This window comes from Augochlora pura, chromosome 10 (genome assembly GCF_028453695.1).
Source record: "Augochlora pura isolate Apur16 chromosome 10, APUR_v2.2.1, whole genome shotgun sequence".
Lineage (NCBI taxonomy): Eukaryota > Metazoa > Arthropoda > Insecta > Hymenoptera > Halictidae > Augochlora > Augochlora pura.
This window is the reverse complement of record NC_135781.1, coordinates 7,688,443-7,760,531: the sequence shown is the minus strand read 5'-3', so window position 1 is coordinate 7,760,531 and position 72,089 is coordinate 7,688,443. Positions and strand designations below refer to the sequence as shown.

General features: G+C 38.8%; 3 protein-coding genes across 5 annotated transcripts; 1 reads left to right on the top strand and 2 right to left on the bottom strand.

Annotated features, from left to right (window-relative positions):
* Positions 1 to 52,188: 52,188 nt before the first annotated feature.
* LOC144475655 (ornithine decarboxylase 1) lies at positions 52,189 to 58,954 on the bottom strand. Of its 2 annotated transcripts, none has more exons than XM_078191755.1 (9): positions 58,595 to 58,954; positions 56,501 to 56,674; positions 56,160 to 56,397; positions 55,992 to 56,068; positions 55,729 to 55,902; positions 55,299 to 55,638; positions 55,007 to 55,221; positions 54,701 to 54,909; positions 52,189 to 54,601 (listed from the first exon to the last, which is right to left on the bottom strand). In XM_078191755.1, exons 3-9 carry the CDS (start codon positions 56,344 to 56,346, stop codon positions 54,391 to 54,393), a joined length of 1,413 nt encoding a protein of 470 aa, XP_078047881.1. In that variant the 5' UTR covers positions 56,347 to 56,397; positions 56,501 to 56,674; positions 58,595 to 58,954; the 3' UTR covers positions 52,189 to 54,390. The 2 variants fall into 2 exon arrangements, with proteins under 2 accessions (XP_078047881.1, XP_078047882.1); XM_078191756.1 differs by lacking the exon at positions 58,595 to 58,954 and adding an exon at positions 56,954 to 57,179.
* A 603-nt stretch (positions 58,955 to 59,557) lies between these two features.
* LOC144475657 (transmembrane protein 14C) lies at positions 59,558 to 60,791 on the bottom strand. Its single transcript, XM_078191759.1, has 3 exons — positions 60,583 to 60,791; positions 60,114 to 60,303; positions 59,558 to 60,040 (listed from the first exon to the last, which is right to left on the bottom strand). Exons 1-3 carry the CDS (start codon positions 60,656 to 60,658, stop codon positions 59,977 to 59,979), a joined length of 330 nt encoding a protein of 109 aa, XP_078047885.1. The 5' UTR covers positions 60,659 to 60,791; the 3' UTR covers positions 59,558 to 59,976.
* Positions 60,792 to 62,174: 1,383 nt separating this feature from the next.
* Gclm (Glutamate-cysteine ligase modifier subunit) lies at positions 62,175 to 63,589 on the top strand. 2 transcript variants are annotated; one of them, XM_078191758.1, is made up of 6 exons: positions 62,175 to 62,459; positions 62,537 to 62,636; positions 62,717 to 62,834; positions 62,916 to 63,115; positions 63,203 to 63,317; positions 63,386 to 63,589. In XM_078191758.1, the coding sequence occupies exons 1-6, from the start codon at positions 62,419 to 62,421 to the stop codon at positions 63,526 to 63,528; spliced, it is 717 nt and encodes a 238-aa protein (XP_078047884.1). In that variant the 5' UTR covers positions 62,175 to 62,418; the 3' UTR covers positions 63,529 to 63,589. The 2 variants fall into 2 exon arrangements, with proteins under 2 accessions (XP_078047884.1, XP_078047883.1); XM_078191757.1 differs by having other exon boundaries at positions 62,180 to 62,459; positions 62,574 to 62,636.
* Positions 63,590 to 72,089: the final 8,500 nt, after the last annotated feature.

The window sequence follows — 72,089 nt, the reverse complement described above, 5'->3', positions numbered from 1 at the left end:
CCAACGTTGCTGTCGATAAGCGCGCATATAAACGGTTTCAGTGGAACACGTGGTTTTTCGCGTGTATTGATCGCGATTATTCTCTGACAATGCACTCGAGTCCACTTAAAACATGATCACAAATGATGCAGCGTATTATTACTGTTTTCAATTTGTTAGACTTACAACGATCACACATTCGTTGAATTTAATAAATTAAATTCCTCCGATAAATATAGATCATCCAGAAACTGTAATGTAAATGCAGCTAGATCATACTTACAGATATATTACGAACTAACCGAAAGTTGACCTGCTTGAAGTTTATGAAATACATATGAATATCTGCGAAGCTGAAACGTATTTTCAAACTGCTAGATTTTTAATTGTAAGTGAATATGAAATTGCGAATGTGTAATGAACGTCGTTTAGTCGATGGCTTCAACATTTTTAAACTGCATATATATTCTTCCGATTTTGGAGTAAAATTATGACATTAAGATATTAACCAGTCTAATTTGAGTTGCAGTTAGATAGAGATTGCTATTAATAATTTGTTAATTATGAATGTTATTCCATTCTTCAAGTAGCGATAAAGTTTTTTTAAGGCATAGTGGAAAGATGATATGAGAAAAGTGCAAAACCGATTTCCATCAATCTACTCATGTTAACGCCCTCGCAGGAATAGGGTAAACACGTTCTCTTATTGGCAGAAATAATCCCTTCCTATTAGCCGCAATTTCCAGGAAACGAGGGACTCAAGTCTGGCCGATTACAAACATACAACGCCTCCTGACTCTCGTCATCATCTCGCTCCCCTATGGTCTCCCAGCTTCTTCCATTTTGTGTTCGTTCCAGACTTTTGATTATCATTGGCTAAGACGTGATTAAGTGGATCGGGTGATGAACTTGCTCTTCGCGTTGATTAGATCATTCGTCGTTTCATTTGCCAATAGAAATAAGTTTTGAGAGGTTATAGACAAATGGAGACTACAGAGCGAACAGGATAACCCCTTTCGCTCCAACAGGGATAATGCATAAATATTTTTATTTCTATTTTGAACAAAAATTCGTCTGGTCATTATATAATCTAAATATGAATTAATTATATAAGAAAACGATTATTTCAATTCTGCGTATAATTCAGATTAATTTACCGTACATAAATCAATTTATAGAGAGTTTAGTAATATTTAAGTTTGAAATATTTCGAGAACGAGTTTTAAAATCGAACGACGGCGAGAGAGGCGCGTTCTGCGCGGAGGCGTAAATGAAAAATCTCGATGATAATCGACAACAATCGGGGGAGAATGAAGAGTAAACCGAGTCGATCGAAGGTTTCTTGGTGAAAATTCGCCGGGGCAACCGCGCCGAGAACGTCTTTCCGCCTCTGACTTTCCAACGAACCGAACAAAAGTACGAGAGATTGGCCCATAGGAAGAGGGAAACGGCTCGTTTACGTCTAACTAACGTGAAATTTCCAGAGCAACGCCGGCTCTTTTCGCCCGGTGAATCGATGTTCGATGTTCTTTGATCGTGCAGCAGCCGTGCCATTACCGGTGCCGACCGTTCAATACTTCATGAACGGAATTGCGGTGGTAACTAATTCGCCGCACAAAGGTCGCGAATATTTTACAGAGCGCGCCAAATGTAAATGAAAGCGACCTCTCGGCTGCGCGGACCTGGAAAAACTACAATCGATAGGTATCTCGTATACTACACTTGCCAGCGCGATGGGGATCACCGTAACTTTCGCCGCGGAACTCCATAAAGTAAAATCGATACCGAATTTTCATTGCGCCATCAAAGTTACGAGGAAAATTCTCCGATCTTACTTGAGTTATCAGACGAGCCGAGACAGGTCAAAAAATACGGATCTCCCCAAAATACGATCCATTTGATTACTCTTTTAAAAAACGGTCCCCGAAAATTACGATTTCGCATAGTAACAGCGGTACGAAGGACTCGTTCACAAAACTGTGCTTTCCAAAATCATCGCAAAAATGATTTTGAAACTTCACAAACCAATTTAACTGATTAATATTTTCCATCCAATATCGAATAAATTTACCTCATAATTTTTAACTGCCACAGAAATATCGCGGAAATAATTCTATAACTTTTAATATTTATTTTTGAAAATGACGGCTCGAAATATCCTGTGACTCTTATTCCGACGTGTTCGTCAGATAGTGCATTTCGATACTATAAAAACTTTTTTTACGATAAGCCACGGTCTTCAAAGTTATTCAACAAAATATGTAGCCATAACCGCTCAACAGCTCCGTACGCAGAATTCGCGTATTACGTGTATGGATGTGAGCTCAGGTGTACAGAAAATTTCCTTCCATAATCGTACCACTTCCCTAAGCGCCGCAGCCTCCGCGTATCGTAAACTTTGATCTCGGATTTATTTACAAACGTAAAAAATGACACCCATCCCGTGTCCACTTTGTGCGGATCGGGAATGTACCTTAGAACCCGTAAAAGTAAATGTAAACGGGGGGAAATTATGACGAAGCTTGTCTTTATAATCTGCTGTTTAAGTCACGCCGCGCGACCTGCTTACTACCGGTCGTAAAGGAACTTGAACCTCCTATCCTATCAACGAGGAGAATAACGTAAGGCGTCGTAAAATCCGTTGAATTCTTAGCAGGCAAAGTAAATGCGCAGACAATCGAAAACTTGTACCGACAGCGATAAAAATGTGCCGAACATTTGTACAATAAGCTATCCGTATTGCTTGATGAATGCGGTATTATTAAACTGTTTCATTAAGTGCTAGATAATGTAAAATGAAATGTTTTAAATTTCTTGCTAGACAATTTTAACAATTCGAAGGAGATATTTGAAAAAGGGTTAAAGGATACCTGCCCAGTTTTTTTGTATATTATTTCCAGAAATATTAAAACCAGTTCTATTTGCTGGAATTTATTCGAAATGAAAATAGTAACCAAAAATGACGAAAAAGTTTCAATACCCTTGTTAAGCCGAAAAGAAAATTGTTTTAACCAATGTTTTTGCAAAGTAAAAATTATCAATTACAAAATGTTAGAGCAATCCTGTTTTAATTCAATAAAAAGAATAGATTATTTGAACCTCTTAAATATAATCGTACATGGAATTGAACACTGCGCAACCAAAGTAAAGATTCAAGCTAGACACGCAAAAATAAAAAAATTCTTATTACCTTAAGTCATAGAATTCCAGCTATATTCAAACCGACTGAAATTGGCGGCATTAATTGTCGGGCAAGCTAATACCATCGCAGCGAATGAATTTCGCTATTCGCAGGTCCGTCAGTAAGAATTGCAGACGCGCATGCACCCCAATCCCGGTTAATAGTTTCACAGAGTCTCACTGAATTCGGGTTCGGTATTTTAACTTGGTACCCTCATCTAGGACTGGGCTCAACTTGTCTTTCCGGCGTTGAACCGTAGTCCTTCCTGATCTTCGTTCCCCGTGTCCCTCGTTCTCACCCTCCCCCCGACCCCCACCCCCTCCCATTCGGCTGCTCCCGGGCTAGGCTCCTCGAGCCTAGCTTCTCGGAGAAGAGACCGAACCTCGTATCCCTGTCTTAGGAGAAGCAAAGTGGTATACGCCAGTCCCGCTGGCAATGTTCAGTATATTAACACCTTCATCCAACCTTAATGAATCCCTCAGTGCCTCGTCGGGCATGAGGGCGGAAAGATCGGGCCCCGTTCCCACCGCCCAAAACCCCTCGCAGCCGGCCTAGGCTCTTCCATATTCTGACGCCCTCACCGACGCGTCCCCTTTCCTCTTTCGAAGTCGTAAATATCTGGCCTCTCCGCCTCGGCATCCGTTTATTTCACGGTGAGTTTCGCGCGTACCTATCCTCCCTACCTTCCTCTCTTCGTCCCTTCCACCCCCCCCCCCCCCCCCCGCTCGGCAATCGCATGCTCTTTAATTACGACGTGAGGGTAAAATAGCCGACGGCACCGTCTTCCCCGGCGAATGAAGAGATTCTTCATCCGAATTCTTGGCCCATGATTCTTCGACTTTAACCGACTCTGCGGAATGTTTTGAGTATCCTGTAACTTGGTCGGACGGTTCTCTTAATTCTTCTTTTTTATGGTTTATCGAGAGCCTGGCACAGGTTACGCGATTTAAATGATCCCGGTCGCAGGTGTTATTCACCTTTTTGAGCGGCGCGTTTGTCTTTTTAGAAATTAAATTCTCGTATTCGTTCTAAAATTATTTGTAGTAGAATTCCTATTTAATTTAAGATGTAGGAGTCTTGAAATAATCGCAGATTTGTCATTTGCAATGAAATACGTATGTACTTGCTAAATTATTCCTGAGAAGATTTGTATTCATTGGAAATAGGTACTTTGATTTGTAAAAGGTTAATAACACCTGCAGAAGATTTAGTTTCCAATTTAGAAAGATGAAAATGACCTTACGAAAGAATTAATTTTGCATGGAGAATCCGAATTGGATGTCTTTAATATTTCTTGATATTTTGTCTAATTAAGTGACTTTCCTTTTGGATTTAAATGGCAAGAATTGAGTAACTAGACGTAATCTTTGAAACGCTGGGTCTATAAATAAAAGAAACTCGACCATTTTCTGCTGAATGATCATGCTAGAAGAAGCTGTTACATTATCGTATGTCCATTGCTCCAAAGAGTTTGATAAATATAGAATAAAATTGTTCGTATATTGTTCTATCGAAATTCCTGACTATTGATTTCCGATACTCAAAGGACTATTAAAAAATACTAGAAAAACTGATTTAATTTAGGACTGAACAATATTAAATAAAACGAAAGCAGGTCGATGTTTAATTTGGGATTATAAAATAATAGCAAAGTGATATCCGGTCAACACTTGATTCGGTGCTGTAAAATATTAGATGAAACAATAACTAGTTCACATTTCCTTTTTATGCTTCTATTAAGTCTTCTTCGCCGATAAATGGAACGATAGATATTTTTGTTTGACGCGTACGTTTCCCAAGTATATAGATGACAGCATTTCCCCTTCGATTATTTTTGCTTGAATTTTAGGAAAGGGAACGAAGGGAAGAAAAATGTGCTCCACAACAGAGGAGCCTTTTCATCTCAATTCCGACCGGCACTTCTTCATCTCCCTTCTTCAACTTAGGAATCGTGTGCCCTATAATTACGCCGTCGGAGTAAAATAGCCGGCGATTCAGCTTCTTAGCGTGTGAATGAAGCGGTTTTCCATTTTAAAGTTCCCGGGATTCTTTGACTTTGGCCCGGCTTCGCGAGCTAGTTTTCCCCGAGTTTCATCTACGAATTGTTTACTCGCTCGTCTTCGCTCTACAAGGGAACACACCCTAGTGACATCCCCAATCTTCATGTAACTTTGTTAGTAAGTTCTTACTAAGATTTGCCACTTTACGGCAGACGGCCTTTCTAAATGGCAAAGTTGTACATTTTTCACGAGGAATCGTACGTTGCCCTGTTAAAAATCTTATTCTAATTCGGCATTGTACAGTAAAATTACGGTTTCTGCTTTTATTTGGGCTGGCTGATTGGTAAATTAATTTAAGTTAATATATTACAAAATTGTAAAAAGTTTGTATGAAATTAGTATAAAGGTTTAATAACATATTAAGATGATATGAAATAAAAATAATATGAAAAGTTGCACTACTTTGTTCAGTTCACTGGATTTTGCACTAACAATATTTCCGTTGCTTTATTAAAAATACATATCGAATAATAATTTTCTATAAAATACAAAGAAAAGGTCTGTACAATACAAATTGAATAATAATTCAGTATAGCATTTGAAGGAATTTGTAGAAAAATGATTTTATAGAAACATTTCTCATCTCGTATTTGCAAATACAAAAAATGATCAATAGAAAAATACATATGAATGAAATATGCATGCGAAACAACATCCCTATGAAAACTGCCAAGCTTTGAAGCGAACTTTTTCTTCGCGGTGCTGCAGTTTTTATAAAGTTAGCATGATTTTATTCAATGTTTCCTTCGCTTACGCATTTCTCTCTGTTTATTTATTTTCCAGCCAGCAAATTCCGAAAATTTTTCTATTACATATTAGTCTCAGTTATCGAGTTTCCTCCGTTGTTGTTTGCTGAGCGAGGAATTGATTCAATGTTATCTATAGCCTGGCTTTCGCTGGCCTATTTCTCTCCGCGCGTCCCGTACACCGTCGTAATAAATTCTACTGTTATTGAACTGATGCCCGCGGACCGACTACCGAAAAGCAATTAGTTCGAGTCAATTTCTGGCTCGGTTTGTTGCTCGCTTTTTTAATATAGGGCGCCGACAATTTGCGAGCCTGCGCGAATAGAAAGATGGACACGCCTGAGGAAAATTGTATCATGCAGCAACAGGTACTGATTCGTTTTTTTTTTCCTCTCCGCGCTTTAACGAAGGGGCCTCTCTGTCCTTGTTCAACTGTTGAATATCGCGAATTTCGAAATTCATCCGTCCCTTCGCAATCCGAAAAAATTAAAAATCTTCCGCCCTTCCCCCGTGAAACAATTGTCCCATTGAGCGAGACGGTATTCAATTTTCGCTTTCGAGAAGATACGTAGCTGAAAATGTTTCACTTTTTTTAATACGTTGAAATTACATGTAGAAATAATTTCCTCGAAGGAGATCAAATTTTCTTGCGAAATTCCCCTCGAATTTTTAAGATAGCAACAAATATTTACATAACAACGCATTCGCGATATCTGTACTGTTCTTCCATTTTTGTTACGAGAACTAGAAACTGGGGCTTTCTCGCGTGTCGAGACCGAAGGACTTCAAAGTTCACGATAGTCGAAGGCGAAGCTAGTTGAAAGCAGTTGATTTTACACCGCCAAACCGATACGAATAATTTCGACACATTTGTTTGGCAACCCTTCCCGTTCAGGAAAACGAAACTGCCAGTTGAGCAACGTAAATGATATCCTCGGCGGAAAGTCGTGGCCTCAAAGACCTCATAAATATTTTGTTGCCACGGTAGTCCCCTTGAAATCGCCTTGTGCATCATTTTCGCACGGAGCAAAATCGCGGAAGTTGTTTCGATTGCGAGTGACACGCGAACTGAAAGGCGCGCCTTCGATATACACGTGTGTGTACGTGTGTATGTATTAAGACGAGGATCGATCGTCTCGCTCATGGGGAGCAGATTATGATCTCTCGAGGAACACGACAATGCCGCGTGTCACATGGCCACTGTGAAGCGTTTAACGGCCATAAAAGCGACGCTTGAAAGGCTCATGTAACATCCTAATCACCGCTACGTCCATATTCGATGCAGCTGCCGAACCGTTCGCCTAACAAAATGAACTTTTATTGTCCATTTCGAAGCTTGAACCAAATTAACTTAAAAGAAATATAAAAATTACTGTACTGAACTGTATAACTTAATATTACAAGGTACAACATTTGGAATAAAGAATAAATTTTATATGTAATTTTATATGTAAATTTTATATGTAGCTTGTAATAATATCTTCAGTTGCCACAAAGATTTCTTAAATAGTATACCACAAATTGATCGGTCTTCTATTTTCAAGTTGTTGGAATTATGAAGACTCGTTTTTAAAAATTGCTTATATAAATTCTTTTAATCAAGTTTACGTTATAATAAAACTGATGAAAGTCCAAATAAATTCGGTTTCGTCATTCTTATGAAACAAAAGACGCGAGTCACTTTTATAGCTCGATACGTTTAGTATCAAGTTGCAATTGATTAAGAAAAAATTGTCCAATGAAATCTAACTATAAAAATATAATATATCAGAAGATATATTAAACGTTTCATATTCTATCGTCCACTGGTTAATATCATTGTACCAATGATATTATATTTAATTTAATTATGATTGAATAATTATAATTGAAGTTAGGCTTCTAATTTCAGTAAAAAGGCTATTCTACAGATCTAAAATAATTGGTTTTATCCATCTGTAATCACAAAAGTCCCTATTCGCACGAATATAGTGGTATATGTATATAATAAATATATATTCGCTAACTGACAAATATAACTTGTTCAACCAAATGAATTTACAACTACAACATATATCTCAATTATAAACACGACATTAATTCTAATTTTGATTGGTCAATATTAGCTGCGTATATTGTAACAAGTAAATAACTATATATCACTGGGAGGTTGTCAATGAAATAATAATTTTGTATTTTAGGTAAAGATTGTAGATTGAACATTACGGTGAAAGCGTCAATAATCGTAAGACTGCTCGACGCAGCCAAATACTCTCCCGGTAAGTATTATGAATCCGTGTCAGTGCAAAGGAATGCAACCGTGTAAATTAGATTGAATTATGCAATTTGTATCCACTTCAATTACGGATCGCAACGGCGGCGTTCGAACGGTTCACGTGAGCGTGTGTGCACACTAACAATTGCGACCTTTCGCTTTGCGAAGGACGAGAGAAGAAGGGGATGCTCGCGTAGGACCAAGAGGGAAAAGGGACAACGTGACAGGGTGCCTACGAAGAGGGTGAGCAGAGAGAAGGGAGAAATCGAGATAGAGGAAGAGAGGAAGAGAGGGAGAGTGGGAGAGGGAGGAGAGAAGCATAGCAGCCCGGAGAGGGAGCCCATCTCATACGCGTGCAGGGGACAAATTATTTCCCCATTTTATGGCCCGCTAAAATATAAATCAAGTTCTAAATTAAATTCCACACCCCCATGCGCCGCGAGCACCGCGGCGAACTATAACGAGCATTTTATAACGTATGCATGTGTGCGTGCGTCAGACGGAAACCGAGTGAGAGAATGAGACTGGGACTGTGTGCACGTGCGTATGTGTCTTTGGACGTCGTGTGCGCGACAGTGGGTTCATGCGCGCGTGTTTATGTACGTATAGGTGGGTGTATGCACGTATATGTGGGCGGATGGGACCGGCTGCCAGACAGACAGAGAGGGCAGGGTAGCTGGAGACAAGGACAGATATGCAATACCGTATCGGGCTGATTGCGAGAAGGAGGTAACATAGAAACGGAACTATACGCATGCAGATCTCGTTACGCGCATGTGTATGTACGTGTACGCATACGTGCGTTTGCGGGAAACGCGTAACATGAATGAGACTTTTAAGCAATGCGCTATTGATACGAACGTAATTAATCAATCCCCGGTGACAATGAACACCAACGACAATGAGCTTCGTCTCGTATTTTATTTCGGCGGAGGTTTTATTTATGACGCCTTCGTTGGGACGATTGTTTTTCCATTCCGGTTGTGTTAGACAGCGGAGACTTCTCTACCATGCTTTTAGAATGCTCCATATTTACGATGTATCTTTTCTTATCTTCTGACAAAGCACGCTTATCGATAAATTATTTACGGAGTTTCCGGCTTTCGAAAGTGGTGCATGTACTTTCTATCTGTATTTTTGTTATGCTATTTATATATATATAAACTCATATTATTTTATTAATGTATATAAAAATTGATTTCTCTTCTCAGTAATCATATCCTTAGGTTCGTCTGTTACTATTATCTTTACTTTAAATAAATTATAGAAATACGCGACAGTCCTCGCAGCGTGAATGTATTTGCTGAAACGTTTTTAAGTAGAGTTTAATTAAATGTAAAAACTGGAAGAATGTTTGTTTACAGCAGCCTTTTTAACGGAAGCGGTACGTGTTTAAATATCCAGAACGATAAAAAGTGTTTGCAGCAAACGGGAAATGTCAGGCAGCCTATAAAAAGCCTGCCTAAACTATCGTGTGCTGATAAACTTGAAACGGTGAGGCATGAAGTCTGATGTCGAATTTTGAACATAAACTTTTTTCTCCCGTCGCGTGCGCGTCTTTATGCTCGGCTTTACCATGAATATGTATCTACCCGTGCCCAAAATGTGCTGAGTCTTCGGCCAGAGAAAAAATTCAGTCTGCTACGGAAAATTACTTGGGATGAAAATGTGAAAGCCGCGCGAATTAAACTTTTTTAAAAGAAGGGCAGCCGGAGCTCTAAATCCTCAATTTATGGTGAAAAGCGAGTTCCTCTATTTCCCTTTTCCCTGGAAATTAAGATTATCCATCGAGCATTCCAAACCGATCGATTCTGTCGACAGGAAACCTGCCGCTAGTACAGACATTAATATTTAGAACTAGTATGTTAATTAATTAATGATTTTTACAACCATCGGACATGAATCGGTGAATCACTGAAACACATTTTCATTGACACATATTTTTATCATGCAATGGTATGGCCTCTAATCGAACTGTTTCATTTTAATTAATTCATTTAACAATGAATAATTGAAATTATTCCACCGCAAGATGAATACTAGTTATTAACCTTTAATTCATTTTTTAGAGATTCGTAGGCAATGAAAAGTGGCGTTGGAATATATTTTCGTAAATGAAATTAATTTTAGCTATCCGATGAAATTGCATTTTTCTACGGGGAGAAAATGAATTTTTAACGAGTCCGAAGTTCCGTAGAACAAACAAAAAAATACGCTTACAAAGACAGCGGATCGGAGTAACAAATTAAACGAACCGTTCGGTTTTTTTCCCCCCCGAACGTAGAGTCTTCTCAAATTCGACGCACTGGATACTTCGAGCTCTGCGGCGTAATTTTATTCGAATAATACGTGGAAAAAAGGGCGCGCGGGGCATTGTTAGACTCCGGGAAAAGAGGGAGCGCGGTCGAGCGAAATCCTAAACCACGATCTTGAAATTCGTAGACTGGCCAGCCGTGCCTTAACCGCTAAAGCCACGCCGCTATCCTCCAGACTTACCTAATTTCCCAACGCGTCTAAAAGGTCTGCAGACTTTGGCCTCATATTGCAGCGCCCGAGAGGCGTTGCTTTTATGTTTTAAACAATTCATTTCTCTGAAATACATTCATGTGCATCCAACCCGATTAAAATGCCACGGCGAAAAGTGTTCGAACACCATCTAGAACGCGATAACTTTTTTCAAACTGGACTAAACGACTTGGAGTTTTGTTAATAGTTTATTGTGCCATTACCACGTACTTTTTTAAATTTTACTATTACTAGCGATTTGATAAAGAAATAAAGGAATAAAAAAGTTGAAAAAGAGGAAAATTTTTTGTTCTTCTTTGTTATTCCAAGTGATAGCAAAATTAGAAAAAAGAAAGTATTTTAGTCTCGTCTAGTCGCCGGTCCTTCTGCGACCTAAAATATAAATCAATCAGTCGAGTTATGAAAAAGATATTTATACTACTTTAAAAGCGTCCAAATAATTTTTAGATAGTAAATCCAAATCCAATCTTATTTTTATAGTAAATCGACTATAAACAGTTTTATTCGGCAAGTAAGTTTTTTTAAATAGTATTTGGGTACATCTATTATGTAATTAATTATGTAATCTTCATATGTAACCAATGTTTTTATAATTTACTTGCACGATGAGAGACGAATATTTCCAGTCTATTTGCTGTTACAAAAATCGATTTTTCCCCATTGCTACAATCCGCCAACTATAAACTGTGTTATCTCAGAAAGTTGAAAATGCAACACCGACTGTCATTCGAGATACCCATTGAATTTCGGTGACCAATTTCACCTATGGCCGACAGGATCGCGTTCCCCGAAGGCCAGTGAATACAATAGACACGAGGCGGCTCGAAAACCACCGTAGCTTGTTAAGTTGGTCACGTTGTAGGACTAAATAAACGAACAGGCGGGAGCGGCGCGAAATGGCACGGTAGGAAACGGTAGGGAACGGCACGAAACGGCACGGAGCGGCGTGAGGATTTTTTCCCTGTTTCCGGAGAGGTGGACGCGTGTCTATAGGACGTCCAGCGACCTGGTGCTTACCAGACACACTAATTGCCATTGAAAAATGCTACGGGACGAGAGAAAAATCCAGTGGTATTTCGCGTATGCTGTATCGCCGGCCGGTGGATAGAGAAGCCCCGGCATGAAAAACCGGCGTAGACCACTAACGATGGACACAGTCGCGCTTAAATACATGAACGCGCGGTTCTCCCTCGATCCGGCGTGGCTATGAATTCCCGCTTTTCGAGCGTTCCCTTTGACTCTTTGCGCTCGCTGCAAGTAATGAAAGCGTGGCCGTTGCTAATCCTCGCAAATATTTTTTAATAAAAATACGTCGAGCGGACATTAACGCGCTACTTACCGCGCCGGACAACATCCGCTCCGGATTAAAACTACTATATCCTGCGCGTTTTGGCTGATGTATGCACTACGACGGTCGGTCTCCGCCGAGTCCGACGCGTCCGCCGACACACACCGCGTGCCCGCGGCAGAGGATTCACGCAAGTGATCAACTTGGGATCGTATGAATGACCGGCTTTGTAAGACTATTCACCTTTTGTTCGGGCTCCCGGCCACACCGAAAGTAATCACGGATCGCGATTAATCAACGGGTACTATAGTCATCCCGTTGCGGTACGGTCAAATCTGGCTGACTGCGCCGGGAGTGTGAATTTCGTTAATCCCTCGAAGTATGACTATCGATAGCGTTCTCGACAAATATTTCTGTAACGTAATTATTATCGAACAATATCGATAATACGTTATAATAATGGAGACAGCTACTGCGAGATGTTCAATTGCTGCGCCTTCATTTTCAGAATAATTAACTTCATATTTATAAAAAAATATATTAAATATTTTTATTAAAAAATAAACAAAATAAAATAATACAAAAATATAATATGTCTTATTTGACAAATATAAAGTTAATTTTATGCCTGATAACAAACCATAAACACAGCAATTAGTCACATAAATCAATATTGATCTTATCGATTGACTTATATCGACCATAGAATGAGCAAACAAAATTTAAAAAATTATAAAAAATAAAACTAAAAAATAAGATAAAATCATTAAAACTTAATATCAATTTTTTAAATTTAATTATAATAACAATGTTAGGGTTAATGGACTTACACTGATTGGCACTCGAGCATTCAAACGATTCTCGAAATACAATGATTAATATATTACGTATCAGGAGTCACTTGCTGTGATACCGGAACACGCTAACTTCGTCGACCGAGCTCGTGTGAAAGATTCGTTCTTATAATGTGATCAGCAATCTGCGTCAGTGCTTTTCTAATACTGGATGTACATTAATATCTCTAACAGAAAGATCTCTCGCAGATTATGACGAACGGAAAAGGAAATTCATGATAAGCAGCTTACTTCCCCGTGTTTTATCCTCTGTATTATACTCTCAAAGTATTGTGTCCGGTAAGCTTCGCGGGACGGGTCCTAGGGATTAAGAGAATCTTTTCTGATGCACGCGCGGAAATATCGTACGGAGAAGTTCCGGCCGGAAGCCCCTCAATGAATAAACGGCATAGTAATCGTCGGAATTTAAATCTCGCGTTATAATTTCGATTAGATCCGTATAACGCGCAAAATCTGCCGCTGATATAACCGCTTTATGCATAGTTTCATGCTCCCCACGGAAGTTCATGCAACTTCAACTAATCTTAACCAACGTGGACTGTGTAGGAACAACCGCGGCGTTGCCGATTAGGGGTGTGGGGACCACCGCGGTATATGCAAGCGGAATGAAACCGAGAAGACAGAAGCGAAAAAGTCGAGGGCGCTCGTTGCTGGTCGAGATTTAATATCCGCATAGTTCCTAAACTAACTTCTATTCGATGGGCATACTCGTTCCCCGACCATAAATTGAGGATCGTTCAATCGATGCGGTTGCGCATCCGAGCTACGTGTCGAGAAACATTTCAGCTGCGGAAGACTACCACGTTATAATAATCATTTTAATGGAATCTCTCATATTTTATTAAAGCGTAAAGACTTCGTATAAATGTAACAATGCGGCACTTGAATATCCAATAAAGGATCCCGGTAACTTTGGAAAATTATCGGTTTCTTCTGATTGGCAATTACTGAGATTCTGGAGATGTTCTTATGGATCGGAAAACAATTTTTTAATGAATAAAGGAAACCTTTTTGACATTTGAATCAAGTGCTTTTTTAACACCCTTATCAAGCGAAATTTTTTTGTAAACCAGAACTGGTTCTTGTCATTTTTATAATCTAATATCTGATCTACAATGAGCAAAAATAAATTCGAATGTTCGTTTCTACTGAAATTTAATTGACGAGACTGAAGCTAAACAATTAAAATTTACCATAAAAAATATTAGTTCAACTCTCTCGTATCATTGAAATCCTAGCAGCATTCAGTTATCTCAATATATTATAATAAAAATATATTTCAAAAACTAGTTAAAAATCGGTGTTACCCTGACGCATCGAAACACTTCCTTAAATTTCACCTTACTTTTTATTCATTCATGACCAGTCTTTAAAATCAAAGAAACATCTGAAGCTTTCCAGAGCAACATATCTAAAGAACTCGGATACACTTGAAAGAGTAGGAAATTCCTCTTAAGCTCTGCGAACTGCGATTGCGACGAGAAGCGGAACAATAATTCGCGTCTCCTCGGCTCGTCTAAACGGCGCATCCAGCAGCGGTAGCAGGAAACAGTGAAACTGTCGACGTGTTCAAAAAGATTTTTCGTGCTGCGCGCGAGAGGCGTCAAATTAGTCCCGCGATTACCGTTGAATGGCGCGATAATAAACGGGACAAAACGCGAAAGCGTCGTCAGAAATTGACAGTAGCGCTCGTCCCGGAGCAGGCCGGGGTCGTTCAAGGAACGTAAACGAAGTTACGTCGCGCCGTGGAAATCGTTGTTCGACAATTAAAAGTGGGACGCCTACAATTCCCGTCGAGGGGAGCGAGAGAAAGACGACGCGGCACATCCTTGCTCGCGTGTTCTACGTACGAGCGCGTCGCGACGGGGTACCGGGACACAAAGGTGGCGCGAGGTTCTAGTGCGGATGTATAAGCGGGCGGGGCGGGGAGGGGGGGAGGGGGGGTGGAATGGGGAGAGCGGGCGGCTAGGAGACATTCTAAAGCTAGCAAAGTCGCGGTGAATTCAGGGGTAGTCTTTAACTGTAGCGGAAGCGATGCCGCGCTCCGCCCGCCCTCTCCTTCGTCCTCTGTCCTCCGGGAACTAGCGCTCGTCCCTCGTCCCTCGCCCGCCCACGCGCCGCCGCCCAGATAATTAAACGAAATTCATTTACATAGCTCAAGTAATACGGCGTCACACGGAGGGATGAGAACTCGGTAGACAGAAGCAAGAAGGAGGAAATGAGGAAGAGGGAGGGGCCGCTGCGTGCGGAGCGAAAAGAGACGAGGTTGAAGGCGGGGTGAGATTTAAGGGACGTAAAGTGGTGGTGCAGAACGAGGGAAAAATGAAGTGTCAGGTTTACGGCGAGCGGAATACACCTAGCCCCCCCACCACCGCCATCGTCCACGGATCCGTCGCGCGTTCACTTTTGATTTCCATCGGCGAGACTACGTTTCCCACGTGAACCGCCGTTGATGTATCAAATCCGTCCATCTCTTCGCCGCAGCCGCTAGCTACACCCTCGTTCACGGCGGAGATCCGACGGAAAGTACCCCGAGCACCCTATACTCTTGTTATATGTGCATATATATATATACACCACCTCTCACTCTCTTTCTTCCCCTCTCTCTCTCTCTCGCACTCGCCGTTCGCCGCAGGAGTGCAATCTCGTGGAGAAAATTAAATCTGATTGGGCACAGTCGAAAATTAAGTCGACACGTACCTCGCACCCTTGTGAAATAGCCTTAAGTCTACGGCCGGAGATAAAAGCGACCGTGCTCGGCGAACGCCCGTGTAAAAACTGCTATCTTGTCGAGTGTTTGTTGTGTACGGGATTGGAAACATTGTCGGTATCAAATATAGCGAAGCGGGGAGTATTTACCTTGCCTGGTCTATAAACTGCTAGTAATAATTAGTTGACGGTAATCCCTTGTTCTAACGTGTATTTTCCGTGGTTGAACTAACTGGAACTTCTTCGACGCTAATAATCTCGTAGAAGTTGTAAAAAATAATCGATGCAACGCGTGTGTATTTATATTTGAATATATATCGTGAAAAAATTGATATAAAGACATCCATTTTATTAGTGTTTTTCTTGTTTATATTTTTATGCAATTTGCATTAAATATCACGTATAAAACATAATTGCATTTGTTAAGCTTTATCAAGAAGGTAAAAGACCCACTTTTATTCGGACATATGCAGTAATCGTTTTAACTTACGTTTCTCGATGAAATATCGTTCTTTTGTATTTTGTACAACCCACCGGGACTTGGTGTGAAAAAGATTCCAGAGGCGAAGGTTTTAAGGGCGACAATTTTTAAGAAAGTTCCACTCATTACTTTTAGACTTTGTACGTTCTATTATTACCTTATTAAGCTCGCTTAATAATTCTCACGGAGTTTAAACTTTTTGCCTGACAAGAAACGCGCTTTCATCGTGATAATAATTAATCCATTAGGATCCGATTTGCCTTCCACTGTTTTCCAACAGAGGGTTGTCGGGTAGACGAATTAATTAATGAAAAAATCGATGATCCAAGAATTACCACCGTGAAATATGACGTTGTACTGAATAAATATTCGAGGCTGATCAGACGTCGACTTATACCACTTGCTCGACCATCGTTATTAGCATGTCGCTAATGTGTACATGTACATCGATAAAATTTATTGATGAGAACTCTTTGATAAGTAAAAAGCAACCATGAAAGCACGTTAAAGTTACTTGTACAAGAAATAAAACTCGACTGCGTTATCCATCTGTATTAACATTTGATCTACGAACAGTTTTCTAATAGTTCTGCAATTTCTTAAAAAAAAATTATTTAAATACTGCAATAATTTGAAACATCAATTAAATGATTTAGGTTAATATAATCTAGGATTAAAATTTTTTATATAACAGAAAATTATCTAGTTTCTCTTAGACAAAATTTCCTCATTCACGAGTCTGTTAATAAACCTCTTATAATAGAATGTTGAGACTTTCTGTGTTAACGGCTTCTTCGCAAAGCGTACAACACAAATGAATATACAACGTCATTACTATCACCGTGCAAAACGGCAAATGTCAACCGCTAATTAATGAACGCATTAAAACGAGGGCACGGTGCCACGTCCGTGAATCGTATCGCGTTCCAAGGAACACAGACATCTCGAATTTTATTTAACATTTACATATGTAGACACTCGTAAGCGATTAATTTAAATTCTCCCGCGCCCGAACGTACGCGTTTGCTAAACAGCAAGGATTAAACGCATTCCAGGAACGCCCGTATAAACATTTACCTCTCGGATTCACTGGAAACGTATATGGCGCGAGTATTCCCCCAGCGCGTCGAAACATGAAAATTTCATAAGGTAACGCGTCGACACGGGGCGAAGGGGGGGGAGGGGGGCGGGTGTGGGGAGGAGCGAGGGGTGGGAACAGTCATCCCTTGATCCGGGGCAAATAAAGAGGATTCCACGAATTGTACGATGGCGCGAGTAACAATGTACAGGTACATACAAATCGGAGCAACATGTGTCGATGACAAGACTCGTTTAACGCTGAAATAACAATTGCAAATATCTACAAAGACCCTCCCCCCTTCCTTCCCCTCCGAACACCGTTAATGGAGAACTGGAGGTTGGAAAAAATAATAGTTTCTTTCACAAAGACCGTTCAAATAACGCCAATTAAAAGATTTTAAAATATTTGTCGCTGTGGCGAGAGATTGTTGGCGCAGCGGCTCCGACGGCATTGGAACGATTATAAGCAGATCGATTCGAGTCGATCCGCGGACGGAAAAACCATCCAATTCGTGTCGATTCATCGCCGATAAACCGTATCCGAGAATTTTTCGGACGGGACTACTAACGATTCTGAAAAAGTTTCGCAGAGTCATATAAGCGGAATAAATCTCCCGCTAATGGCAGTCATTGGCGCGGAAAGCGTCCGATAAGTGTTCTTCTCTAAATCGAAGAAATTATCTTCACACGGGATATAATCGATCAATTCTCTCGCGCCATTCTTCCGCGTTGGATACCGGCTTGTCAAGTTGCCACGCGCTATCGGCTGTATAGGGCACGTTAGATGAAAAATGTACCGTTTTCCGATTTACTAGAAAATCCATCGACGAGATATTGCATCTTAAAGTCGTAAAGAATTAACAAGGTGACGAGATCGTAATAAGGTGGCGAATGGACGGAGGATGGTACAAAATCACTGGCAAGTGGAAAAATACTAAGAAAAGTTATTGATTATCGTACCGGGAGGTTATTATAAGAATTTATAAAACATTTGGCTGAAATCTTCGGAGCATAAAAAATTCGTTCATATTCTCATGAGAAAATCATTTACATGTACGAGGTGATCTACCAAAATCCGCCACGTAAATTGCTCGGACACCGTTCTTTACATATATCAATATGAAAGATTATGCAAAATTAAACGAAGTACTATAAAATAATTTATAATCCGATACTTAAAGTCATCGTCCGTTCCAATCAACACATATATATTTTCAAACGGCTGCAACAATCTTATCTTTATTTCACCTCGAGAATAGTTCGCCGATCGATTTTTCATAGAACAACCAATGAAGATTGGAATAGTAATCGGTAACCATTTTTCTACAAACGGAAATATCTCTGAAGGAAGTCGAGCTCGACCCATGGACTCATGAGCGTATCTTTCATCGGGCATCCGCCTTTTCGATCTCGCTCGAAAAAATTCATCAATGTCACAAGCGGAACGATGCAACGCAAACATTCTCTGCGCCCGCCAATAAAGGGGGCCGGTTAAGAGACAAGGGGCGAGGGGGAGGTGAGCGTGAAAGGAAAAAATTCGAACACTTTGCTTCGTTCGAGGCACAGTTTGAACGCAAAGCTTTACGAGCGACAGGACATCTACATGGACCATTGTTGCCTCAAACAATAAAGGCCAACCGGAAGCACGGGATCACCCGCGTTGCTGCCGTGCGTTTAATCTTTATACTTTGGGAGTGTTCGAGGCCGGCGTCGAATAATTGAACACGCTCGTTCCTGTCATCTCCTAACAAAACCCCCGTGAAACACTATCGGGCGACCCGCGATTTCCGATCCGAACCGACGACGCGCGTGCCGCGCATTGCTCTGAACACTCAAAAACCATTGAACTACGAGACCTCTATGCTTGCAAAAATATCGGACGGATCTGTGCTGTTAGAAAATGCTATATTCGAGTCTGGTTATGTCAGGATCAAATCAAAGCATCAGATCATGAATTCGGTTAAAACGAAAGGATTCAGATTGAATTAAAAAAGAATGGAGTGACTTTTCACATTCGGATCTAATGTAGAATAATAAATGACAGATCTATTGTAGAACAATGGTCGACGTATTAATGAACATCGCACTCATCTCTGATATTATTTAAAATTAATTCTTTAGAGATTGTGAAATTGGATAATTAGATCAAGATAGGAGATTCAAATAAAACGAAAAGATTCTGATTGAGTTAACAGAGAATCATTCTATTGTATGTTATCCTAGAACATTTCTACTACTGAAAGTAATTTCCTTTTTAATTAACATAATCGGATCATCAAGTTAAGTCAAGGAACTTTTTAATGAGACCTAGTAAAAAGTAATCCATTCTGGGAGACTCGATAGATTCGTTGGCTTCGATAGACTTTGTCGTACACTCCAAGATTTTTGTCAACGATCCTGCAAAGATAGACGACAAGGCCTCGACTTTACGGTTCTGGAAAGAAAATTTAATATCCCAGTTCCTGTAAACCTCTGAAAGCCTAAATCTTCTAGGATTTCGTGTGTATAGGTCCTGAAATCCGGGATTCCTGAAACTTGCGTCTCAAATGCAAGTGGTTTGCTTGTGAAAACCGACTTCTGGAGTCTAGAGATCCTCAGGTATGGAGTGCATCGTCTTGCAGTTAGGTTTATAGGTTGCCGAGGTTAATCGATGGGTCTTAGAGGTGCCAGTCGTGGTTGCATTCAACGGGTGTCAAGTGAATCTTCATGAATCTACTAGGTTTCAGGACTGGACACCTTGGATCAGATGGATCAGATTGCTTTGAGTACGGGGTATATCTATGTATAGATGCAGCGCTGCTCAGTGTTGAGTTTCTACGTTCAATCTCAGTTCTTCCGCTCTTAATCGATAGAATCAGAATTTCAAGTTCCTATAGCAGTCCGGTTTTAGATCCAATCAATTAGAGAATTATTTTCTTGATCTGACCTACTGCACTAACGCGAATTGGACGCGTATCAAATTTGGAACTATAGATTATTTCTTATGTTCTGAAATTAGTTGAATTTCATCTGGGAATAGTGTTACAGTGCTCCCAAATTGGATTGTAGTCGATCGATTTCGATGAAGTTTTTGGCATACATATAATTCAGAGCACAATAATAATTTAGTGAGCAGAATGTATTATTCAAATTTTCCTTGTAAGCTCGGATAAAGATATTACAGAGTATAGTGCTCGTCAAGAAGCAATAGTCTCAGAGGAACCACGAATAGCAAGTAAATTCTTTACATACAAAAATATGTTGACAGCGACATATAAAACTTGTGTCACGACCGACATATCCAAGATGAAAAAATAATCCGAAGACAAGGAGTAATATTTTTTTATTTAAGGCTTTGCTCCATTTTGATTTCACTTTCGCTTGTAACAGTTGACATAGGAATCTCTGTACTGTTAATTAATTTTAAAAAATATTAATTTTTCAACTGTGATTCTATTATCATCATAACACAGAATTTTGCCATTTATTAGGAACGAGTATACTCGTCAAAAACAGCTAACTGATTAAGAAGCATATAATACTTACGCACTATTCAAAGAGATTACCCAAACATAGTCGGGTAGTGTACCACGCGCACTGAAGTTCAAAAATTTGAATCGCGAACGATCGATCGCTTCTGTTCGGTAAATGCGGGGGAAGACTGATTGAGGAAAGAATGGGCGAGCTCGTCGCTCGTTTCGGGAAGTCAAAAACGTTCGGTCGTACAAATTGAAATCGAATCGGTTTGCATCTCGAGGGGTGGGGGGCGGGAGAGGGGCGGATGGCAGGACGAGAGGGTAGATTTGTAACAGCGTCCAAGGGAAGACCGAAAGGTATTCGAGAACTGATATGCGGCATGCTTGACTCGCAGCAGACAGTGAATGATGAGTGCCGACCGATCCACTCTTCGTTCGCTGCACGGGGAACAGCGCCGGCACCAATGAAACTCTTGTCCATTCATTACGGCCGCCTATATTGTGACATTTCACGGTGACGTGCGCTATTAGGCATTCCAACGAAATGGATTTTCCTCATTTTTTTTCCAAGTCCGTTGAAAACCGATTACACCGTAAACATCGATTTAACGCCGATGCCGCGCGGACGTGTATTTGGCCCCAAAAGCTAGATCGAATTATTTTAATCGTTTTCTGCAGCCCAAAGAACTTGGTAATGAAACAGTGCCATTACTTACCGCAATTTCCCACAGAAATTCACAAATACCGTGATAATTATTTATAAATACTATACAGTCGTTTATATTATTTTTCTTTTATTTTTTAATCGAGCATACAAATATGATTTCATCAGAAGCGGTTAGAAATTTTTATAAGCGTAGAAGCTAATTAATTTTATACCATAAACTGAAAATGGTACTATAATTAATGACATCGAATTTGAACTTACTGGGAAGTATAGTTAAATTCAATGCGAATTCTGCGAAATTTAAGGCTCTTCACTAGTTACAGAAACGTAGATACTATAGAACATAGTATTTAACCAGAACTGAAGTGAAATGATTTCTTTGCGACACAGAAAAATCACGAATATGTAAACAGTAATCACAGAGCTGGTTTAGACAAAAGGCATAACATCAGGAAACGAATAAAAAGGCATTGAAATATTGTTTTCTATACATTCAATTACCTCAGAAATCAATATTCGTATATTCTGCAGAAAGACTTTTTAAACGAACCTTTGGCCAGTTTTTGAGACTAAATGGTCCGGTGCGCGCCGCTATCGTGATCGATAACAGAACGAGCAATTTGACCAACGCAAATGAAATCATCTATTTCGAAGCTACAATTTGCACGCGGATGAAATTATATTCGGCCATTCTATTCTAATGCCGTTAGTTTTCGATCAATCATTTAATGCGGGAAATTTAATTAAACCCCAATAAAATATAAGGATCGATGGATTTTAACGAATCCACACGTTGATCGTTCAAATCGCCCGAAGATTGTTTCTCGATTCTCGCAATTTAACTTCTTTCGAAATTGCAATCAATATTAAGAAGTTTTCGTTCCACGCGTGAAACTTAGATGAACACCAGTCCGGAAACTAAACGGTATTAAGGCAAAGAAAGTTTCAACAGCATTTGAAAACTTATGCCCAGGTCGTTAGCAGTGTATTGAGTCCCTACAGGGCTATTCTAAAGGAGGTAAGTGGAAAGTATGGTGCACCATGCGTCATACTTTTGCTTTCGCATGCAAACAGAAATCTAACATTTTTCCGTGCAAATGATAACATAGCTGCCGTTGAACGTGTTGCAATTACGTAACATAGAAGAAATAATAATGTGTAATCATTATTAACAAATGTTATAATTTCGCAGATTGTTTTGCAAACATCGAAATATTTTCTGTATTAGTTGGCTACGTGCGACGTGTATACACGTCATGAAGAAATGGTAATTTTACATTAGAAATACTTCTCCTATGATTTAGGTCAAAATAGTCACTTTAGGAAATTTAATAACAATTGTCAGAAAACTACACCCAGTGTGATCGATAGAACACCTAATAAAATTGATCTCGAAAATATATCGAGGCAGCTAAGTGTATAACGGCCTCTTCTATTTCCCACAAAAGTCCAACAATTTTAATCAATCATTTATAATTCTGACAATTCTGATGAAAAATAAATACAAATACCCTCTATTTTAACCTACGATAGAAATAGAACAAAAATGGAATAACCTCGGAAGGCAAAGTATTTGAAGTGGAGAGTCTCGCCGAAATGCGTCGAATGACTGAAGAAACGTAAATAACTACTATCAAAGACACCTATGTAAAATAGACGCGAGCCGTCCGCGATATATCGGGGAACGAACGCAAAGGGGCATCGAATCAATTGTAGATAACCGATAGAAATATGCGATGTGGCTGGTTGAGTTGTAGCGGACAGTGAGTGATTGGTAGCGGACGATCCCGAAAGTTCGTTTGGGAAACGGGCCCGCAAGGTAACCAACTGGTGAAATTTCGTTTATTCATCGCCACCACATCCTCCCGTGATGTTATATATTAAACAAGTTTTACAATTCGACGTGGCCGCGGTATAGAAATACGCAGTTTTCATCCCGGCGTTTTGCGAATCGTTGCAAAATTATCGTCGTCGACTACTTGAAGTTTTACAGCGTTCAAGATATAAATGAACGGAAACAGGCGTTCAGATTTATTTCGCGAGGAATGACTGTTTATCTACCTGCGATCGTCGATGATCTCCATAATTGAGAATTCGATAAGAGAATCCAGTGGAAAGGAAACAAATATAATATTAGCATTTCAATTCACATTGTTTTACCTATGGTTTTTGTAAAACATTTGGTGTTCCATGATCTTTGTATGAGTATAATGTGCATGCTATATTATATGGATATCACAGAAAACCATATAAATCATATGAATAATATTTTTTCTAAAATTATAGTAGTTGGGAAAGTGGCGTCATTTTAAACACACTTATCATATTGAAAAATATAACTCTCATTAAAACTTTGCCAATTTCATGAGTCTGCTGTCCACCTTCCACTGTTTCATCTACTCATTGCTGTTACAAATATATGCAGGATCTTCCTATTGAAAGAAAAATGAACTAAACCGAATACAAAATGATATTGGAGACACAAGAATCTCCAACAAGATCGCGTTCACCTCAACGTCTGCATAAATAAGAACCAGGCAATTCGTCGATATGCTATCTCGAGTTATTCTACGCCAGTAGAACGCGCCGTCGCGGGAAAGAGAACAATCCGGCGGCATCGAATTTATTGTTAGGTATCGGGGCGCGAGCAAGATCGTTTCATAAGCGCGGGACCGATTGAATCGCGAGGGCCGATATTTAAATAGAGAAACTGATATCAAAATGGCGATTGGATGGCGACGGAAAAAACTCGGGCGCGTAGCACGGAAATTAAGTAGGAATACGTACGGATCGCGCGCGCGCTGCCATAGTGGGAACGTTCGCAGCCGTCGACGTGAAAAGATTTACAAATACCCGGGGAGCGTCGCAACCGTGGCGGACCCGGGGGCGAGTATCAAATTTTCATTGGAAGGAAATTCTGCAGAAATTTAGGAAGAGCTTCCGAAGAAATTCAGACTATTATTACAGGGAACGGGAAAATGGTTCGTCGTTTTCCAAGGCGCGCCGTTCGAGTGTGAACTACAAGAGGGGTATTAGGCGATGGTTACCAGAAGAACGGACGATAAAAGTCGTACGAGCGAATCTAATTTCGCCGGGCGGAACGAGTGCCGCGAAAATTGAGAGTTCCTTGGGCGATACGGGCGCCCGAGCAGTGATGCCCGCGGAATTATATACGCCTCAATTTCGAATCTGCGTGAAACTGCGCGAGAATTACTGCTGAATACATGTATCGGGAACCGATGAGACGAATCAAATACAACCGGTGCTCCAACTGTTTTACAAATGGTACGCGTATCTAAAAACTACACAAAAATGGACGAGTCTGTATGCCATCTCCTTTTTCCATTATAAATAATTTACGATCCTTTGTAGAAAATAAAAATTATCCAAGTTATTTGGAAGAAACCTAAATTGAATAGAAATGTCCGTCCTCTTTCAATTATTGTAATCGACGCAAAATATATAACAGTTTCTTTAAATTCTTTTAATTCGTTTACAATTTTGTGGCTTACCGTGGAAATAGCGACGATCGTTTCACCGACAACGCATTCAGCGACACCGCATTCCACCGACATTGTTTATATACCGACACGTTGATATGACCGACAAATGTGTAAATCGATTCCCATTTAACCGCAAATGTTGTTATCGACACATCGTGTATAAGAAATATAGCCGATTACCGATACCTCTGAAATACATGGGATATGCCTATCACGCACATATTTACTGGTATCTGAATGTTTTCGATTAAAATAATAATTGTTACGCAACGTCCTTCTTATATTAATTGGAACAGTACGCAACGAAAATATTTTCAATTATAAAATTAATTTTATAGCGATTAGACATATATTTAATAAATCGAATCGCGCCGGATAAGAAACGTTGTTTCAACTTTTGGAGCGAGTCAAAGCAAGATTTTAATATTCCACGCGGTGGAATCATTTATTTCGCACACAGAGAATGACTCCATAAAATGGTAACCAAAACGTGACGACGGAATTATATTTAGCCCCCCTTGAAAGGTGAAAGCAGTTTAATATATGTCTCAGATGCGGAGCTGCAGCCGTATGGAAGTTTCCGGCCGGAACACGCGCTGCTTAAATATTAACATTCCCGGTGGTTAAGAGTGTTATTTTTTCGTGTTTTCCATCACGTCTCTTTATGAATATTTCCCATTCGCGTCTTTCGCCGCCGCGCAACAGCCATTCTTTATCGCGCGCTGCTTATGAAAGACACGCGAGCAGAACGTGAAACAAGCGTCCGTGAAATCCGACGAAACATCGTCGCGGGTCCCGGAGAAAATTCAATAGTCCGCGAATGCGTATTCGATTATACGAACGATTTATTCTGTTGCACGGAGCAAGAGAAGCGTAAACAATCTTGGGAGAATCGTTGCCGATCCGAGGAACGGAGACCGACGGATCGTGACCGATTTGACGAATCAATTTCAATGAAAAAATACGTAAGAAAATCTGCGCGAATCATTGAAATGTTTTAATCGATAACATTTTGATATGCTTACGAGGGAGGCGATTCGCGTGAGACAAGCCGATTTTTGTGACTTTTTGAAGCGGTTCGCTGGAAAAGTATTCGATATGCATATTTTTTTTGTTTGTATCCATGATCCTTCATTTTGAATGCTTTGTAAGAGCACTCGCAACGAGAGGTGGAAAACATTTCTGATCAAATGGATCACAGCAAAATGTTGGATTCGTTCGGTTTATGGAGTTTGAAACAGAGAATTCACACACGTGAACAGTTTAACAGAATGTGCTCGTGTTAAAATGTTACAAGGTAGTCAAAGGCGAAGATATACGATTCGAAAATTTGTTACGTGCCCCGTTATCTATTATCGAAACAGGGATGAATTGAAATCGGGGTTTTAGAAATTAAACGAGCGCTGTATTATATTAGAACTGCCTCAAAATAAATATGTGTCGCTTGATCGATTCGCTTGTGGAATTATTATTTCAACAAAGGGGCAAATATTCCAATATAACGATCCATATTTTAATATGATGTTAAACAGAAGAACGTAATTCCTGCTACAGGGAAACTGCTGGTTGCCGTGTAATTATGTGATACACCATCCAAACTGGTGTCCCTGGAAGGCAAATGAGATTGAAGCCGGGTAATAAAATGCATCTTATGGTGCTCGCTGGTGAACTCCCGACAATGAATGGCGTCAAACTCGCCGAGAACTTGAAAACAACAAATATATCAACGGGAAACAGGATCTCGGTAAACATACGAGGCATCTCCTGTGTTAAGACACCGTCGCCGTACAATGGAACTTGTTAATTAATATTTCAGTACTTCATAGCTCATGGATGCTTTATATACAACCTTTGCAAATTTCTTCAAGAAATAAGTAACGCGACAATTTGTATTGCACATTTTCATTGAAGAAACACTTTCGGAAAACGAAATTCACTCTTCAAAGCTAACTAATTCTATTGATCATTCGAACAACGATGATTCGATTTTTATTCAATGGAGAAACTAAAATTAATTAATGATATTCATTTCATAATTAATGATCATTTGAATATAGTTAATTAAACAAGTGAACTTCCTGAAATATTATCGTGCAGTTTACTTTGTTGCGAATACACGGATTCTCGTTTCCTGTTCTGCGTTGTCGGAATTATTCATTCTTTAACTATTCATATAGTGTGCATACAAGATGCGGAGAAAATTCAGTCTCTTTATAGAAAGCGCTCGTTTCTTTGTTCCAATTTTCGGTGTCCGAATCGATTTTGTTTTCCAAATTCTTTACACTTTTTTACATCTTCCATATTGTCCATCTTCGTTCAAAGAATAATTAATAAATTAAACAGTATGGAATTCAGAACACCAATATTGTTGTGACTAGTAGATACAGAAAAATAGAAGATTAATATGTTTGATGAACTGGTATAATATATTTAATATCACATTAATTTTCAAAGCAGTCAAATAGAAATATTCGGATATAGGCACTGAATTTTCTCGCCGCCATGTAAATCGGACAATGAAGAAGGAAAATTCGCGGGATCATCAGGCGACCGCAAACTGCACGTCTGAAATATGCCCGGTCAATTTTCTTTCATCGGGAATAGTCGATTAGCACACAAACCCTTGAAATTGGACCGTGCGCTGCACCGCGTTAATCCATACTTGCGGCAATTCTGACGACGGACCGATACATCTGGTCCAGGTCAGCTAATAGCGGCGACAATTATACAACGATCCATATTTAACAGGGCGCACTGTATATATGCGGGGTCGTAGCAAACGCGCGTCGCCGGAGCGCAATTCCCTGACCAAAATCCATGGACAAAACAACATATCAAACGTCCATTCCACGGCTGAAAAATTTCGGCGTAGCTGCAGCACACATTCCGCGCGTGCAGTCCTCGAATGTCCGCGGGTCAGTTTTGCGGCCGACGAGATCCGATTGATTCGTCCGATTAACGTTCTGAATATCGTCGCCACGGTGGCCACGGACGACCATTTAGCGAGACTTCACGGTGGTTTGGCTCCCCTCTACACCCTTCGTCCACCCTCTGCATCCCGATATGCCCTCTGCCGTTCTGCCATTCGGGATTGGTTCGCGTTCGCGCGGACGCACGCTTATACAAGGCGAGACATCCGGAAGTAGGGCGACGTTCGGCCGAAATTTCTGATGGTATGTCCACTGATGATTTCATCTACTTCCTTTAACCCTCTTCCCTATTCGTCATTAACTGGTGGTACCGTCGTAAGGGGGATGATGTGAACGTATACACATTAATCTACATATAAACGTAAGACAAAAATGTAGAAACAAATTTTTCTACCTCATGCCTGTTTCCTCAATCATTTTTATAAATAGGATAAGTGCGTTAATTACTGTGTCACAATCTGATTACGGTACCTTTGCAAACATTTTACTTATATTTAATAAGGATATTAAATTAAAGGTATCGAATTCTTTGATTCAATATTGATCCGTAATTTTCATAGCCGAATCAAAACTATAACTTCTTAAGACCTATAAAATTTATGTGTAAAGAGAAAAGAAAAATCGTAGAGTGCGAACATAGATCGGTAGAAATGTCGGAATTCTGGAGTTCAAGTGTCACCGATTGCAAAGTGTCAATAAATGATGCTAATGGAGATCTAGTTTTAGGAACGTCTCGTGCTCCACTAAATTGCTAAAATCGAAATTAGAATCGCATAGTCTGAGAGATCGCTAAAATCGAAATTAAAATCGCATGGCTTGGAATCGTCTGAAGGAAAATGTAAAATAGATGGGCCATTAAACAGCTAGGAAATAAAATTGAATTAATTCATATTGTATATATATATATATAATAAATCGTTGCAACGAGCACGGTTTATTTCGGGGGAAATAACCAATTAGTTTATAACGTAGTTTCTAAGAAATACAAGTGTTACCGTTAAAGTGCTACATTATATCTTTACTATTATTATTTTAAGTTTGTTTATTTTACAAAAGTAAAAAAAGGTATTGTAATTTGTACAGTAGAGTATAAAAAATCCAATTCATTTAGTCTACTTTTGAAGAAGTTGTACCATTTAAAAGAGTGTCCACAGATGAGTAGCTTAGAATCCTAATTACGTAAGTCACACATTCGAAATTTTTCACTCATGTTTGAAACAGTAATTCAAACATGCTAAAATGTAAAGAGTACAAGTGAAATAAATTATAGACTTGATATAAATTAGCTTAACTCTGAATTATCTTAACAATAAATTTGTCCGATCAGCAATACACATGTAAATACACAACGACACTCCTACATTTTCACAATTAAGAAAATAACTGTTCTATTATCCGAACATTCGTGTCACTCCATTTATCCTTAACAATCGAAGTTCTACCGTATCGTCAATCTCACAAATATGTAAATAGGCGAGCCTTTCTTTCGTTTTTCCCTCCGTGCGAGCGTTGTAACCCTCGGGTCGCGGTAACGAGGTATCACGTGGACATTGCGAAAAAATTACGTAAATTAGTGTGAATTCCGAGTGGGTGGGTGGCCAACAGGAGGAGTGGCGTTTACCATTCTGAGAGGAACGAGACTATGCCCACGGCAGCACGGGGTTTGCACGGGCTGTAGGGTGCGGGGGAGGCGGGTTACTGGGACTGTGTGTGATTGATGAGGCAGTGATAGCGACGGGTCTGCACTCGACACCTCGCTACTGCCACGAAACAATGCATATTCATCGGACGTATAAATAATGCCTGTTTAATACATAAATATACATTAACGCACCACCCCCTCCGTATCATACTTGCAACTCTCTGCTCGTCTTCCCTCACCGACCCCCGAACCCCCCACGGCCTATTCCTACCCGGCAGCCACTGTGTCTATACCGTATGCTCATCTGGCCGCAGTCTCTTGGCACGCATTCTGTGATTGGCCTCCCCTACGAAATTCTAACTGCCGCCGAGTGAAACTTTCATTCCAACAATGGCGAACAATTTGTTAAAATGTACAATTTGATGGAATTTTTCGCGATTCCATTTTTGTGATCTGCTAAAAGCTTTAACGAGGAAAGAGACACTTTAATCTGTTCTCTAATCAGAAATATGGATTCCGACAGTTTAAACATATATTTTTTGTCAGATATTGAAAGAGAGACGGTGACTTCATCGGCTTTTCGACTTTTCAACGTTGTCGATTTTACGACGGCAGCTGTAATGAGAAATTTCAATAAAAAAAATCCTGTCGATTGTCATACCATTTCTTTATGATATTCCGCCATATCGTAAATATTAAACCTCGTGACACGGGCCCGTTGATTTTCAGTGGTGAAGAATGGCCGTCTCCGCTTCGTCACGGACAACAAGGAAAATTTGTCTCATCGTAAATTCAAATGAGTCGCGGGCACTGCGTTAATTTAAATTCCGATACGCGATCGAACGTATTCAATTTTTTCTATCGTCGCTTATCATGGTAAATTAAGTGCCCATTTATCACCAGCCCTGATGAATGACTCGCGCACACGTGTACATAAAATATTATACGCTACACCGTCGACCGAGAATGTCAATAAAGTGTTTATAAGATATTCCACGCTCCATCCGAAACAATTTAACACGGCGTAATTATTTATCAAGACCGAAAAATTCATTTTTCAGCCGCCGCCGCCGCCGCAGCGCCGATACACTGCGCGCAATTCGATCGGCAAATTGCGAGAAGATCGAATGGGCAATCGCGGTGATTAATCTCAACATTTCAACTCGTTTCATTAAACTCCGATTTTCCGTAATTTTCCTACTAATTTGACAGACAGCCTATTAAACAGTAAATGGAACTCGAAACTTTTCTGGCAACTCGAAACTCGGCTCTCTCTCGTTAACGCTATTATTTATTGTTATTGCCGGCAATCGTTGCAACAAAACTTGTTTTTAACCATCGTGTTAGATACAGTCGTACTTTTGTATGCAGCGGACGTTTCACGAGAAGCAGATACAAAGCTTCTATATTGTACTTAACATTATATAATGAGAAAATTATAGCATATAAATGTGCAGATAACTGGAGCAATTAAGTTGACAGAATATTTCGGTATCTACTCGGTGTTGTCCGAAAACTGAATACCTTATTTCTCTTTCGTACTTGTAGAATCTTATTTAGATGAATATCTTTTCAGACGAAATAAATAATTAAAGGTCTGACCAAATGATCTGAATATCTTTCCGTGCTTAACATTTTTTTCAGTGCTAATAACATTTCAGTTAATGCATTTACTTAAATCCTTAAAAATATACGTATTTTCGTATTATTCGAATATTTTACTTAACGAATAAATTAAATATATACTTTCGCGAAGTTATTCGTTATTATCTCATTGGTCACTGATGTCAAGCGATTTCAATGGAATTCTCAGTATGCGCATAAGTTTCACATTTTAACATGTTTTTTTATTTTAAGAAATAGTAAAATGAAAAAAGAAAGTCTTTCCTTTAACATCGAAAAATATTCCAATCATCTGGTCCAGTTTTAAAAGTTATCGCTGTTTGAAAGACGTCCGAATGCCTTTTCGCGAGGTGTTGTGCTCCGCCTTTTTTCTCGCGGATCGTTTCGAAAAATCGAAATCTACGCAAACGGCAGTTCGACTCTTGGGGAGAACACTCGAGGGGAGAAAACTTCGCCGTTCGAGCTCGATTTACTTCGTCGTGAACGATCATCCCCGTTTCCGGGCTCGTCCGGAAAACAGCCGAACGACGATAACTAGTTCGCCATAATGAAATAAGTACATAGAACGCAAATACCGCGGAGCCAGAAACTTCTCCGAGGAAAGTCGTTATTCCGGGGGGGGGGGGGGGGCGACTAGGAAGAAGCCCTAGCCCCCGCGGAAAGTTCCACATTTCGATATTCCCGCGATCGAGGATAACCGCTCGAGCGAGGTTATCCTGAAACAACGTTCTAATAACGAAACTTGTTCCGGGAAGCGTAACATCGTGAAAACAGTTCGCCGGCTCCACTCGATCATCGAAGTCAGACTTTACTAAAAATGTTCCGCGGCAAATCTGGAGTGCCGAGGGAAGATGCGTAACAATTAAAGGGAATCAGGAATTCGGCTGCGGACGAGGTCAAGATGAATTCGGGTCCTTGTTACCAGGGTTCGTACGCCTTGCTTCAATTAAATTCGCGGCGGGAAGAACAATAATTGGTCGGCGTTTTGCCCCTTCCATACCGATTCTTTCCTTTCCATCCCTGGCTCCCCCTTTCCCACTCTTTCTCTTTCTTCTCTCTCTCTCTCTCCCTCTCTCGCCCATTCTCCGTTTCTCCGCATTCTCCTCAGAAACTTTCGTGGCACTTCTAATTAGACTTATCCCATTGCTTGGACTACCCCCCGTAGAGGCGAGGAACTTTCTATAGATGGGAATCCGTGCTAATGGTGCGATAGGTTGTAGCGAATACTTCGACGATCAAAATTAATGCGGTCGAGGAACGCGGAACGTTTTTTCTTCCCGTCGTCTACCTCCTCCCCGCTTTTCTTTTTTCCTCCCACGTTCTACGCCGCCGCCGCCGCCGCGGCCGCGAGCCTGTTCCATTTCGAAACGTGAAATTATCCAAACGGTAAATGCGGCAGCTTCGAATGCGTAACATCCTGGAAAGGAAAAACTCTTGCGAGATAGCTCGCGTATGCACGCGAAGTGCTAGTTAATGGCTTGCGGATCGCATTGGCGCAGAAGAGTATAATGGGATTCGTGAATACGTACTTGGATTACTTCTTTCGCGGTAACCGTACGCTGGCTCCTGGATCCAATGTTGGCTCTATCAACGACTAACAAAAAACATACTGGCAAACACGCGAAATACACGTGTACACAGATCTATATACGTATGTATTCCTTGGATTGTTTGCCTACGTGGAACAATTGGTGATCGATTTCAGTCAGGTGCGAGTCAATACGGTAGACAGCACGAAAGTTGGACAATCTCGTCGATTTTGTTTGTCGGTATTAAACTGTATTTGTTCAGCGATCCACTAATTTTTCGTGTCAGTATCCTTGAAAACTTTCGACTGAAATCAAAAAGTGCAGACTATTTTCTCGATGACGTTTTTCAGAATCTATTTGAGTACTGTCGCAATTTAGACAACGAAATGTGTCGGCAACAATGAAGATGTCTAAAATTTACTGAAAATTGTAGAGATGACTAAATTGAAGTATTTTCAAACGGTATTCTCTAGTGCCGAAGCTGCATCGAAAGAAGAGAATGTCATAAATTCGGTCGATCGATGGTCGTTATTGCATCCGTGGATTCGCGATCGAACTTTCGCTGTTCGGGAGGTCAATTCGGACGAGATAGTCGCGACGTGGCCAATTCTCAAAAGCAGAGATTCGTATATGCGCGTTTCCGTTGATCCGTTCATCCCATCTATGAATTTCGATGGAGAAAAGTACGCTCGACGCTTCGAAATCCCCCGGTGCAGTTGCATCGCTGACGCGACCGGCCTGCGGTCTTCGACACAGGTACGTTTTCGCGTTGAACAAGAGGCGCCGCCCGGAAATTCGCGTAGGCGACGCTGCCGAATTTCAATAGCGAAACGCCAACGATCCCTGATGCTAGTTCTGCCGACAGTGACATTAAAAAGACAAGAAATCGATGCTACCAAAACTAGAAATATTTTGGTTCACCGAAAAGTGTTCTCGCATGGTTCAATGTTCAAAGATGGATCTACCATACCGATCAAAATGGCCGTTCTCACGTTATGTATTTTAATATTGTTGAAATCATAATAAAGGCTCTTTCATAGAAAATGGCAAATAATAGTTCAATTTATATTTAGAGATCTCAGTTGGTGATCATGCGTTCAGCAGGAACATTATTTTCTTGCGCTACGATTTTTTTCACAACGAAATTGATTAACACTTCTTTGTCATTAATAAATTTCCTACGCGAGAAAGAAAATGTACATATACCACGGAACTACATTACAATCTTGATTGCTAAATGTCGATAAAAATAAAACTGAAGTTTCCATTTGGAGAAGCAAGCTCATTAGAAAACGTCACTATAATGCAAGAACGTCTAAAATAGACCGTGCGATTAATGCCGAATTAAGACTGAGAAGCTGGATTTTATTTTTGGGTTGTACCGAAGACACAACCTAAAAGTGCACAATTCTAGCCTGAAACAAATCGATCGTAATCGATCTAAGATCGGTATTTCTAAAGTAATTAACCTACTCACGATATATTTCAGAGTATACCGTTTTATATGGCCTCCATTGTAGAGGTCGACATTTTATCAAGTTTTCAGCTAAAAAGGCTAAAAATTCTATCGAGGATCAGCTGCGCGAGAAAGAAGTAGCTTCGAAGCTTAAGATCTCATATCTTTTACAGGACACTGTATATATTTTTATAACAAATGATTTAGGAAATATCTCCTTGATAACTCAAAATGAGAGAATCTAAATTTTTGTAAAATTGTGAAATAAAATTCGAAATGATCTTAAGTACAGTCATATTTTTGTCCGAAATGTCCGCCGTTCAAGCGTGAATTTTCTCCGTTCAATTTTCAATGACTATTTTTCCTTTATTAAAATCGGAAATCGTAGTCCTCCATTGAAATAATTTGCAATGGAAACAGTAAATATCCACGGAAACTCAGCCGGGTTTTAATTTGAATCGATTGCCGATTGCAGTGCATCACCGGTGACAAATATTCGATCGACTCGAAAACCGAGGAATCGTTTTCGGATACGGCCGGGTTAAATGAAAACTACCACAATCCCTCCAGGTGGTATATGTTAACGATCCGGCGATCAATTAGGCATCCGCGCCGCGGTATAATAATAATTGCACGAGCCCAAAGTAGAGTGGAAACAATCTAACACGTGTAACGCGTCAGCTCAGGACGAAGACAAAGCGTGCCACGGAACTGGTGTGCAGAATTACGAGAAGATCGCGTGCTAAATGCTTTTCCTGTTGGTCTTCCCTTCCCTCTTGCCGCCGCCCACCCTCGCCCCGTCTCCCTTTCTTTCATCCCCGTTCGCGTCCTTCTTTCGACCATCCATGATTACATCGCGCGCCGCGCCGCGCCGCGGGAAAAACGACACGAACGACGAGAGACGCCGCAAATCGCAATGATGCGATTGGTAATGTATATTACATTGCAGGCGTGCTGCCAAAAATCTCCGGCACCGGCGGAATATCGCCCACCCCATTGAAAAATTATTTTCACTACGAGATTCGCGAAAGCTGCGAATAATCTTTCAACTTCTCGAACGGAGAACTGGTTCGAAAATTAAATTTATCCTCCGTTGCACGGCGCAAAGCTGTTTCGAGAGGTCAATTATAATATACTAATATAAACGCGAATAACCTGTTCGAAATTGGAGCCAACGGGTTGAATTTTTTCGAGTTGTTAGAAAAACTAGTTTACTATTAGACAATGTGTAAAGATATTTTTGCAGAAACAGCAATCGGGTGGAACGATTAAAAATTGCAGGTAAATACATTTAAACAGGTCTACTTAATTTAATTAAATGCCATTAAAACAGTATACAATATATAATAAAAAAATGCGGATCGTTTGGTACTATTTTAGAAACGTTATGATTGCATGATTGTAGGGTGACGAAAGTTATTTTGAAAAACATGGAACGAGAGATACGATTTACTTTGCTAACTGGAAGAACATTTCTTATTCTGGCAATCGAAGAAATATTGATGTGCACTGTATGAATTTACGGATATTATAAACGCGTAAAGTATCGCAAATCTATACATAGCGTGTAAGATGGAAACCGATGTTCTTGGCAATCCTCCAGAATAGATACCGTATTCAATAATTATAGGGAACATTGGGAACGTTAGAGATTTTAGGAGATGATAATTCGAGACGTTTGAAATATGATTTTCTGGCATAATGACGTGAAGAAATGTGACAGAACGACAGAAAAATATCTTGAGCTCTCCATCAGCGGTGCAACAGTCGCGTGACACCCGCTAGTGCATGCCCGTTAATCATTGCAGCCTTAATGACCGAGCTCCTATATTAATATCCTTCTGAGTTCTATTGAGACCCGTTTAAGATTCCTTTGTTAGCTCGTAACTAAGTGACTTACAAACTGGGTAACTTGTTGAAGAATCAACATAAATCATGCGATCCGACTTGACAATCTTCGGGAAGCACGTGTCCCGTTCGAGCCTAACTTCTTTGCGAAATGTATTTAGGCTACTGACACACTTTTCACTTTGTAGCACTGAATGTATAATTTATTACTGCTTTATTACACCTTTGTGAATTTTATCAAATATTCAACCATATTCACTATATCTTTTAAATATAAGCGGCGTCAAAATGGTATAAAAATGTGATAACTGTACTGGGTTATTACATACCCAAATCGATTTCTTTAAAAAGTGTCTAGAAAAATACTCTTGACTTTTTTAATTCAAATAATAGATTTGTCAATTAGATTAATAGAATTATGTATTATTATTACTATTGTTATCATGTTTGAAGCAGGTTGTGCAAATGAAATTGCTGTCCTGAACTTATCCGCTGTGACAGCGGGTTAAATGATCGATTAGATTAAGTACCTTAATTTATTAAAAAAATTAACGTTACCATTATTACCTTCAACAAGCCACATATTTTTTCAGTAGAAGTAACAGTACCCTAATAGCGTAATTGCGAGAACAGTAGTGAATTATAAGGGACAATTTTTCTTCGGAAATGTAGATAACATGTTAAATTCGCGCCACGATTTTAGACCTCCGATGCCCTATATTATATTTCTTCTTTAATCTCGCGTCTCATGCATCACATGTTTGCCGTGTCCCCGTGTATAAAAAGAGGAAAAAGGCAGCGCGATAGCCAAAGTGAGGATAAATCAATTTTATGCCTTTCAACACCGATGCATGACGCGTAAAATTCTTTAAAAAACAATGGAACGATGCCGTATCGTTCACTATCATCGACAGCTAGTTTTTTGTTGCCGTTCAGGTAGAGTAATAAAAGGGAACTTCTTCATCCCGTTTTACGTACCGAAGCGAAATTTTCGTAACACAAATATTTTCCGATATCGTCCGCTTTTGCCGATTTGTACATTTCACAAACAAAGAGTCACGGCGACATCTAACACCTATAAAATGTTCACAGTACTAGCCCCTCTTATCTCAATAACGCCTCAATTAAGTGGAACTTTTTTTCACGAATAAATATCGTTCGCTAATGAAGTACTCTGTAAACTGGTCACTTACCTATATTATATTTATTTATATATGTATATATATTATATATATTATTTATTTTATATTAATATTATTGTTTATAAATGTATGCGTTGATCGAACTAAATTTCGATGAAACTTTGTACCATCAGTTTTGGAAACACTATAAGGAGAGAATAATATTAACATTTTCACTGACACGATGTGCCTCAAAAATTTCATAAAACAAGTATCTAAATAAGATTTCAAGAATCCAAACAACAAGAATCTAAATAATATTTGAGGATTATAATAGATTAGCGTAAAAATTAATTTTCAAATCTTTTAAATAACGTGTTGAAAGAAATTTTTGTCAACGTCGATAATAATAATGCAGAAATTACACGAGTGGAATGGTATAAGTCCAAATTAAAGAATGGAGGATCTAGGGTATTCAACTCCTGTCTTATCGAACCGTTGCCAAGTCACGAAATTCAATTTCGATGTTACTTTGAAACCCCGAACACCTCTGTGGGGCAACGGCGAAGAATAAAGTAATTCTTTCTAAACAGTAGAAATGGACAGCAAGACAAAAGAGGTTGGGCTACGAAGAGATAACACCGGGTTCATAATCTCCTCTCTCGACTAAAGCCAACATTAACGATAGACCCGGGTCGCTCGGAAACGCGGAACAAATGGTAATCGAAAAAGCGTGATTAAAGTGATCGCCGGTACCTCTAATGGAGAGGAAAGAAGGAAATAAGGCACGAGGTAAAACTTCCCTGTCGCTGATAGTCTACAGCCGGCTGTATCTTCCTCTTCCCTCCGCCCTTCTCTTACCGGTGATACATTGCATTCTGCCGGCGAGCCGGTGCGCGAGCGTATAATGCACGACGGGCCTTCGAAACCCAAAAACGAAATAAACACAACCCCCTTTAACTGAAATCAGGAATGTGAAGTAGATGGTAGTTTAAAACGATTCCGCGCCGGCTTCTCTCCCGCTCTTTTTTCCTTTAACCTGCCTCTGTCCGATACCAGCATTCTGCTCGCTTCTCCCACAGTTTTCAACTCGCCCACGACCGTCCTATCCCGACTTCTCACCCCTGAGGTATACGCTCCCAATAAGGGACGTGTGTTTTCACGTTTCCGGTGATCCCCGGGACTTGTTTCGCCAACCTTTACGCGCGAAACTCATGAACCCCGTATTGGATATTTGCATAACCTTCGTGGTCGAGGAAAGTATGTACCGTGGGGTACGTGAGACGCACGCGGAATGAACACGGAATCACTTATTCTCTCCTCCATACGTAACCGCGTATTTTTCTGGCGTTCGATTCACTTTTTCCAGATGAAATAAATGGCCCTTTTCAGAATTCTGCATACTTAATTTCTTGTTTTTTTTTTCCTTTGCGTGCTCCAGTCTGATTGCGTTCTATCGCTGCTCTCTTTCCAGCCGATACAATTTTCAAAACTTCCTTTTGTGAATACATTGAGCCTAGCATACTTAAGGAAGGATCAGAGAACCTCCGCAGAATTTTAAATACATACTCTTGTTCGAGCAGTGTTCTTTTATAAACCCTTCATATTTTATCAGAAAAACTTATGTTTGTAACATTCACTTTTTTCGATACAAAAATCTGTTCTTTCTAAAGTTCAAAAATCGGTTGGCTTACATTTTTATATAAATGAACTATTAAATCAATTTTTATGTAAATGAACTATTAAATCAATTTTTATGTAAATGAAGTATTAAATCAATTTTTCATTGAATGAAAAATTAAGCTTGAGAAAAGATGTAGAAACATTTCTAGAAATGTTCATTTTTCGGTGCGAAATATACAGCGATGATTTGAGGGGGAAAAATATGTTGAAAATAACGCGGAGGAGGGTCAGGTTATGTCGTGCAAATTCAAAGTTTGCGCCGCCTGGCCATATATCTGTGAAACTGTTTTAGCATCGGATAGTTTCGGTGTCTGTTACAGTATTCCATAATAAACGATACGCCAACTCACGTAGCGATTGATTCTGATATAAATTTGCGTATAAAGGTCCGATTTCATCCGATTGTTCCGATCGCTTTATGATGCCGGGCACGAAGAACTGATACGTTCCAGTAAATTTCACTTTGACAAACAATACCATACTGTCTTTTACTTAACAGCCCTTATTTCGTTAAATTCGAACGCATCGAACGAACATTTCCAACAGGATTATAAGCAGTCGTAAGAGAAATAAAACGTACAAATAATATGCTTCATTAAAAAAATTGCCAACGCGATCGTCTGGTACAATAAAAATGTAATCGAACAAACGCGATTCTTCTAGAGAGTTATTAAAATAATGTAACGCGAATTGATGTTATACAGGCGGAACACTCCGTCTTGGTTCGTTCGCACCAGAAGAACAATGGAACGCAAGACAGCGCTTAGAAAGTAATTGCACCTGCACGAGCGCACGATTAAAAAAACAGAACCAAGAAGCTTTTACCGTGCAGCGTAAACCATAAAAGAAAAGGATTACACGGTGTAATTTCGTGCGGCGAAAAGGAACTGGAGTGTCCGTTGGTGCGCGCTGCAACAAAAGTGCTGTCGCAAAAAAGAGAGGAAAAAAAAGAAGCGAAGGGAAGCAAGAGAAAGTGCAAAAGCACTTGTCCGGATTTAGAACCTCAATTAAGGCTATGGAGAGAAGAGAATCAATGCAGAAACACCGAGTAATCCATCCACTTCCATGAGCCGAGACAGTGACTTTTGTTAAAGTAGCATGAACGGGTAAATACCGAGGGGAAAAGAAAAATAAACTGGATGCTACGGCCGCCCTCGAAACTACGAGTGTCCTGTTTCCCTTCGAACCAAGAAAAAGAGAATTCACGATCAGGCACCGAGGATCTCCTGTCCTATATATTTCACGAACACCGGCGAAAATTTTGCGCAGTATACGGATTGTCCTCGCGGAAAGTCAAAAGTTGGACGCCGGTGTGACCTAAATGTTTTCTCCCTTGTTTTACAAAGATCTTCTGATTAGATTTTACAAGAAACTGCTTGTTTCAGGAACTGTATAGTCGTTGAGGATTGTGCGTTGTTTTGAAACAACTGATTTGTAATTTACTTGTAAAAGTGAGCGTATAGAGGAAGTGTGTCAACGATCTCGATGCGTCAATGAACGTTCCATTGATAACTGCAATTTTAATATTCAGACAAACTTTTTGTTCACGCGTCAGCACGTGTCTTAAGATCTAAAATAATTTACAAGATAGAGATGTTTACTTAACAGTTTTCTTGTAGTTTAAAAAAGAAGGACCTTCACGACTATACAAATTTTCTTCAAACGGATGTCTCAACATATAGTTATCATAATGATAACGACGAATTCTCGCTATCCAATGGAATTAAAAGTAATCCAATTAAAACGATCGTACGTAATTATAATAATTGTAAAGTTCACGACGTTTGCACGATAACAGTCGCCGAATCTGGTGCACGAATGTTCAAGCTCTCGCAGCGAAAACCGAACGAGGTTACAGTCGTAAACCTGAGCGAGTAATTCGAGCAACAACGTCTAAAATCTTGCGAGCCGATGGTCTCACGCGAGCTGTTCGATCACGACGACGTGCCAAATCATCGTGGCGTGATACGGACCCTCCGACATCGAAAGAAAAACGCACAAAGAGGACGGTGCTCACCTTATTTAAGCGCTCCTCGACCCGGAAAACTCCTCTACCTCTCCTAGCCCTCGAACGATGTCATTATCCCGTCATTGGTCCCGGAAGCACCTTGAACACCTTTAGACACTGCACGACGGCGTCCACGAGTATCACACAAGAATCACGTGGCTCGATCAAGACCGTTTCTGTAGCATGTCCAAGAGAGAAAGAGAGAGAGAGGAAAAGAAATAGAGAAAGAAATAGAGAAGAAGAGAGAGAGAGTGAGAGAGAGAGAGAGAGAGTCCGCGAACCGGGAGCCTCTAGCGGCGAACAAAACCGGAAACGAACCCGACCGGACCTTTCCGCATTCGTTAACCAGCACGACGAATCACCAAATCACTGTCGAAATCGCACGAGGAACAACCGAGACCCGTGTGTCCCGCTCGAGGACATCGAAGAAGAAGGATCAACCATCAGCCATGCTTTTCATTCAGCGTGGGGGTGGATTCGGGGCTAGAACTGTGTCGAAAAGAAAAAAGGTGACGAACTCTGATGCGTGACGGTGCCCAGTGGATGGTGCGGAGGACGGAGGGGGGGAAGAGAATAATAGCAACCCGAGAATAAATAGAGACCCGACCAAGTGGCCGCCGATCACGTGGCTTCGCGAATGGTTCGCCGCGACCCGCAGCCGACAATGAAAACACCGTTAAACCTTCTCGGCGATCCGTCGAGAACTGCGTTCGCCACGGCTCCCCACCAGACGCTTTGGGGGCAGGACGGCCGGCGTCGGTGGCTCGACGCGACGCGCGGCGTCGCGACGTCGCTCCGCCTCCACGTGCAACTACCTGCACCCCTCCGCGATCTGCAACGAGCGGCTTCGACTCTTCTTCCCTTCAGCCGTTTCCGGCTACCCTATTCTTCTACCAACCCCTTCGACTCCTCTTCTTCTTCTTCTTCTTCTTCGTCCACTTGGGATTCTCTTCTGCATCTCTTCACAAAGAGTTGGTACCTTCCAAATTCTTGACCAAAATGTCATTTCTCAAGTAGAATGTGAAATCTACCTCGAGGATAAATTCTACATATGAAAACGATAAAAAAAAAAGTTCATATAAACATGTCACCTGTTTGATTTTACTTTTTCAATTATGGTGAGTTTTTTTCTTAATGCATCGATTTTCTTACATTCGAAACAACTCATTTTAACTTGAATGTAGTTCCTGCTACACATTTCAGTACATCGAATGTCGTTTGAAATTTTAACCCTTAACGGACGAGTTAAGTTTACAGTTTCGCATGGCAGGACGAGTGGTGAGTAAGAGGTTGCACGCGGTGTTTATGTTAAGATCATTTGTATGTAAATTATATAATTGTATATAGTTGCATATAATCGTATATAAATTACATTTGTATTACGTGCAAATTAAAATAATTTATATATAAGACGGTCGACACATCTGAGAAAATCGCCTCGTCCTGCTACCTCACTTGATCGGAAAAAATCGTCGTTCGCTAAGGGTTGCATGATTATGGTTGGTATTGGTCACGAAGCAATATAAAGTGTACTTTTCATTTCTTTGACTACTGTATCTATAATTGAATTATGAGTATAATGAACAACCTTTTGTCGACTGTTTAACGGAAACAGTAAAAAAAACTAGACATTGACAGCAACACCGAGTGCGCGTTTAATTTGGGTCGCTTTGAAGATTAAAGTGCCAAAATTAGAGGAATTACGGTCTTGCAAATTGATTCGTTAATTTAAATGTAACTAGCAAGCATGAAAATCCAAGAGAGAATATTGTACTTGCAGCTTTTTGGCAAGCGTGCAATTCCTGACACATCTATTACACGTGTAGATTACCTGCGGATACACGGTTCCCATTTGCACAGAATTCCACGGAAGAGAGGGCTAAGGCCTCCCGTTTCAAATGTTCGTTTTTAATTAGTTCTATCTTTCATTTTATTCGCAAGTTTGAAACCTGGCTACGTGTAACTTCAACGTTTATTTCGGCGACTTTAAAGTAGTGAAAATCTGTTCATAAAATTCGTATGAATTTGTTGGCCGTGAGTTTTGCAACAATTTCAATAACATTTACCATATTTCCGCGGGAGAATTCCGTGAAATAATTGCTCGGCCGTATATAAAGTCACGCCGCAGTTCGCAGCGCAGAAATTCTCCCTTTTTAAATATTTTAAAGATTCACGCGCGAAACACAACTCCCGATACTGTAGTCGATTGAATTATGCGAGAGTTTAATTAAAAACAACGCGGGCGGGATACTTTGAGAATTCATATTGTTGACGATTCGATAAAACGTGCCGATTGTTAAATAAAACGTCGCTTTAATGCACAATACATACAAAACTCACCGTATCACGCGTAATCGATGGAACGGCAATCTACTGTTCCACTTCGTTAATGAAACTGATATAACGTTCGAAATGAGATGCAAATGGCCCAGGGTGTGGTTGAAATGCAGATACGAGCCGCGGAGTTTTTATTTACAACCCCTATAACGAGATCGACCAGCATAATGCGTTTTTTGAAATGGATCGCTCGTATTTCTCTTCGTTGTCCTCTGTACTTCTCTTGTCACTTTCTCCGTCTCTCTCTCTACGGCTTCTTTATCCATCCTCGTTTATCATCTCTACTACGGTCATATTTTAAAAAACACTACGATTCCAGCCCTATCTGCTGCGGAGCCCTTAATTTTCTACCAAGACCACTCAGGTGAAAATAAAAGATAGCAAAATAATCATAAACTACGTAATTGTATTTTCAATTTCGTTGCTACTAGTTACTTAATGTAGGAAAACCATTTATTTCATTTACTGTTAATAGACAATTATAATGAAAAATCCTAGTGGAGATAACTGATAGGCTTTATTTAGGATGCATAATTGGACCAACGGTCTTGTACGGTGATTTTTCAAACTTGGTCGAAGTAGAGTTTCATAATATTTAATTACGTTTATAGGATGTAACAATGGACCGCTAATCTCTTTTAAATCGCTTTATTAGGCGCACTTAGAGTGCATTATTAAAATTGTGTACATCTTATAATTAATTTATACGTAAAAATAACATATTTACCTAATGTAAAAGGACTTTGTTTGCAGAATAAATAAAGTTGGAACTGTAATAAGGAACTGTAAAGATACTATTCACCGTAGTCGGTGAAGAAATGCTGCCGAAACGAAGGAAGTCCCGTGTCAATATAAAAGTCTATAACCATAAAATTCGAGTACATCGAATCTCCGGTTTCGGAGTAACCGAATGGGAATCACGATGGCGGTACGAAAGCCATTATTCGTAACATCTGTATTACAGTGAATTAGATTGAAAGTGTTATGTCTACACTTTATGTGGCGTATTACGGGACGTCGATTTCCGAGATGACGAAGAAGAGAGAATTGAGCGGCAAATAATATTTGAGTTGCCGAAGACCATCAACCACCGATGCAGAGGTGGCAAGGGCGGAGGTTGTAGGTTAAGTAAGTGGTTACGAAGACGACGTAGCCGAGTAATGGAATAAAAACACTCGACCCCGATGTCACCATCATTGATCTGGGAGGCATTATCTTTCACCTTCTCGTTCAGCGAGCAGGCACGTCAAAAATTTTCGTTGAAGAACTCTCCTCTCTTAGCGCTTTAGGAAAATAATAAATGTCCGACAAGGCTAACTTTATTAACGACGCTCCGTTGCCATTAACCGGCGGCTTTCTCTTTATTCTTTATGGGATCAAGATCAGCGGGTCGTCTTACAAACATCAAACAATTTTGTCATAATTTTGCTTGCTTACAGGTTAGGTTAGGAATCATTCAATTTAAAATATTCTTTGCCGGATTAACGCGAAATAAAGAAATAGACAAATAAGAGAAATACTTTTTAAAAATACTTTATATAATCATGTCAATGAGGTGAAAAATCAAAACGAAAAAAAATATATCCAAATTGTGTACTGTGAAAATATTATACCCTATCATGATTAAGCATCTGTTCCACACTTGATATTTTTTAACATAAGGTTACATTCTTCAGAAACGATATTTAAGGAAGAAAATGGTGCCTGATGATTTGCACCTGTACTATTTCGTTAACGCTTTAATCATCACGTCCACATCCTCGAAAATTTCATAAAATTAAAGTATCTTCTATGACTAAATAACATCAATTACTTTTTCAACACTGTTAACGTTTGCAATGCTCAGTAAAATAAAAAAAAGTAGCAAAGACCTATAAAAATAGGTAATTTGCGTCAGCCGCATATTGATAATGTGCTGTAATTAAAAAAGTCGAGTGGGTAAAATAAGGGCGATTTTACATAGCGTTTTAGGAACGAATATTCGGAGATTGTGGGTGGGCGAGGGGACGGACGAATTAAAAAGGAACAGAATTGACGACGACATTACAAGAATGAAATTACGGAACAGCGTAAAGTAGAATGTTCGGTTTCATTAATGAGCACAATGCCAGACGCATACATAGATGCCACGAGATAGTACGTGTTTCGAAAGCCTTTTATAGGTCGGTGACTGCTTTCGATACGGTATACGCCGGACTGTAATTAGTCTGTAGGACTGAATCCAGCTTTCAATGGACCTTCAATGAGCGCTACTAATGACGGTCGGATGACGCATCCGGAATGTCTGTTTAAATGATAGTATGCTAATCCAATGGCAAGCATTCCAGGCGCTCGCGTACACCGGGACATATCTGATCTCCCGTTTCACAGTTAACACCGGGCTTTTCTTCTTCCCCTTCGCGACAACACACGGAATCCGTGAAACACGGATCGCACTACGGATAAGAGTATGTGCATTTGCACGTACAATTGCCGGTATCTTGAATTTTAGATCGAAGCATTCTCACCGACCTCTGATTATCAATGCCCAGAAATCGAACGATGGAACGCAATTTCTTAATATTCGCCCCAGTTCTAGAAATTATAGACTATTATGTTCTCCAGTGAACATTCTAACCCCGTCATCATTCTAACTGTAAAACAAATGGTACGACAAGTGAATAAAACTCTCTTAAATATAACGATGATCCACGCAATTCGAAGGAAGTCATAATACAATTTTAAAAACATTTATAAAGCTTCTGTCTTACAAGCAAAGAAGAATGTAGATGCTCGATTCTACGCAATATCTTCCGAATGCACAAAAGATCTTCAACGATCTCGAACACCATCACACGTTTCAGCACCCTCTAAACTTTGGTTATGTCTCTTCGAGAGATAACACTTTGGCATTCCTGAAGTTTCTTCTTTTCTTCTCAGCTCCTATGATTTACAAAACGCTATTATGCTAAAAAACATGTTAGAAACAATGCTCTCTATTTCTATGAGACATTTTTAGATGAATTTCTTTATTCGAGCATAGGTTACGATAGGAATCATACGAAGTTTAAATAAATCCAATCCTGTGATTTTTCTCTTTTTATTCATAGGATTTATGCCGCATCAACTATTATATCATTAACGATTCATAAAAAGTAATAATTCGACCGAACTTCGAGCTTAATCATTTATCCATGAAGTCGGGTCAAGATCATACTATTGACCTTATATTTAATACTTCTATTAATAATAAAATATTTAATTAGAAACCTTCGCCATATCATCGTTGGTAGTAAGAAAATCGCCATCGAACAAATGACGCAGTGAAAAAAAAGTCGGGATAGGCGGAGAAGGATAAGGGGTTTGACGGAATCATTTTTCTTTCGTTTGCGATAATCTGATCCTGTTTGGGTAAACGCGCCGGATGCTCGATCTAATACTGAAATGGATTTACACGCGCGAGATATAGGAATTCCCATGTGAGAGAGGACCGGTAGGAGACCGAAGGAAACGGAACGACACGGAAACGTAAACAGTGACTTAAATCACCGTACACGCCTCAAGGAAAGATCGAAACACGTTGTACGCCGACGGATACCTTCGGCGAACGTGGCGGAATGATGAGGTGTCGCGCTAGAATAGAGAAGGAGAACTATCCCGGGGCCCCGCTATTCCATCCGATTCCGTAATCCATTCCGGATACCAACGGCATCCTGCCTCTCCTTGCTATCCCTTTTTTCGACGTCGCCCTTCTCCGATCGCTCGGGGAGAACGTTCGGGGACAGGATACAGGACATCAGTCTTTTCTGTCTTCGCTTCGTTCGCCGGTGCAGATTCCACGACGAAATTCCACCCTGAATTCGTCCTCCCGTTCAATACAACCGCCGTTCTCGAGTTCGCCGCATAGTGTGCCCTCTGTTCCTTCTTCTACTTCGGCTACCGTTTCATCCGAAGAATCCACGACAAATTCAAATATTCCCCAGCGAAAACACCGAGGATCAAAGCAGAAAACGAGGACGAGGGTAAGGCGACACGCGAGAGGGACGAGCCTGGAAAACGGTCCCGAAGTGGGAACGCCGAGGCGAGGCGAGCCGGCGCGAGTAAGACGAAGCGTGTCTCGTGTTCTTTCCACCAAGCCTGGATATCGTTCTATAACGATAAATCCAAACGTTCCTTAGTGAAAACATCGTCGATTGGGAAGAAAAGGAGGAGCGCGAAGGCAAAGATGAATTGCGTACAAACGAGAAAAAGGGAACCGAGGAGCGAGCTGGGAGTCGAGCAAGACAATGGATTGTGTCCTATGTTATTCCTTCTACTTCGGTTATCGTTTTAGCTAGAGAATCAACGGTGAAATCAAGTATTCCACAAAGGAAACGTCGGAGCTCGAAAGAATAATAGAACATGGCCGGGGAGATGAAGAGAGTGTAAACGAAGAAAAAGAGGCCCGAACAAGTGTAAGGAAGGCGATGTATCCCGTGTTTCGTCTTCCAGATCGATTATCTTTTATCCGGTGAACGAACGATAAATTCAAGTACTCCGCATTAAACCGTCGAAAATCGGAAGGAAAGGAGAACTTAGAATAAGAGCTGAAGGAAGCGTAAACGAAGAAAAGTGACTTGAAAACGGAGCAGCGAAATGAGCAGGTTTGAGAAATCCGATGGATTTTGTTCCGTGTGTTTTCTTATACTTTGGTTATCCGGAGAATCCATGTCAAATCGAAATATCCTTTGTGTAAACATCGAGAATCGGAGGAGAAAGAAATTGTAGGGGAAAAGTTGAGGAAAAGGCAAACGCGGGGAAAGAACACCGAAGAGAAAGCCGCGAGATGAACAGATTGTGAGATAGAACTAGGAACTGTGGTCCGGTGTTTTATCCGGCGAATCCACAATAAATTCAAATATTCCCTAGCGAAAACATCGGGAATAGAAAAGGGAAAAGAGGAGAGCGGGCAAAAGACTGAGAGAAGGCAAACGAAGATAGAGCCCTGAAGAGGTAGAGCAGCGAAATGAGCTGGTTTGAGATGGATGATAAATTGCGTCCCGTGTTTCTCTTCTGCTACAGTTATCTTCTTATCCAGAGAATCCGCGACAACTCCAAATATTCCCCAATGAAAACACCGGAGATCGAAGGAGAAGGAGAACGTTACGGAGGGTAAACGAAGAAATGGGGCCCCGGTGAGGAAGCAGGGAAACGAGCAGGTGTGGGTGATCGGTAAAACGAAAATATGAAACGAATGGGGAAGGGACGAAGAGGGAGGGACCGGAAGGGTCGTGGGTTGGAACCCGTGCGATGGAAACGGAGACTAAAATTAGAATAAGGGCGGAGGGAAAGCGGTAGAAAATCGAAAAGGTGGTTAAAGCGGAGAACGGTGAAACGAGTAAGAGAGGCCAGGACAGCTACTTGCGAGAGGTTGGGTGTACACCGACTCGCATTCCAAGCAGACTTGGTGAACCGGGTTCATTATTTTCTCGTTATAAGTTTCTACAACTCGAGCTTGTTGTCGTAACGCTGTTAACGCGGACGCGTCGCGAATTGTTAAAGCGGCGGCGAACGATCGGCGCGCGTATATATTCGGCGGCTTCCTTAAACCCCGCGTCACGCGCCGCCCTACCACTTCGTTCCTTTTCATCCCGCATTGCACGACCACCATTCACCCACCCCCGACCATCCCCCCCGCCGTCTGCGCTTTCCTTTATCCGCCTCTTTTTCCAGTTTATTAATAAATGAACCAGTGTCACTCGGACGTCCCACCCACTCCACCGCGGAACAGCGAAGCGAAACAAAAAGCTTGCGAGACCAGTCTGCTTATCCGTTGCGATTGATTTTTATGTAAATTCGATTTTTATAAAACCGATCCGTGGAGAGAAGTTTACCGTCACGGTAAATATTTTTCCAACGCGAAAAGGAATATCGAGTTTGCCGGCAATTTTATTGTAATTTTCACGTTGCCGGTTTCGGTACACGTATTCTGTACACGATAAATATTCGCTGGGTTATCGTGAAACGAACGGTTTAATTTTAGAGACACCATTATTAGAAACACGACTCGTGAGGAATGACAATGGGAATGGTAAAACGAATTTGTAACTTGTTGCGATTGATTTAAATGTAATTTCGTTTTTTGGAAGGACATAAACTATTAAGTTGACGTTCAATTTTGCTAGAAGAACATGTTCTATTAATGAATAAAGACTCGCGATCCAGTCGAAATCGAATGAATTGGTTTTAGCCAAGCGTTTATTACCGTGAATATTTGATCCCTTTAATTTTTAATGTTACCACCTGTTACATGCACAGAGAGCCAGCGAATTTTGTGTATTCATGGCTAAAGTGAAGAGATAAAATATTAAATACTGAATTTATTTACTCTAAAACTCTTGTAAACTATTTAGTTTTAACTAACGAGAAAAATGCGATTTCTTTTATCGTTTTGTCTTCTTTCAGCAAGCAACTGCCATTGATTTTTAGTACTTGTTTCTTAAAAGTAAAATAATATAGAACTAGTGATTTCTATTAATGCTAGAAGATAATAATCGTCTCTGCGTTGTATATGTTGACGTAGCTGTTAGCTGGGTGTAGAAAGCTGTGAAAATGAGGGCAAGGAAAGAAAAATTAACAAAATATGACGAAAAGGCAATGCAAGTTTTACTGTACCTTTATGATAACCAGCGAAATTGTTCCGCAACCTTGTGACAAGACTTATCTACAGCCAACCAACTTCTTCCTAAATATGACAAAACGTTCTTACTGAAAATGGAACACAACAACGTAACTGTCGTTCCTGAAGAATGGTCTCATCGCTTTTTAATAGCGACGTCGATTGTATCTTTCGATTCCAGCGTCCCGTTCTCAGATCTTATGCTGTTTCTAAAATATTTGTACCTTCCGCCACTCGAAAAATTGTAAATTTTTAAAACGAACTACACTTCGAGAAATTCAGTTGCAACTTATGCTAGCTACGATTGATCATATATACTCGAACGGGAAACTTTGCGGTGGATGTAAAAACCACCGTATTCTAATTTGAAATAAGTTTTACATTAATAAATTCGTTCGTTTTTAATAAATTGCTATAAAAAGTGTTAAAAATGTTCTGTGAGTAAATGCGCTAACTTGCACTTTTGTTTGTGTGAAATATTCTGAATCGAATGGAATCTCTAGGTTTTCAAATTAGAACGGCTTCGGCTGCAAGAGGTTAATCAATTTTAATGATATTATTTCTGGTAATCAAATTGATGGACGGAAATTTCGAAAACTTTTGAAAATTCAATGGATTGGCGGAATGTATAGCACACCGCATACCGATAAGGAGCGTTTCCAATAGCGGGGAAGTTGTAAACAAATAATCGAAGGGAATTGAAAACGTTGAAATGGCGTCGGGAATGGGGCAGCGCGATTCGGTTCGATTCGGGCGGCGCAAATGAGTGGAGCGATATTAAAATCTACGTGGGCAACAGATGGGCCTCGATAGCTTTACGGTGTGCGAGCCAATAACGAAAATCATTAAATTAGCTTTAACCGCCGGTGCGCGGCGCACTGTTAACAGCGTACTAATTTTATTATTTAGCGTTTCGCATAAAAATCCCGGAATTCCGCCCGTTAGTTCTCTCGTTGAAGCAATTCACAGTATACATTCTTCGGGATACGTTCGTCCATTTCAGTTCTTCTAATTGTCATTTCATTCTCTCTGCGAGTTTTACTAGCTCATTTGGAACCAGTTTATTTAAATACATTATTTTTCTATTCTTTTTAAAAGATACGGCAAATTGTAAGACTCTGAAAAAATTATATAGAGGAAGGTAATACATTGGATATTTGCTGTAGATACTTAACGTACTTCATTCTAGTCTTATGGAAAACTTTAGAATTATAAAGATACAACCAACCCCCATTCGAGTCCGAAAGGTAACACTCGCGACGCACACTGGAAATATTTGCATTCGTCCGTCATTTTGTTAGCTACCGAAAACGTAGATTCCTGTAGCATTATCAAACTGATAAGACACAAAAGATTTAGATAAATCACAACATGTTAAGATAAACCTGACCAGAGGTATGAGTAAATTACTCTCTTCTATCTTGTTTTATCACACTCTAGAGTCCCTTTAATATTTTGTGTCCAAATCGGCATTACCGATAGGTCACAAAGAATGGATATCTTAGCAAAAAGCAAATATACCGTATACCTCACTTCACGAATGTTGCACATTATTTGGAAGCAATAAGCTTGTACGGCCGAATTAAATTCTGGAAATAGTATTTATGAAACGTGTACTTACAAGAGACACCATATAAAATAATTAATTTTATGAACAGTTGAGCAATAATATGAGCAAAATTCAAAATTTAAGACCTCTGCGAAAAATAATTCACAATATTTTAAATTTTATATCCATTCCTATATATCTTTCAATTAGTTTTAGATCGATAGAAATTTCGATCGTTCTATAACTAATTCGAAATCGATAATTACATTGAGCTAATGGCTGTGAAGTAGAGTTGAGGTGGAATGGATTGTTTAAATAGTAAATAGACGCAAAAATAACCTTCGCAAATGCGCTTCCGAGAATCCTACGAAGTAACAGATTTTATTATTTGAAGCTTCTTTAAAAATCGCATTTCGCGCCGCGTGCTTCTGATGGCGTGCTAACCAAATGGATACGCGAAAAGAATAAAACCGCCAGCACGATACAGTGAGACAAGCTATATTGCTCGTCATGTTCCACATGTAGTTGTACTGATTTCATGCTCTCTTGTTCTTTCGTTGTTGTTCCTCTTTTTCTTTGATTGTGAGGACAGCATTGTCTCACCAGTGAATCTCCAACCAATCGTGTTAATCCTCGCTAGCAGAACGAGCTGCGGCCTGGAGTTGTGCAGGAATGGCACCCATTATTAGAACAATCACTTAATAAACTACGCAAGTTTGCAACACTAAAAATGAAAATTCAAGGAGTCGCTCTAGAGCAATAGCAAAATTATCGATGATCGTAACAAAATGTTCAAGCGATTTCTTTCCTTATCACGATTTCTTGTCAAAATTTTCGTCATATACAAATGAAACATGAAATTTTATCATATAAAACGTCTGTTTTATTCAATATGATATAATTTATTTATCATACTTTATGAAATAATTATATTTACGTCATTGGACTCGAACTTACGTCTGTGCACCTGCAAATGAAAAATTATTCGCTATATAATTAAACTCTTCAGGTGAGGGTAAATATAACATATAGATCACAGCCATTCAAAATCACAAAATTTATATAACTAAGTACACATATATTGAGAAAATTTTTTCTTATCTTTTAAGACTAGTTTAAACTTTCTAGCGGGTTCAATTTCCATACAATTAATCTCTTTGTAGAAAACATCGTGTCTTTAGAAAAATTCATGTTTCTAAAAACCGAGAGTGACAGAGCAATTCTACTTCAAGATTTACGTTTAGAAAGAAAAATTCTTTATGAGAATTGATCTTTTAAATTTTTTTTAATTCGATGCTTCCGCATACGTAGAAAAGCTATCCGAAAGATCGATAATGATGATGCTAACTTTGTTCTACTCTGTAGTTATTGCTCTCTCAATCGCCCTGTATTTATAGTCATGCGAATCCTGATACTTTCATTTTAATAATTACGCTCTTACTCGGGATCAACTGGGAGTTCCAAAGCCACATTAGAAAAAAATTGTGTTATGTTTGTCAAACAATAAATCATTTCCTAAAACCTTAACATCTTTAGATAAGAATTACAGTTTCTATGAAGCGCCGGTGTTGTAATAATTTACAGTCTACATATGTATAAAATAATTGAGGGAAAGATCAAGTATCACAACGATGTACTGTTTAAGATTTTTCAACTATGTATAGCAAGGAAATTTTATGAACATGAATTGAACAGTACACGTGTCGATACTCGTGAGAGACACATGTGAAAACTTCTGTATTTACTTTGATAACAACGCTCTTCAATTTGGAATTGTTAATCATGTTATATCTTATACGTGATGCGTAACTTGATAACGTATTTACGCACAACTCGAAACTTAAAATTTCAATACGTTTCGTGATAAGTTTTATGTCTCGGAATTTTTAGATCAATGAATCTTCTTTCTTCTTTTTAACGTTATTACACACTATCATCTTTATTCTATATCTTAAAATCACATGACTAGTTTTAAATTAGAAATCACTTAGGTATAATTATGAAGTGATACCTAATATATTACGTAGATTCCAATAAACAGAGAAAATAATTGAAGATGAAAAAAAATTGTATAGATTTTATATATTTCATTACATGTATTCAAACGTTAATAATAATTAACAATAATCATAATTGACATATAATACCATAAGAGTAATAATTAATTAAGAAACTAATTATCTTTCCTTTCTGTGACAGCTGCCTCAATGCCCTAAAGTTCCTAGCAATCCTACAGAGTTCGCCTGTTGTATTGATATTTGAAATCAAAAAAATTCGAAAAAAGTATTTTGTATTACTTTTTACCAGAAGCTGGACGTGTACGTCACCTTCATTATTACTAGTTATATTTTTCTTTTGTCTTTTTAAAATTCTTTTCCTTTTTTAACCACGTTTTAAATTACAATAATCATTTGAATAGTTTATATATAAATGATTTAACATTTAAGCCCTTTCACAAAATCACTATCTGTGCTATATATTTCAGATAAATCATGTGAGTAGTACTTGCATTTAAATATGCATTAGAAAATTGCAAGAGATTGTGTTACCATAAGCATGGACGTCAAATCGTTCATAAAAACACTCGTAAACATTGCAATAATTATTTTTTGTAGCTATATTGTCCTCTAACTCATACTAATATGGTATATGTAAACAAAATCTGCAATGATATTTATGTTAAACGTGCAAATCGTAAATATTTATGAAAATCTTTAGTAAACATTTCACTAATCATTGTAAAAGCTTATAAGGAACTTGTAATAAACTACGTTCCTAGGAAGAGATGATAGCTCTTATAGAAATACTCCAGCAGTATAACATCTACAATATCTTTACTAGAAGTTTTCAACAGTAATCGGAAAACCTGATTTACTTGTGCATTACTATAATTTATACGCTCTATTTTCCTGCTATTGGAAATTAAGAGATATATGTTTACAATATGTACTGGACATAGAAATAATTTGCACGTTCATAATATTTAACAAGGAATGAGAAACAGAGACATTTCCTTTCCTCGGCAATGGTACCAATTGTTAGTAGTGTTCACATGTACTAAAGCTTCACGCAGAAATGGAAGCTTAAAAGTAAAAGAACAATATAAAATAGGCAGTTGTAAATGTACCAATCTCAAAACGAAATTAATCTGAAGCAATGTTATTATCGTATCTTTAAAATGAAACGATAGAACCTTTGTAAAAATGCTAAGCACGTTTACAATGATTCGCACTATTCGCTATAGTTAATTCAGTGGATCAACTTCGACATAGTCATAGATGAATGGTCTATTAGTATCATCAACCAAAATGTCAGCCGATGTCAGTTCACCGTTTGAATTACGCCATGCATTAATATCAGTTCCACCAATATCCAGACCGAGTCGTAAATTAGCCGGTGTATTTCCAATAACAAAATGATCTTCGGTCAACGGTAAAGCATCTTTTAAAAGAAGCCTGTAAAACACATAGCACAAATAATTAAAAATAATGTAATTAAGATACATTGATAACAATGTGTATATGAGAAATTAAAAGAATTATGCAATGTCTTACCAAGTGTTTTCTTCAGCAACAATATGAACTTTTGGTGTAGGAAATCCATTGAATTGGGAAGCGGCAGGTAATGTGTATGCTCCCATATTTTCAAAAATTATCCAATCACCAAGATCCATTTCACACATTAAAATATTTTCTGCGACTCGATCCAGACCGTCGCATGTAGGTCCCCAAATACTTGAGGAAATCTTCTTACCGTAACCCTTCTGTTAGGAGCAATAAGACCGTTATTAAAAATGAATCTTTCCACAAGTTTAATATTGCATGATAAATAATTTGATATTTATAAATTTTTCTAGCTACCTTTAAAGGCATTGCAGCAACATTCTGGTGATCATAAAGTAAGCAATTGAAGGAGCCATAAACGCCATCATTGATATAATACATGTTGTGTGTGACTGCGTTTGGTGAATTTTCGTTGCCACGCACTACACGTTTGCTATGAATACTTGTAGCAAGTGTAAATGCAGATGCAACATAAAATCGGCCAGGTTCAGCAACTACATGAACAGCATCAGCTGAAAATAATCATTTATTAAAAAATACTGAAAATAATAAGTAATGAATATTATGAATGACTATATTAGTTGCTTACTGTCGAAAAATTCGTCAAGTGCTTTGTTAATGACGTCAGCAATTTTATCGATACTGGTGCCTTTATTTCCTGGATAGCCACCACCAATATCTAATATGTATGGTTTAAAACCAATATCTGTCGCCAAGTCGAACAATGTTTTGCAATGTCGTATAGCTCGATGGAATACTGGTGGGTCTTGACAACCAGAACCAACGTGGAAACTGATACCAATAACATTAAGTCCTAGCATACGTGCAAGACGCAAAAGATTAGGAGCGTCATATATAGGATCAGAACCAAATTTCATGCCCAATATACATTGAGCATGTTCTGCATCGCAACGAATTCTAATAATGATCTGAAATTAATGAATGATACCTTATATAAATTTATGGATCAAAGATTTGTGTAAGATCACTTATAAATGTGGAAAATACTCTTCCATTACCTTAGCATCGGGATGAAGCTTTTTGATTTTATGTAACTCGCTTTCATTGTCCACTGTCATTGTATCCACTCCAACTGCAGCAGCATGACGAATATGTGATGCAGGCTTAGCTGGATTGGCAAATATGATTTTTGACGCATCAACTCCAGCACTTAATACCTTATTAATCTCCGCCTAGAATTAAAAATAATAAAAAAATCCATGTTTAATTTCTGATTGCGAATAATCATTAACTTTAATAGTCAGGATTCTGTTACACTTACTTTTGATGCACAATCAAAACCAATACCAAGAGCAGCTAGTACCTCAAGTACGACTATGTTATCATTGCACTTCACAGCTAAAATTTATAAAAAAATTCAATTAATTTATAATTTACGATAGCATGTAATAGTATACATTTTATCTATAACGTTGTACAATCACATTACCATAGTATGGTTTAACACGTGGTAGTTTTTCTTTCCAAATTTGGTGTTTTTGAACAACATCTCCAATGTCAAATACATAAAAAGCTTCTTCTTGCAATCCACTCAATGCAATATCTTTGACGACGCTCATAACATTTGACGCACTGTCCATAACATGGATGCGTTCGTCCTGATTTGTCACCTTCATCTTGATTGTTTTGAATTTCTAAGAGATACTCTGTAGGCACTAGGCAGCAAACTAAATTGAACAGAATTATTCAATTATACTTTTTATATTAATAGAATAATATTAAAATTAGTTGATTATTTTAATTTTATGATTAATAATCATAACTACATACGAGGCAGCTGTCAACGAGAATCGTGTGAGTCGTGGGGAGGCGGGTTAAGACAAGATCACTATGGGGGTGCTAGCAAAGCCACGGGGGCTCTGCGTTCAGGGCCAACTTCCAGTTGCCACAGGTATTCACACACCCACCAATAGACTGGCCTACCAGCCTATCGCAGATAGAACCCTGTAACAAAGAATTTAGATTATAAATTAACTTCATGTACATGTATGTAATTATTTTGCTATACATTGACATTTTTAATGACAAATATAAAAGATTTTGTACATTTCTGAATTAATTTTATCTCATCATACATTATCAGATTTAATGACATGTATTTCTTATTTGTCTAGAAACAGACTATACTCTTTTTAGACAAGTTAGATACATGAAGCATTTATAAACCTATATGCTCAAAATCAATTGCACACTTTACTCCGTGGAATATATTTTTACACCTACCTGATTTTGAAAAGTAATTCTCGTAACTTTTATGAACAATTTCACAAATAAAGTATAATAGTGAAACTGAGAATGTTAAATCTTTTGTAAGACAACTCTATCTTCACACTAACTTGAATGAAACAATAATGCAAGACAGAAAGAATAAATTACGAAGTTGTTACACTGGTTTACAACTTGAATCGTTGCTTAATGAAGAGCAGATGTAGTCTGTCCGGAGTACAAGACAATACTGAATTTCAAGCATTTATTTGGGCCACTATTTATACGAGAAAGATAAGTGCTATCAGGCAGGCTTTGCGTGGTACCAAGTCTACTTCATGGAACAAAGCTTATCTGACGGCCAAGAGATTCATGTTCCTCACACAGATCCAAATGGACAGGGAGGGGAAATGCACACGCCACTCTAAGATCAAGTCTTCATTGGGGGCATGGAAATGCCATGTTTAATCTGTACTGGCTGGAATTTTCTGATTATAATCATTCGTCAAAAGCATTTAACTGGTTATAGATAACGTTTGAATGAATCCTAAAACACGAGTGTGTATTGGTATACATAAGCCCTCATATTATAAATATAGTATCTAAATTGTACTTGATATTTAACTAAAGTTACATTGGGAAAGAAATTGTAGTAATGAGGTAAAATTATAAAATATTATAAATAGAAAACAGAAACAACGTACAGTAATGTCTTTGGGTGAATCATGTACAATGTTAGACATCATTATAAAAATAATTATATAAATATATAAAATAAATACATAAAATGTGTATACATATAATAGATGCACCATTTTTATATATATAATTTTATTCAGTATTTCTATGATGATAATATAACAATTCGACTGTTAATAGAGAAAAATATGATAAGTAAGATAAACAAAATCTATTATATTGAAATTGATGATAATATATTTCATTTATGTCAATATATATGTGTAAGCCATTTCAATATGGTAGCAATGTTATACAACTACACATGTGTTGCTGCTTTAATTATTATTTGTAAAAGGACTTTAGAAGAAATTAAATATTCTTAATATATTAGCAGTCATATTACCAATTCCTTGCTCATCAACATGCAATCTGAAATCTAAAATTAAAATTCGAATGAAACCTTTGTCATTCATTATGATTTTACTGGTTTATACAGGAAATATCAGACTAAGTTAGGTACACAGCAGCTACTTCAAGATAACGTAAAATTGAAATACAAACTTCCCAGCAAACATGAGACATGTTCCAAAGATAGTAAATAAGTTGTGACCATAGTGGTAACATATATCGTGCCCAAATTTGTTCACCTCGACGCGTTGGGCGTGTAACGGATAAAGTGTATAATGAATTAAAAAAACTATCAAAGATAATGCAGAGATCGCAAAAAGAAATTGAGATGATTGCGCATTATGTGGAAACCTATCTTGAGGAAAATGGTGAAAATTATGATTCATCGGTTCAAAGTTACTTAACATATTAAATACTGTTTTACGTCAGAGAGACTACATCCGATCTGTAATAAGTACATCGTGATCCGGCGGAGATAAAGAAAATTTTCACGTGACAGACGTACGCTACCGACACCAGTGTGCCATAAGTTCTGGAGGGCGACGGCAAATCTGCAGTTCTAAGACATACCTTATCAAATGATCGCCACCCTGCGGGTCGGCTCTCGGTTATTGACGGAATGATGGAAGTTTTCGGTGACTGGATCTCAAAAATCAGTCAAATCTTTCGATGAAGGTTGAATCTTCGTTCGTATGGCGACCAGTGCCTGTCGAAATCGTCCGCAACCAGTTCTTCGTTTAAAATGTCGAGAAAAAACATTCGTTCGCTCGTTCGTAACTACCCAGATGTTACGAGCGAATCTCAATACACTGATCGAGTAAGGTAATTAGTCGTTTCTTGTGTCGAAAAGTTCGTTAAAATCTAGCGAAACCCGTTGGACCTCCTCCCACGAACACACCACCGAGCAAGAGCTCCGGGAAAGATTCGCAAATGCATCCAATATGAAACACGTTCGATTAGTATCTCGAACTTCGAGATTTTAATATCGATAATCGAAGCTACACGTAGAATCGATTACTTGGATTTGAACTACACATATGCGTACGTGTTTCATACTCGGTCATTATTTAATATAGATCATTTCTGCTTGTAATTAATAATTTCAATAGTTAGTGATTACTATCGTGTGAAAAGTACACTGAAGAGAACGAGAGTGTGAGCTTTGGAATTTGGGTATGTATTGTAGATACAGACATTGATAATTGTATCTGCTTCCATAGAATTAGACAAAATTCTACGGGTTCGTTTACTCATGATTTCATATTTATCGTGAAAACCGTAGATATTTATCTTCTTTTCTCTTATCATCAACGCTATTTTATAAATTCAGAGTATTCAAAGAATTCACAGCAAATATTTTATTGCGACGTTAAAATAAAATCCATTCGCAATATCTGTGTAACTGCCAATTAGTCTTCACTGCAATATCTTTACTGGATTAACGTCATACGATAAAAAAGCTTTTGTGAGCTTAAGATTTTTAAGACACATTAATTATATTTTTGTAAAATAATACGTGAACAATACAACGAATCTATTATGCATTCTCAATTTTATTAACTGTTTAAAAAATATTCAAAAGCACTATTACAAATACATATATACATCCAAATTATAAAACATTATACAATTTTTGTAACACCTATTATTTTAATATTTTACAGCTGATAAAATTGTCTTATTACATTTGAATACAATATTTTAAATACCCAATATGTACTTTGTTAACAATATGTATATCATAAATTCATTCATAACCAATTTTTGCGAAATTTAAATAACAATGTGAATTTATTACATAACAATGTTTCTACGAATCAGCATAAATAATTAAGAATTTTTTAATCAATACCAATGATCACTCCAATCATACATTGTTATCTGCGGCTTACAACCAATTCAGATATTATAGATAAGTTTTAATGCTAAAAAATTATTAAATTCAATTACACTTATTGTGTTTTCATAGGAGGTGTTGTGAAGTATCTTGTCATAGTTCTTATAATCATTGCAGCACTGAAAAGAAATGAAATTTATTAATACAACAGTGATTATTAACATAGAAAAATGATGTTAATAAAAACAATACCTGAGCAAGGTGATTACTCCTGCTGGCATTATTTTACCAGTATTGTAAAATCGATATCCCATAATTCCACCAAGAGTTGTACTAGCTCCTAAGAGCACTCCTACATTGGTAGGGTCTGCCGAAGTCTGATAAGCTCCATAACCCAAAATGGATCCAAAAAGAAGTCCAGCACCAAGAGATGGAATGGAAGCTTTAGAAAATAAAGTTAAGTTAGATTTTTCTCTGAAAAAGTAAATTATTATTTTTTCTTTGCTTTTATTGGTGTTTTAAAAGTCATGGTCAATTATACCACAGCCTATTAATGTTAAGTTTTAACAGTTAAAGGATGATACCTCTAATTGCATATTGTAATGTGGAGTTTTTAAAATAGATAAACTCGTAGGTAGAAATAGTAACATTAAAGTTATGCAGGTTAAACTTATTTGTATATCGGCTAAAAAAATGAATATGTTCAAAATATTTAACTTACATGACTTTACATAGCCCAGTATGCCACCTCCCGCTACCGCAGCTGCATATGAGTATGCAACTATATCGAAAGGCATTTTATTTTGTATTTTCAGAAATCTAGTACCTCTTTACGACGCGTACTTTAAATGTGAAGTGCCGAGCTATCAAAGATAAACAGGATTCAAGTTACTTTTTGCACGTCACAGTTCCCACCACAGTGCATGTATTTTATAGATAGATTATGGAGAGATCAGAGTCATGAAATATATTACTTATTGAGGTGAAACTCCATCGTTCAGTTTTGAGTATGTACGCATCCGTAAATTGTGTTACGTAATTTGGGAGACACACGAAGGCGTTTAGAAGCAAATTTTATCTAGAAGTGTATTAATACGCAATATGTAAAATTATTTCCTCAATATCTGCAGTATTCTCCTGTTATTATTTTATGTTTCCCCTCTTGTTGATATTTCACATCTAACCCCTCTACGCGATGTCCATCCAATTGCAGCGTTTTTTTGTTTATGGTCATGGAACATCATCGAATCGATAGCCGGTGCAGAATAGTGTCTACTACTTAATAATGTCTTTCTATGCCCCACGTATCATGCGACGCTAACAAGAAAATATAATATGTACGTATAATAATAAATATAAAAGTTCAAGAAATTGCGTATATTTTTTAAGTACATTTTTCTATAATATTACATTTTCAATATTATAATAGCATTCTATTCAATTTGGAGAAGATACAAGTTATCGATGCAAGTACATATATTTATATATACCACCTTCATAAGTGTACTCTGCGTTTGAATTTTCATACTTGTAAAAGAATTACTCGGAAATTAATGATTGCATTGCACGTATTATTCGTTAGTATATTTCTAAAAAAGACATTATGTTCTCCAAACTCTTGCGGCACTTCGTATTCTCTCCTACTATTGGTTAATAAAACGTGATGGAGATATTATGTCTATATCGTACCGGCAATGATTTCTGTAAATAATACTTGAAAATTTACAAATTTGGAAAGATCATACGAAAATATGTTAACAAGAGTTTGCTACTTTAAAGAATATTCTATAACACTCGTAAGTTAAATTTAAAATCAACTCCTGGTCATAAAACCTCGATGGAGATTGCGTCTGGTCTGAAAGATAACGGTAACGTTACTTTTTAAAATATGTCGCTACGATAAATGATATAAAACTTCTCGTATCCTTGTTTAATGAAATAGTAACACATAGCAAAATTTATAGATTGATAAAAAAGAAATATTGTACTTATTGCTTATGAATTATTTATGAATAGTTATTGAATACAGTAGTGGTCATTCAAATAAGAGAAAAAAATGTTACCCTAACGTTTAGATTTTATTTCACAAACTTCTACGACACTAATGCAAATAAATAATCTAATTTCGTTTATAAAAATTAATGTGTTCACGATTTTTTAATAACGACATATTTTTGTAATTACTCTTATTTTTCCACTCACATATCAATTGCAGAGTTCGACACAGATTTTTTTTTTACTAAATTCTGAATTAAAATAAAAATCAAGAATACTAAAACCTTGATAACATGGATGCTTATTACAGAAAAATTTTAAGTTAGATATCATGACGTTATCTTCAGGCAGAAATTGTCTAGTCACAATGTTAGATGAGTCATTCGTGATTAGACTTAATTAGACTCAACTGAACGCAATCTATGAAAGTTTTATAGCAGTTTCCGTTATAAGTTCGCTTAGGTATCATCTGATACACGTTTCGTTATTACTTTTGAAATTGTATGCAACAGCATGTTGTCAAAGAATGTGTTAATATATACGGGAAATATACTTTCCTTGAATGAACCTAAAACAAAAACGAGCCAGAATCCTACAGACGAAGTAAGTCTATAAAAATTTCTTTAAAATAAAATTAAAATTAATAATTCTGGAGGTTATGTCTACTCTAATCTTTAAAGGTACTGTCACTATGACATTTACAAAATATTTTTACAGTTGATTGAAACATTAAAAATTGTTCTTCAAGATAGTGAAAGTAGTGGAGAAAATCCAGTGATTGTACGTATAAATATTTTGCCATTGTAATTTGAAATGAATATATTGCTATACATACCTCTGAAAAATTGATGTGTTTTTAGATTAAAGGAAAAAAAGATAATGCTTTGCAAGATATTAACAGAGAAGAAATTAAAATCACTGTGAAAGTTTTTATGTCTTCACCCAACGTCAATTTATTGAAAGAAGCTATAGATGCAGGTATAAAATTTTGAATTCATCATTGCAGATAACAGTTTCATTTGGTTTATATTATTTATTTTCGAATGTCTTATTTTATAGTTTGCAATTACTTGAATACAAATGCAATTGAGTCTTTAGTAATTGCTTATTCAGTCATAGAAACTTCTGAAGATTTGTTATCATCTTTGAAACAGTTATGGACTGGAGTAGAGGAATATGTTGAACTTGGTAAATTATCGAGTGTTGGTTTAAGTGATGTTAGTACAGATGTATTTATTGACTTATTTCAATGGGCAAAAGTAAGATTCTGGCAATTACTACATTTTTACTAACTACTTATGCAATATTTAATACATGGATCTTATATTGCATTTCCATTCACACAGGTAAAGCCTAACATTGTACAAGTTACTTTAGCTACATGCTGTGTTGTACCACCAGTTTTACAAGCATTTACAAAGGAGAATGATGTACAATTATTAACACATAACGACCCTGGCCGTAAGTTCTTTTTATTTGGGAACAAAATTTTGTAAATATGCACTGTACATATTTTGTTTTATTTATAGAAATTCTTCCTGATAAAGAATTAGACAAAATATTTAATGGTGATGCCAAGATACACTGGGTTTCCAGATATCAAATTCATGTAAAGTGCCGTGGCATTTTATCTTCAAAGGGATACCTAGTGTGCATGAACAAAACAACATAAAAATTATATTCACATAATTATAATCGTTTTAATTTTACGAATAAAGAGTTTTATAAATATATATATATAATATTATTATATAAATATTTAATATAATAATTAATAATTTAATACATATATATATATAATAATTTTACAAATAAACTATACATATAATTGGTTATTAGTTAAACCACTTGTCTATGAAATTAATGTAAATATATTATTAGGTTAATAAATGTAGTAATTATAAGTATTACATATTTTATATTAGGTGTTTCATTTTAACTACTCCAAAAAAGTGTTTCCCACAAATACTATAGAATATTACAGAGAAAAATTGTATTCACATTTATCTGAACTTAACATGTTTTAGACCTGGGAAGTCTGCGAAAATAAATTTTATACTTTTGAACTATAATTAGTAATTTTTATAATATATTTTTGAAATCATATTACAAGAATTTACATATTACTTAAAAACATAGTGTTTTTTAACTAACGTACTATCGGCATACTACTTTTAAATATAACAAATATAATTTTTATCAACTATCTATTTTAATGATATCAGCATATTTTGATTATATACAACTGCAGATTTTCATGATGAAATTAAAACTGACAGTATTTTTCTTTTAGATGTATTAAGATGAGACACTCCTTGTAAATAATTAAAATTTTGTATATTATTTTAATAGAATTTGGTCACACATAAAAATTTTCATTAGTAATTAATTAGTCCAATCATAAGCGGAAGCAATGCAAGTGATGCGAAGTCGTTGATAAGCATTAAACACGCACATCATAATAAGATCAAAATGTGCATGAGATTGAATGAAATTTTTATCAGATTCTTAACGTATTGCTTCTGCTAAGAAAATTAATAAATGTTTATTTAATTCCAATTTTAAAATTGTATTAGAAGAATACATATAAATCTTTAGAATCAATTAATTATATTTAGAGGTACAGACAATTTCCGTATAACGGCATCGTCTAAAGGAAAAGTAACATAAATAAGAAGGGATCTCTTGGAATAGTAATACAGTGTAGAAATAAAAGAATTAAGATATTTTTGTAACGCAAAAACTGTGTTGTTTGTTTCACAGTAATGTATAAAATATTCCAATAAGTGTTGATACTTTTAGTAAACGTATTTCTTATAGTTACGAAAATAAAATTTTATTAATTGTATTAATTGTTAAAATCCAATAAAGCCGTGTATAATAAATTTCTCGTAAATGCATCTTTATAATCGAAATTATCGTAGATTAGAAAATTCAAAACCTATCAGTTTTAAGGGTTCGGTAGATTTATTATAATTAACGCATTCGTTAATAGCGTCACTAATATGACGTTCACGATTTGAACTTTACATGAACTCAGGATTTAATGAAACATTTTAAGAATAAAGAAAAGCAGCGAGAAATTGGTGATAGTAAATGTGCTAAATGAAGCTTTTAACATTTTGTAAAAAATAAAAAATGTGTAAAAAGTGGCGCTTCTTTAACATTACGGACTCGTCGCAGCGATATAAAAATATAACGACAGCGAATAGAGACAAATATCATTGCAGATTGATTGGACACAATCAATTATCAAGTGCAGCCATCTTCTTTTAGTACAATGAGGAAAATAAGTTAAATATTCGAGAACTAAAAGAGTTAGTGCAATAAGTAGACAACTCCACTTTCGAGTAATTCCGATAGATCAACAGAAGTCATTCCCTGTTTTCTTATCGCTGCGAACTTTCGGAACATATAAAATAATGGGGAATTAGACGATCATCATAGCTGATTGATTGGGAATGTAGATAATCACAGTTATGTAGTAACGTTCTAGTGAAACATTGAAATGCTCTTATATTTATATAAGTTCTATTCTGTTCCAGATTTACGTGAATTCTATTAATTTGTTGCAAATTTATGTAGGTTCTGTAAATGTGTTTTAAATTTATAAGCTCTATTTCGTTATAAATTTATATGAATTCTATAAATTCGTTTGAACTCCAAACGTATGAGATATGTTAACTCGTTCGACCACCAAACGAAGGAACCGAAAAATTTTGAAAATCACAAGGAGCTGCCTCAATAAGGAGTAATTTTAGTGTATCAAGAAAAGGCAATTGATGTCTGGTTAACGCTGCGAGCCCTTCGACTGGCAACGAAGTAAAAAATAATGAAGAATGAGATGAATATCATAGCAGGTTGATTGTAAATGTAGTAGATAGTAGCGAGAGACTTTGCTAGTGGCAAGCAACTGGGAGAGTAGTAGGCAGCAGGGACACAAGACACAAGGAATCCTTCGTTTTGTGTGTGTCTCGTACCGATGCCGCCGCCTTCCGCCGCCGCTACCGCAGCCGCTACGGCCGCCGCTGCCGTCGTCGTCGTCCTTATCCTCGTCGTCGGCGTCGTCGCAGGCCGACTCGATATATGCGGGCCGATTTTTCGTTTTGCCATCGGCTGCCTTCGGATCTTTCCCTTTCCTGCGCGTTCTGTTACTCTGCTCCTGCTCTGGGACCCTTTTGCGTTACGCCGCACCGCGTGGCACACTCGAGGACAACGAAACGATGGGACGGGACTTCGGGGGACTACGAATAGCGTAAACGCTGGGCTCTGGGGGCTCCTCTCCGCTGCTTTGCGATTCTCTCCTTCTCCCTCATCTTTCGTCGGTCGCTTCCTTACTCCTTTTCCGTAGCACGCACACCTTTCTGCGTTCATCATTCCGCTATCTCTTTCCCCCGTTCACGTTTTACCGTTCTGCTTGAACACATTCGACGACCACTCCTTCCCTCTTTTTCCCCTTTTGTCCTTCTTCCCTTCCCACCTCTTCCCTGGTTCTCTCTCTGTTCACCGCTTTTGGGATCGGTGTCTTTTTTCAACCGCTCTGTTCCTCCTTCTGGTCACAGCGAAGCGGGCGGGGTATGCGAACGCTGCGATACTATGTTATGCCTCCGGACCGCAGGTCTGACATACTTTGTATGTTAATGCCACATAATGTCGGTTTTGTTCCTCTTTTCAGCATTTATTTGTTCGGCTTCTCGGATCTTTCGCAGGAGCGCGCACAAACCATAGTTCGTACTGCGCTTCGATCACTGTGCTATTTCGCGATCTGGTTCTTCTACGTCGTCTCCTTTTTTTCCCTATTTTCCTTCCGACGCGGGCAGTCTATGTCCTCCGCGCCGCTATCGAAATCCGGCCGGAAATTGTTACCCGTAAGTTCTTTGCATTTCGATGACAGTATATTGAGTCATGAGATTATTAGCACCGGTGGAGATTAATCACCTGTATGGTCTTTTTAAAAAGGCTTTAACGATTTCTCGTTGATTGATTCGATTTGATAGATTATGTATTATCTAGTTTTGTGATTCTAGTCTTAAGTCCAAGATTAAGAAACGGGTTAAGATATTTTATAATACAGCACAATTGATGTCTATACAAGTTGTCTCGAAGATGTAATCAATTTACACAACCATTTTTAAATCTTTTATTATTTAGATTTGGTAGTTACGTTTAAATTGCGGATTTTATGCATTCATGACAAAATTCAGGAAATTGTAGCAGAAAATGTGCATTTTGCTTATTTTACTTAAACAGAACTATGATCGGGGATTAATCACGTATTAACCGCTGGTACGGTAGAAAATGCGAATACCATTGTGCCAATGAAAATCAGCTGTTCGCTGATCTGCATATTGCCTAAAAAAAAGAAAGTGTGCACGGCATAATGCGCGATGCTATCCCAAAAGCAGAGGATCGGGGAAGAGTAACCCACTAACCGTATGCTGCATGTAATATAGACCTGTTGGAACACGATTCCTTGTTGACAGGTGATGCAGTCGCGGAATTGGCTCTCGCGGTGTTCGCGAGCAAAGTGTCTTGCCGTTGATGTTTCGCTAAACGCGAGGGAGAGGCACAGAGGCTGGCCGATGGGCGCGGGAGCGAGTAAAACGGTGCCGGAGTGCCGGAGAGTATCGGCGAGGCGGACACAGAAGCGACAGGGAACGGCAATAGCGAGTAAACGCGAGAGCGCCCTCGCTCGCTCCCGTACGATGCAAAGACGGGGTATAAATAAGCGGCTGCCGTTTGCGGAAGCAGAAAACGGGCAAAAAGACAGAAATAAAGAAGGAGCCAAAGAAGAAAGGGAGGCAGCGACAGAGAGAGGAATAAATAAGCGGTGCCGGGAGAGCGAGAGGACAGGCAAAAGTAGAAGGAGCCTGAGCAGTAGCAACGGCAGAAGCTGAAGCTGAAGCAGAAGCAGCAACGGGTCCACCATCAAGTTCCTTGCCGCTTGGTTGACCAACGTCCTTCCGATCTTTTGCGGTGTACGATCCTCCGCGTATTGAAAACTTTCCAGCGTGTCCTGCATCCTCTACGTACGCGGCAGGTGTACTACTGCCTCGTTATCCGGAAGGCCTGTTCCTCTTTGACGGCGACTCTTTCACGCGGAGGTCGTTGATTTCGTTCGTGGGAGGAACACAGACCGGAGATCGATTCGACGATCCTCGCGTAAACGGAATACGTATACACATATACAGAGGGACAAAGGTTGACGGGTCTTTCGGGGCCTAGCTATACGATAATTATGCGCTTGTTCTTTATGCGCGTTTCCTGCTCGTTACGGGGAGAGAGAAATGACCATTCCTATGGCCGGTCGTTTCGAAAAATCCCTGGCTCGGTGTTTGAATCTCCCGATATCGCGGCGGGTTATCCTCCGCTGGATCTAGATACTATTCATGCTAACGTCGCATATCTGCATACGCATCGAGACACTTTTCGAGGCACGTTACGCAGCGGTGCAGTGGCACCACGTGTACACGGAAAGGTAACCTGCATCCTCGTGTGCACGCTGCACCGCGCCGGCCGGAGGGGCGGTCTCATGCGGACACACGGACACGATATGTTCGGCCAATGTGTTGACTGTGAAACAGAACACAACAGAACAGAACAAAGCGGAACGGAACGGAACAGAGGCCCCTGGAGTCGGAGTCGGAGTCGGAGTTGGAGTCGGAGTCGGAGTCGCGACGGAGCGGAGTGGAGAGCGGAGCTGGAGCGAGCGGAAGCGAATGAAACGGAACAGAAGCGAACGCAGTAGAGAAGCGCAGGCTGACTGCACGGCCGCAGCATGTTTATTGGCGCATCTCGGAGTCTTAAATCTTTATGTTGTCTCCTCGATGGGGTCTGCTATCTCCCTGTCCCATTGGCGGGACGGGCAGAGAAGGGAGAATCGGCAGAACCGCGGAAAGGGTGAGAGGGACGGGTAACAAAGAGGAAAGGTAGCCGGCGTGCTCGGAGCCGAGGGAGACGGAAACACCGGCTAAGGCTAAGAAGAAGGAAGCCAGGAGGGGTTAGAGAAGGAACGACAGGGAAGGAAATCAGGAAAGATATATCTCCCGAGCTGCGGTCGCGAAATCGAGTCAAGAGTCCGACAACCAACGACCAAGACGCATCGACTGCATTACGCACACAGAAGCCGCGATTTTAGGCCTCGCGAATTATAAATGGTCGTAGGTGTTGCAGCCGCGGAATTACCGCTATCAGTCAGTCGCAACTGGAACGGAACAGCGTGTAATGCAAACGAACGCTGATTAAATTTCATTATCTCACGGCGATATATGGGCTCCGGGTTTTGCGCATTTATGGCAAAAGTGACACCGTGGAAGATTAAGAATACGATTGTATAAATCGCGTAGGATTAGCAGATGTAAGATGTTCTTGATGTTGTATCAGTCAGGGCGGAAAATATAAGGAAACCACTGGCTGAGATCGTTCTCTCCGATCGTGGTTTAAGTCCACACACCTTTTTATAAATATAGATTTAGAGTATCTTTGTTTATACGGTTATCGTGCCGAATATCGACCAACCGTATCGAAAATTCATCTATTGGTATCGTACTTGAAATTACAGATAACTATGAAGTGTGGTTCAGCGTGTGCAACGTTGTCATATAGAGCCTTGAAATTATTAATAACGGTGATAAATTTGATAATTTTGCTTACACTACGGAAGATAAAATTGATACTTCTAGACAAAGAGATCAGCGAAAAGCGAAAGAAAATTGTTCAATTGCGATCAAATTATGCTGACAGTTATAGCAATCCTGGCAATTTGTAAGTTTGTCAAATAAAATTTCTATTAGTTGCATACGTCAATGAAACGCGAAGTATCTCGAACGCGCAACAAGTAATTAAAACAGTGTTGAATAAAGAAAAGCACCATAATCGCAGATAATGTATTGCGTAACCGAGTAACTATAATATACTTTATATACAGTGACATGCAATCGTTGTTCCTCGAAATTTCAAATCGAGAGCAACGGAAGCCATTTTATACTTCAGCTGTACAGGATGACTTATGTTCGGTTTGAGTATTTTTATACCTAATTGATACTACTATGGGCAAAAAGACATTCGGACGTCAGAACGGAAGACCTCTGTTCATAATTTATGTTCACGAACACCACAGTTTGTAATCTTCACGTTTGACCTATTGTACTCCAATTTATTGAATCATTCACAGCACACCATGCGGTTCTTCATCAAAATCCAGTTTCTTTATCTTGAATCACCCTATTACGAGAACCAGATTATTTTTTTACAACTCGCCAGAAGAAAAATGGGGTTTCCAAAACTAGAGCTATTTGTGTACATTTATCAGTGCATAGATATGATAAAATCATTCAATTGGCTGAGAAATAAGAAATCTGCTTTGACTTTTATCCAACTTTTTATGCATCGTACGTTACCATATAGATTTAAGAGTACTTCGAAATGTGTCGCATTAATTAATAAATATGTTGTACAACAGTCAATTGGTTTATAAATATAAAGTATACCCTCACTGGTGAGTTCACAAATGAGAGTGATCGGTAATGAACGTACATTGAAAAATGCTCTTGTTCCGCGAACTCAAGTTCCATTGCATTATACGGAAATGGAAAAATTACGTAATCATAGCAAGGCGTCCTACTGATAAATAATAAATTCGATGTTTCATTGTAGGGTGTTTCTGTCGTTACCGACGAGCGTCTCGAATCGGCGGCACGTACGTGTGTAGTTTCTTTCACCGGTGTATGGAGGAACGTGGGCGTGAAGGTGCTTTCGACCGCAGCTACTGATATAAAAGTGGGTAAGGGGCAGGCCATGATGGAGTCTTATCAGCATCGACGGAGACGGTGGTAAGTTTATTGTCGATACGTGCTGTTTATCGACTTATGCTACGTTTAGTTAATTAAATGGAATGGCGCAACCCCACTGCTGAGGCATACACTGAAATTGAGAAACGTGAACTGAACGTCGATGGAAAGGAAATAGTATGGCTTGTCAATTTAAACCTCACAGCTCAATTTACTTATACAAACATAGACATAAAAAGAACAGCGAATATCTCGCAATATAATAATTATCATCAAAATTGTAATCCAAAACACTGAGTATCGATAACGTTAGTCGTTAGAGAACGTGATAAATAAATACGTATACATATTATAATTTTTACGAAAAGAGAAAACATAGGTGCATAATTTACGATACCTCAACATTCGATGATTTCACGGATACAGTTAATATATTCCCAACGTAATCAGAGAACGGTGATCGTTCAGTCTTCGACAGGTTTTATGGTAGCTTTATCGCTAGCCTGCGTGCGGTCTTCAATGAAAATGTCTGAGAGGAAATAGAGATGTCGAATGGTGGCGAATCAGCGCTTATGTTCGTTTAGCTGTCGATTGGCCCGACGATGTTCCTCAGGCAACAATAAGTGAAAGTTTCTGGCTAGTATTATTGGTAGCAAATCGTGTAGTTGTAGACTAGTTCTCTTTCCATTACGATGGCTCACAGTATTTATTTCTAAGTGTACTCACGCTGTTCGCGCAATTACAACGATCAGCCAATAATTGGATACTCGGCTGTGCAACATTTCAAGATACTAACGTGCCCGACGAAAAATCGTCCACGATCAGGCAGCACGTCGAGTAGCAGGATCAGGATGGAGGATTGATACAACCAGAGAAATTCCTGGTACCAGCCTGTGCACGCGGCATGGACTTTGACGATCCCTTAAGTGAAATATCATCGACAATCATTCACGTAAGATCTTTATCGGTTGGTAACGTGATCTCTGACCCCACCAAACTCGGGAGCAGTTTTATGCGAGCTCCCGCGGCGCGTGAATATACACCCATGGGTAGGTGGGTGTCGGTGCATCCTGGAGGACGATCGGTAAGATTGTTCGAAAGAGGAATGCATACAGGGTGTCCCAAAAATGTGGGACCGGAGGAAACCGCGCATATTTCTGCCGCACATGCGACCCGAGGAGTTCCTTATCGACTCGAAGACTCGCCTTCTAAGTTAGGGTCCAGGACAATGCCAGTTGAGTCTTACAGACTTGAGTTTCGTTGAACTCTACGTCTGACTTTTGCACTCGAACCAATTAGACTGTAGGATGATAGCCAACTTTTACACGGGCTCAACAGTTGGTCCAAGGAGGGGGTGAAACTCCAGTCGACTGAATATTAAAGTATGTAATCGCTCGTACAGAGTCAGAAACTAGATGGTAACGATCCTAGGTAGATACTTTTT

Bases quoted from the DNA above. Each gene is read 5' to 3' on its own strand.
- LOC144475657 (XM_078191759.1), bottom strand. From the start codon at position 60,658: ATGCCTTTCGATATAGTTGCATACTCATATGCAGCTGCGGTAGCGGGA. The intron at 60,304-60,582 runs GTAAGTTAAATA...TATTTTCTAAAG, and splicing joins ACTGGGCTATGTAAAGTCAT to CTTCCATTCCATCTCTTGGT. The intron at 60,041-60,113 runs GTATTGTTTTTA...ATTTCTTTTCAG, and splicing joins GGAGTAATCACCTTGCTCAG to TGCTGCAATGATTATAAGAA.
- Gclm (XM_078191757.1), top strand. From the start codon at position 62,370: ATGTTGTCAAAGAATGTGTTAATATATACGGGAAATATACTTTCCTTG. The intron at 62,460-62,573 runs GTAAGTCTATAA...ATATTTTTACAG, and splicing joins GCCAGAATCCTACAGACGAA to TTGATTGAAACATTAAAAAT. The intron at 62,637-62,716 runs GTACGTATAAAT...ATGTGTTTTTAG, and splicing joins GTGGAGAAAATCCAGTGATT to ATTAAAGGAAAAAAAGATAA.
- LOC144475655 (XM_078191755.1), bottom strand. From the start codon at position 56,346: ATGAAGGTGACAAATCAGGACGAACGCATCCATGTTATGGACAGTGCG. The intron at 55,903-55,991 runs GTAAGTGTAACA...TTTTAATTCTAG, and splicing joins GTTTTGATTGTGCATCAAAA to GCGGAGATTAATAAGGTATT. The intron at 55,639-55,728 runs GTAATGGAAGAG...CATTAATTTCAG, and splicing joins AGCTTCATCCCGATGCTAAG to ATCATTATTAGAATTCGTTG.